At 43.3% G+C, this 72089-nt stretch overlaps 1 protein-coding gene across 1 annotated transcript; it reads right to left on the bottom strand.

Moving 5' to 3' along the window:
- Positions 1–11803: 11803 nt before the first annotated feature.
- Positions 11804–55881, bottom strand: trim44 (tripartite motif containing 44). Its single transcript, XM_030095999.1, has 6 exons — positions 55704–55881; positions 52292–52923; positions 50846–50923; positions 44338–44634; positions 36609–36631; positions 11804–13232 (listed from the first exon to the last, which is right to left on the bottom strand). Exons 2-6 carry the CDS (start codon positions 52916–52918, stop codon positions 13148–13150), a joined length of 1110 nt encoding a protein of 369 aa, XP_029951859.1. The 5' UTR covers positions 52919–52923; positions 55704–55881; the 3' UTR covers positions 11804–13147.
- Between the last annotated feature and the right edge of the window lie 16208 nt (positions 55882–72089).

Below are 72089 nucleotides of genomic sequence, written 5' to 3' on the forward strand. Positions count from 1 at the left end.
CTCATCCAACCATGTCCATATCAAAGTGTTACCTAAAAACATCAACAATGTATTTTAAGTAATGACAACAAGGTTTTTGAATAAATATCTCACTCGTAATTCAATTTGCAGACTCAGAGAGGGAAAATAACAACGATGTGTTCGATCATAGAGCTCTAAATTGCCTCGAAATTGCTTCAAAGTAACAACAAATACATTTGTTTGGTGAAAACTGAGATGTGAAACAGCAAACTGATTGAGCGAGACCTACATTTTGTTTGTATACCTGAGAGAAGATTAAAGTTATGATTGGTGAATGTGACAATTTCTCCTCAGCCACTTCTGTGAACCATTTAAGAACCAGCCTGTTTGTACTTGTGCTTCTGGCAGCTGGCCCATCGTCTAATGACAGCATCTTTCTGCATTCAGGAGACGCCGATTGAAAGACGCACCGTTTCATCCCACAAAAACTTCCACAACCTCGAGCTCTTCTACAACAACTGCAGAGTTTTTATTGGAGGGCAGAGTTGGACCTGGTGGCCATTTCTAACAGTGAATGATCCATCTTCATTCAGTCCTGTTTTCTGTTGTCCGACCCAACATGTCCTATAAATGTCAGTCGGGACCAAGAAGCACTGGCCTCCGTCTTTGTTTCCTTGCGGATAATTTAATTGAAAAACTCTCATTAAATACCATTGCTGGTGGCGGCTGAGCTCAGACTCACGCTGGGTCTGACCTTTTATCATAAGAACAATTAACATCACTGGATGCTCGTTTAATCAGATGGCCATTTTATTATCATTATCCTAATGGCGCCTCATCTATCATGGTAAAAGTCAAACCCTGCTCACCAAGTTGTGGCGTCCGCTGCAGTGAGATGAGTGCGAGGTGAAATGAAAGTCTGACTGTGGCAAAGAGAAACTCCAAACATCCTGAAAACTGAAGCTCTTAAATCAACCACGAGATAAAAAGTAGATGTTAAATATGAGAGAAAATGTTTATTCCATCTTTTTCATTACTCCTCTTTTGAACATTCACAGAGTTTTTGTTGAGGATACGATTCAATATAAAGTAGATGCATGTCTCTCATAAACAAGCTAATTATTTTCTTGTGAATAGTCAGTTCCCCAGTGAGAGGATCTGCCTGCGTGTTCATCGCCACTTTTCTGACCATGATTTGTCATGCAGGCCCATTGTGGTGCGGACAGATTGGCCACATTTGAAGTGATTTCATGCAATTTTTCAGATTATTCTCCGTCGCTTCAGTCTTTTCCTTTCATAGCATTGTGTGTGCAAGAGAAATGAGAGACAAAAAAAAAACAAACAAAAAAAAAAACCATAAAAAAAGACTGATGTTGTGCAACTATTCATAAAAGTGCATTCATGGGTGTGTTTTAGTATTCCATCCACAGGTAGAGATTGCGAGGCCACTCCGAAACAGTCCAGGCTACCTTGGGACAGCTCCAGCTCTCACTTCACAGTCCTCCTGTATGCTGCGAGACCCTGCAGGGCACTCGGAGGGGTGGTTAAAATTGGAACACATTCATCTCAATCCCCTGCCTGCCAGCGCTAATGGATGTTAGCCTGTTTTGGAGAGACAATGAAATCGAAGAAAGACAGGATTTGAGGCTCCTGTGGACATGAGTGAAAAACACAAATGCGTTTAATCCCGGCCACCGTGTGTATTATGCATGACTTGAATGCAGCGACAGTCTCTTTTTAGTCTTGAAAGTAAATCGCTTTCTTATTTTCCCTCGCCGTTGTTCCGGTAACCCTGGTGTGTCAGTTTACTGCAATCAGTTTGGCGAATTGCATTACTTTTCATTCCACCACAGAGTCGGCCCTTTGTTGGAAGTCCCATGTCCTATTTTGTGTCCCACAGATAAAAGACTGAAAGAGAAATGTTAAAAGGTGAGTGAATGCCGATTTCTAGTCGGTCTACAGAAACGTTCCTCTCTTGCTGAAGGCTTAAATTGAATAAACCTGATTCCAAAGCTAAGGAATAACATCTACATTTGTGCTTTATCTTTAAGTTATTTTTTTTATCTGCAGTAGCACTCAGATCCAGGAGCAATTTCTGCCTCATGCCTTGTTTACTGTTTTACTTTCTCTACTTTTCACGCCTTTCAAAATGCACCTCAGTTCACACACTATTTGTTGTGTTTCTCCCTGCCTGCAATGTATTTCTGTCTCTTCCTGCAGAAAAATATCTCCCTGTGAGACCACAAATTCAATCCCTTAAAAAAAAAAGAAGAAGCGAAATCACAAACATCACTGACAGAAATATCTATTTCACCAATTTGCCGCCCCAGTTTATAAACCCACTAAAGATCCCAAGCTTCTCCAGGTAGACCAAAAAAAAAAAAAAAAAAAATCCCCATTTCCCTGTGATCCCATTTAATTTTTCCTCGTTCTATTTAAAATGAAGAGGACATGGGAGCCTTTGGGCTACAGTACCAGCCACCCAGAAGTACTTAAAGTGCCATTGTAGTGTATTGATTGTGGTCTTCCTTCAGCAGTATCATCAGCAATGAGCAGATTTCTATGCAGAGGAAGTATTTGTGCTGCTGCAGAGATTGAAAGTTAAGCATCCCCCCCCCCCCCCCCCCCCCCCCCCCCCCGCTGAACAGAGGTCATCAGCACATCTGCTGCTGCGTTCACCTGTATGCATCTTTATACATATAGTTGTAGCAGCTCATCTGCATCATAAAATTCACATTCAAATGTACAAAAACGATAAACTGACAATGTGTTGGAGCATGTATGAACATGAGTTCTAAGTAACTTCATGTAGTTCAAATTTTGACTTGAGAGAGGGGAAACAAGTGTTGTTGAAAGGGAATATTTGGAGGGAAAACATAAGTGAGTGCATGCTTACTTAATATCTTATCAACACTGCATCCAATTAGGATCTGTTTTTTTAAGCTGCTTGTCATCTTGATTAAGCAGTCACCATGGGGAGTCTACTGGAGAAACATTTAGTGTGGGCGGAAAGTACAAGGACGGACATTAATACAACATGTCAGAACCAGCCTGAATGGAGAAAATGATGTTGGCTGCTTGGACTCTTACAGATATTGACAGCTTTGACTTTCCTGGGTTTTCCATTTCCCTGTGCCACAATACAGTGGGGAGCGCTCTCTCCTGGTGGTGAGAATGTCCCTGAGAAAGTCCAGCATCGTGCATTTGAAGGTAATCTGCGACTCTAAATGGCCTGTACTGTAGGTATGCTTGTGAGTGTGTTACTTTCTATCTCTCTGTTTTTTCTCTGTGTTGCATTGCAATCTGTCCAGGTTGTAGTCAGCGGGGATTGGCTCCAGCACCCCAGGATCCGGAGTTGGATATAGCTTTATAAAAGATAGATAGATGGAGTCCCTTTGGCATAAGAACTGCAAGCTAGCAGTACAGCCGAACCTCTACAAAATGTAAGATAGTGCTGATGGTGTATTAATGTGTTAAATCAGGTTGCAAGCAAATCCCTTTCCTGAGAATACCAACCACTGCATGCACATCCGCAAATTGCAGTGATGCAACACAAGAGAAGTTTAACTGATGAAGATTTCTGCACTGCTTTTTTATTTTTCATCGTTGAACGGGCACATCTTATTTCAGAACAAAAGGCTTTATCTCTGTTTAACAGTCGCAGTCACATATGCTCAAGAATTCCTCGATGTGGCTGATTGGTACGGTTCTCGTGTTATAGAAAGGCACGTTTCAGAACAACCGATCTCACACTTTACCAAGAGAAGGAGCTGACTGCAGGCAGGCTTCACTCACAAAGTGACAGATCCTCCCACACTGCGTAGTAGGCAGGAGAACAAACGCGTGCACTCTTCAGCGTGCCATTTCACAGCAGAGGTGGGCTAAAACTGAACAGCGGGCCATGAAATAAGGCAGATTGCTCCCTCCTGACCTGGAAATCTTTCGGAAAGGAGATGATTGTGCTTTAAATTCAAGGGACATGGCAGAGTTGGCTTGTAGAAAATGAGACTGATTGATAACACAATAGCTTGTGATGATACTTCCTAAATATGAATTTTTATGGCGCCGTTTAAGACCATTATAAAACTGGCCAACAATTGCCCACTCTTGGCAGCGACCGCGCAGCGCTCATGCCAAACTCAAACAACACCTGTTACAGTGCACTTTATTAATCAGTGTGACAAAACATGTTCTCAGTATCTCACTTCATTTACTGACACCGTCACAGGCCTCCATAAAACTGGCCAGCGATGCCACAGCCTCACACCAGAATGCATTCAAGGACAAAGGTCAAACAAGAGATAGAAATCGGTCTTTCATTTCTGCACAGCAACTGTTGTATTGTGAGTAATTCGTGGCATCCCACTCAGCTCATTGAACGTCTGGGATGCAGAATTATGACCCAACAGATCCCAGAGGGTTTCTATAGGACTTGGGTCTGGAGAAAGTGCAGGTCACTCCCTCTGAGGCGCCTCAGTCTCCAGCGGCTGTTCCCTAATGACGCCACCTTGATGAGCGGGAGTTTTGTGGTCCATGAAGATGAAATTAGGCCTTTGTTGTTCGTTCAGGGGAACAGTGACTGGACTAATGGTGTAATTCAGGTACTGTGGGCATGCCACCGTACCATTCACTAAGTGGAGGGTAGTTCTGTATTAGTTAGGAGGCGAGTTCTGATTAGACACGCCTGCCCGTTGGCAGATTGGCTCATGATGACAAAATGTAAACAGAACGAAGAGGAGAACTGTTTAAATCCCAATTCTAATTGAACCTGGAAAGCTATTGGTCGAGTCATGGATCAAACACCTGTGGTGATTTTTTTCTTTCATTAATCTCCTTATTAGAAAAAACATCAGGTTCTGCAAAAAGTACAGAAACACTGAACAATTGGACATGTGCATTAGAAAGTTTAGAGAAGGTCACATGAAATTCACCTGTAAGATTACAATCCATTTTAGATCCATCCTGAAATTTCACTGAAAAGCTGATTGTCCCCAACATTCTGTGAGTATTTCTTCTTTGTTAATAAAATATGTCCCATATTATTGGATGTTTCATACATGAGCGAACATTTCACTGCTGCCCCTCCTAATCCTGCTTTTGATTTATTGAGTATCATCTCCATGGTGGGAGGGCTTGATGAATGGGAGATGCTGACACAAAGTTACTAAGAGCGAGGAAGCTATTTGTACAGCAGCGGGCGTTTAAGTCTGCCACTCTCATGCATGCAGATCTACACATTATGCAAATTGATGGCATTTGATCTCCGTGTATTACAGTGAAGAGAAACAAATACATTCAATGGGTAATGCATTGCCCCCGCTGTAAAGGGAAGCATAATATTTTCATTTTTCAAGTTATCGCTTTCACATACTATATGTAAATTACCGTTTTTTTAAAGTCAGAATCAGCATACATAAATAATCACTTGATTTTCATGTTTACTCATTATAAAGTTGTCGAGTTAGCACTGTTAGTGATAAAGAAATCTTCTGTTGTGTTTATAAATTAATAAAAGAACAATTGTTATTCATTTTAGTATAAAATGGATATTTATGAGGAATAAATATTCATATGGCTTTATCTAAAAATCAGATTAAGTTCTGAAGTGAACACATCGATGATAAAAATGAGCTCCTCATGTGATATAGATCCTTCTGATCATTTTAAACGGTGTCAAAGTGTTCGCGTTACTCACACAGTCACACACCGATGGTGATGGAGCTCCAGATGATTGCCCTCCACTGGAAGCGAGTTAAAGGCCCGGTCACACCGCTCGAACTTTGCTGGAGCGTTCCTGGAGCGGCGAAAAAAATTCATCACCGCTCGTAACCGTTCACCACCGTTGATCAGCAGTTGGCCTCCGTTAAAGCAACGCCGTATATGCTCGGCCACCGCTGATGTTTCCGGAGGGGCCCTCCTACCGCTTCGAAATTTTTGAGCTGCACAAAATATTGCGAGCGGTGAGGAGCGTTGAATTTTCCGCCCCAGCAACGTTCACCCCTGCTCCACCAACGCCCAGTCAAAGTTTGGCGCCGCTAGACGCAAGTTCGTGGACGCTCGGGTCCGCCAGGCCAACGCAGAAATCTTGAACGCTGGACCACCGCTGCTTCGCCGGCGTTGCCCGGGCGGCGATTAAACGTTGCACAAACTTTGGTTGTAAGCGTTTTACGAACGGACACGGGGTTGCTGGAACGGTGTCTGGCGTTGAAGCAGCAATTCATGGCAGCGATGAACTTTGGTTTGGCGTTGGTATAGAGGTGTCGGAGCGGAACCAGAATTTGGCTATAAGTACGGTGAGAAATGGACCAGGAGCTCATTTGGAATCGAGGTGCTGTTGAGTTCAGATTGGTGGCCTGACTGGTCTCTGCAAAATATAACAATAAAATAATAAATGGGAAAGGTTGAAGTAATATACATAACAGTATTTTTTCACAGTTGTTAAATATTTCTTGACACAACCAGTGGGCCACATCTATTAACCTTACTCCATTGCTTCAGCTGCCTGCTCAGTGATCATCTTCTTGGAGGCTGCTGCTTTCCTTCTCCAGCCTTCCTCTTCTTTTGTTCACGTTGCATGATGAACTTCAACTATCGACTTCTATCAAAAATCTATCACAACTTGTATCAAAACGATCCGTTCAGCTCTGTAGTCACAAGCGGTATGGCGCTAAACCAACTTTATACCCCCGCCGAGCCAACGCCCTCATGCGCAGAACGCCGCTATACCAACGCTCGCGTCATCGTTAAACCAACGCTCATTACCACTAAGCCAACACTAAAGCAACGCCGGCTTCAGCGGTGCACCGCAAAGCCAACGTCCGTGTTTTCGATTTTTTTCCCATTTTGTGCACGGTGACGAGCGTTCGATCCCCCTCCCTACTGTTCAAGAAACGCGCCAGCAAAGTTCAGGCGGTGTGACTGGGCCTTAAAGGTGCCTTAAGGAGTTTGCACGTTTTATGCGAAACAGTGACCCCTGCAGGCCGTAATGCACCTTAGTGAAAATCTCGTCCCTGTGGCTCGCGTGCACGGAAGAGGGGGACTCCGTCTTCGCTCGTTTAGAAGCGCTCAAGTAAGATTTAACTTTCTTTTACCTGGTGGAGTCTGTGCTGGAGCTGTGGCAGTGCTAGAAGCCAGTATTTTCTTACTTTCTGGAAGATCCTGCTCAGTTGTTGCTCACTAAGCATCTGGCGGAGTAATGGCGGAAAAAAAGAAACCTAACATGCCGGAGCGTGCATTACATCATTCCTTTCAAATTCTCCCCAAAAAAACTCTGGTGTGGACCAGCACTGCAACTTTCAAGTGACAATTTAGCGCTGTTAGAGGTACTTGTAATGAATATGTCAGGGCACATTGTACACATCATTAAAAATGTGTAACATATTTATGGCGGAAAATAAGTATTTTTAAGGTTGTCAAACTCCTTAATGCACCTTTAAGGCTACTTCGACTAATAAGAGGTTTTTCCTAAAATCACTTTGACGTATGTACAGGAGGCATCAAAACACCAAACATGAAATTGATTCGAAAATCTGTTTGGTCTGGAGGGGAATTGATCGACCCTTTGGCCACGAACCACTGGCCCTTCGAGGGTCTGTGGTGAAGAAATGATGAATCAACTAAAAATTACTGTCTGCAACGCAGCAGTTTAGTTTCTATTTTGAAGACGGTTTTAATTCATTGTAGTTGTGTCTGATTTATTGTTCGACAGAAGAGAGCTTGACAGGAAACTTCCACCGCAGCCACATGACTTATTGTGTTTCCATGAAAATCATGTTCATATTCAGGAGAATTAAACTGCATTTTGTGTTTCAGATGTGAATATGTGACCCTCTTGAAATAGTGAGCATAAAAAAACTACATTGTTTTGAAAATGTATATTTGGAGTCATATGTTTGTAGTGTTCTCTTTTCTGACTAAATAAAGCTTGACTCTTCATCGAGTGCTCACTAAAATAAACTAAAAATATTACAGAACTTTAATCTTTGATAAATATGACTTACAATCAACTCTCTTGCAAAGTGGCTGAAATTGAACCTTCTTCAAAAATATCATTTGCAAAAGGGGTCAGAAACATTAATGGTATTATATAAAGTTTAATCAGAGTCAGGGAGCGTGGACGGAAGTCTCCAGTGCGCTGCCAGGTTGAAACAGAAGAATGTTTATTTCAGATAAGGCTCGTAGCTGGATTTGATAAAGAAAGTGCAGGGAATAACTACAGGGATCAGACACTGGGAGCAAAAGAGATAAAATGCAGGCAAACAACAGATCAACAAAAACACATAAACCTATTGTGCTTGTACACAAACCAGAAGGCGGGGCTTGACAAGACGCAGACGCGATCAGATACGGTGTACCGAGGAGGAATACACACTGCAGATTCACAAGAGGCGAGGGAAGGACACCACTTACAGTACATGCCACACAAAATCAGACATCAATGAAAATACATAAGGTGTAGAATAAAATGAGTATTTAGCTGTAGAGACATGACATGGAGGAAGAACATAAGGAACTAAACGCAGTATGCTGTTCTATAGCTGAAATATAAAGTGATGCCTTCATGGATTTTCTGATGCCAGCCCTGTTAGCTGCTGCTTTACATGCAGCGCAGGCCAACCAACGCAATAAGGACAACAGTACAAGTTTGATGGTCGACTCCGTCCCTGACCAAACTGCTAATGCCGTCCATATCATCGGACGTAGAGACGCGCATTTAATCTGGTGGCCTCGGGGCAGACCCGAAGGCCAGATGGCCGCACCCTTCCTCCCTTCAGGCCAGGTCGGAGCAATTACGACCGCCGGTTCACACACGGACCTGTGTCACCGACGCAATTAACAAGCTCCGGAGGAGCCCGGGCAACCAGAAAGGGACAGACTGTGTACACAGCATGAATGATGAGAGGACCGGAGGAAGGACGGGGAATGGCGAGGGGAAACATGAGTGAGTGAAGCCAGGTTGCCGGGTTTCAGTGAATGTTAAGCGAAGGCGGATGTTAAACTTAGAAACTTTCATGCCGTCTATCATTTCTGTTGTCACATTACAGACGGTTGTGAACATACACACACACACACGGTTTCCACTTTGGGGGAAGAGGTTTTTTGGGGACTGGAGCCTGGAAATGCAAAAAATCTTTCTTCCTACCTCCTGTTCACATTCTGTATTCACCCCGGTGAGGACGATTCATCATGGCGGTGACAGAGCAGGTATAATGTGTTACAGCTCTCAGAGGGCAAGCCACTAGGTGTCATCAAGGTGGGATGTTCATTTTATTCAGAGGCACGTTCCATTATCAGCTGCAGGCAACCATCTCCGCTCCCTCTGCTCACAGCTACGCCATCAGGATCATCCACATCTTTATTACCTCGCATGTGACTAGTTTTATGTCTCTCCATCCGCGCTCTTAATTCTAAACCTGCATTCTCCGTCTGCGCCTCGGTACGAACCCTCTCACCCGCCTCCGTCTGCCTCGCTCCCTGCCTCCGCGGTAATTCTTTCACTTGTCCACGTAGGATGCTTAGACAGGAAAAGATTGCGCGGAGGTTAGAGACAGAGGCCTCTGGGTGTCTTTGCTGAATTAGGGATGCGAGAGTGATGGAGTCTGTCGAGGGGAGAGATGGATTTCCTGGTTTGTCTTGTCTCCACCCAGTCATTGTTCATGAGCCGGTTGCTGCCAGACAGCTGTCTGTACCTGCCACCTCTGACAGATGCCTGCTGTCAGTCAGTCTGGGAGATGCTCCACAATCTGCATCACCTTCTCGCTGCCTGGATCTCATATGAGCCAAAAAATCATGGGCTGTGAGAAGATTGATTCGGTCCTCGTTACCATAACTCATAGGTTCTTTTAACACACACAAAAAAAAAAAGAAAAAAGAAAAAAGAAGAAGACGGAGACAAGCTAGAAATGCAGAGTGTGGGTTGTGACTAAAAATAATAAAAACAGATGTGGAGAAGAATTCCTGGCATGAAATCACTATTTCAGTATGTATGTCATCACCTGGGATTGTATTTTTAAAGTTTAATAATTCATAACGTTATCTTCGACAATGCGATCATTTAATGTCAACACTTCGTCTGAAGCCGAGTCGTGAAATGTGTGACGCAGACTGGAAACCTTGGTAAGTCACCGCAGGGACTGAAAACACTCCATTTGAAGGTGACACCGCATCTGAATGACGCCAGGTTCTGTAACAATCATCTGCAGGAGCAGTGAGTTCTTCAACCAAAATCCTGAGACTGATGCCTGCTTCCTTGTTTTTGGATGTTTTAGAAGACGCTGAGAGAAAAAAGATGAATAACTGTGAGACAAGCGACGCATTCCCCTGAAATTTACAAGAACATGCAACAGTGGAGATGTGTGTTAATGCTTGGAAACATGCTCAAGGAGGATTTGAACACACACACGTATATCTATCTCAGGGCAACATGTGGTCTGTTATTAGAGAAATTTCCGATTCCTCTTCCAGCTCTTGCATGCTAATAAACAGAATCATTACTGCGTGTCACGGCGGGTTGGTGGGCGGCGGAGCTGCCCCATGACTGTGAAGCCGGAGACTCCAACTGTCTTTTAAAATGACGGCAGAGGAACAGGCTCTATTAAAGGCAGCAATCAAAGCCGCGTCACCACTAGCAAGCATGTCACGTAGCTAATTCAATCTCACAAGCCATGAAGCAATTAATTCATGTCAATACAAAGGCACGAATAGTTTTTTTTGTTTGTTGTTGTTTTCTTTGCCCCCATCAGGAAAGTGGGGATCTCGGGGTTCTGTCTGTTTATTTGCACGTCTCTGTGTCTGTGCGTGAACATGCTCAGTGAGGTGAACCTGGAGGAGCAGGTGTAATTGGGTGTGGAAAAAAGGGAAGCTTGCGGTCTCCCCGGCAAAATTAGATCAGACAATCTTCTCCTCTCCATTTCCTCCCCTGACAACAGGCCCGTTGTCCCGCTCCCGCTGATCCCACGCCCACAAAACATAAGCAACACACATGAAGGGACAATGATTATCTGATAAAAAACCAGTCCCTTTCACCGAGGCGGGCTACACTCTGTATCCGGCTATGCAAAAGCTGACTCGGTAGCTATTTATCCACAGACTCACTCGAGAAAACAGAGAATCTCTAAAAGGGTTCAAGTGATCTGAGGCTTGGTCGGTCGGCTGGGGTTTAGGAAATACTCAGGATCAATGTTAAACTCACTGCGGAATATAAAACTAGATGTTACCGGTGGCCAGTGGCTTAATGAGTTTTTCCAAGTCAATATCTGAATTTCGTCTCTGAGTCAATACCTCTATCTCATGCTTAGATGGCATTTTGTACTTGGTGAAGCAGCTTGGCTTGGAAAGCAGGTGCGAAAACTCATGTGTGCTGGAAAAGTAGAGCGAAAAATGAACAGCGTAGAAAGACAAAGGCTTTCAGACTGAGGTTTTGAGTGATCAAAGTGCGTTCCGGCTAGGCTGGGGCTGTAAGGCATGAAACCAGCCTGCATTTAAATGCATCTGCAGGGGGAGCCGAGACGATAAAGAGCTCCAACGCTCCATCACCTCCCCTGTTCCCAAACCTCCTATTCCCAGTACTATCTGGATGAGAGCAGCTCTGAATCTTAATAAAGGAAAACTAGGAATGTTCCTCTATTCCTGAAATCCATCCTTAAGGTGCTTCATCACTTCTCCTGCCTTCATCCGTCAAAAAGAAAAAGAAAAAAAAAAAAGAATCCCTACATGGCTGAGAGTTTCTCCTGTGATTCAGACGTGGCTGAGCGGTGACTCCAGGTGTCTTCAGCGTTTTGCAGGTAACAAATGAAACCAAAAAGATTTTCACAGTGGAGACATGGATGTCATTGCCATCTAATCTTGGAAAAAAAAATGGCTGTTTATTTATAGATTTAAGACAGAAATAGACAAATACAAACAAGAGGAAAGATCAGAGAGTCCAACTCGTGTCTGTTGTTACACCAGAAGAAAGAATAAGCACTTGCAGTGTGTTTTTTTTTTTTTTTCTTCAATAGGCTGTTGACACAACAGCATTTCCCTTGGGTACATCTACAACTCTTAGTGCATCTTAGTGCAGCAGTGAAGTCTTGTCGTTATCAAAATTGTATCATGGGTGGAACGCCTCTCAGTTTTCAATTTAAGGCAGCAGAATCAATCACATTAAAAACAAACTGCTGATCCGGACAGACTCGCCGGCAGTACATCGTGAATGAGAACTACAGCCGAGAGGGTCAAGGTAGAAAGTGCACGCGTTTGTGAGGATCGCAATCCGTCATAGGCTGCAGATTGGTCAGGAGTAATGAGGCTTTGCGTTGCGGCACACGGAGAGCCGATACTGCGGGATACTGTGCTATTTTGCACAGTCAAATTGCAGTTCGATTTTTTTTTTTACCTAACAAAGACTCAGCAACATTCGCCAATCGATAGGTGTCAAGATGTCCCCCGCTTTTGATAATAGATATGACAAGCACATGAGGAAGTGCTCACCAATCCACCAGCCCGGGGTGGGGCGATGAATGTGGGGCGGGGGGGCAACAGATGATGGAAAGCACAGGAGACACAGATGTCTTTTTCATTTTTTTTCCCCCTCTCTCTTCACAATCAAATAAAACACCCAGGGCTCATTCGTAATATATTCCCCTCGACGACGTTAAGGCATTGTGGCGTGTGAGAAATGCTCCCCGTTCCGTGTCAGAGTGTGTGTGTGTCCAGAGTGTTTGTCAAAGTGGCAGAACCAAAAATGATACAGCAAACAAATGAAGAGTGAAGCGGGCGCAGCGTCACAGAAATTCCCGTTTCCTGACATCTGCCGGGCTTTAACAGACGCTCCGCTCGGCTGCCTACCCAGACTCCTCTCTGAGTCAGCCCGGCTCACCAGTAAGCCAAGGATCTGACTGGCGGTGGAAATTGAGCCTGATGGTAATTGATTGCACATGACTTGCGCGCTTCAATTAAAGAAAGTTAGTAGCGAGTGAGGAATTATAAAAAAAAAAACGAAAAAAGAAAAAAGTTCGAGTGTAGAAAAGACGCGGCCATCCATATTTGTCACGCCAGCCGTCTTCAAGGTCAGCTCACTGCCGGAGGCACTGAGAGGGGGAGGAGGGGGGGAGGATGAGGAGGAGACGGACTGATGGTGCAACAGGGCCGACGGCCGGCTGAGGCAGACGGTGAAGGACAGGTGGACGGAGCGGCCTGCTTCGTATCAGGGGGCGTGGTCCATGGACGGTCCAGAGTCATTGTCTTCAAAGTCCCGCGGATTCACAGGGTCGGCCCTCGGCTCCGGCAACCTGCAAGAGAGGGGATAAAAAACACACACAGACAGATCAGCGTCTGCCCTCCTGCGCCTCTCTACTTCTGTCTTTCACAAACACCTGCATCCAGCCACCCGCACACTCCCTCCGCCACACACACACACACACACACACACACACACACGCACACACATTATGGAAATATAATAAACCTTTTGTGAAATGTAATCAGCTTCAATCAAGCTACGCCTTAAGTAGAAATCATCCATTCTGTCGGTTTTATATTAGCAGCTCTGCAGTGACAGAGACAAAGTGATAGCTAAATTGCAGAGACCTGTAGTAATCCGAGCCTGGCTGATAGATTCAATTTCACCAGAGACAGTCTACACTAATCATATGCTCTAATTGGACAATGTCGTAAAGGTGACAGAACACTGCTGCTCCCGCAGAAGCAACTCCGCTGCATGTGCCCACCCCCCCTTCTTTCTTATTATGATTTTCCTCCCAGAAATCCACAGCACTCCATCCATTTCCAAAAGACTTCATGTCAGCATGTTTTTTCTAAACAGGCACTTATTCACTGTTTGGCTCTGCCGTTTAATTCAATGAGATCCGAGGCTCTTCAGAGAGCCCTGCTATTTGGTCTCTCAGTTATAAAGTGTAGTTTAGAAACAATCACTTCCCCCGACCTTGAACACTTGGTTTACACTTCTACTTGCGCTCAACTGTCAGAACAGGCAGTGAAGGAGTGGACGGACGATCCTGACGTCACAGCGTTGTACAGTCTCAAACAGAAACAGGTCGAGTGCTATGAGAGCTCGGTCTAGGAATGAATAAAATACTGTGAAATAGCCGTGTGCATTATCGGCCTCTCAGGCCATACAGAGCGGTTGTTGTTTGGTTGTTACATTTGAAGGGACAGCGGCTCAGGGCAAGCAATAAGGGAGCAGTTAATTTGAATCATGCAAAGCCATCACACACAAACTGTCAAACAGGGCAGTTAATAAAACAAATTAATGATTTATCTGACAGGAGCGCGGGGCGAGAGCAAAACACAGGCGAGAGCCCGGGACAGTTTTCTGCATGCAGCCGCTCTTCAGCCATGTTCAGGTGGAAAGAGAAAGAGAACTTTTATTGAAATAATCAAGTACTGCAGCGCTGAATAGTACTGAAAAAGTACCTCATGAGTGTCTTGCTGTGGCACATATGTGACATTCCAAGTGTTGAATTTCCTTTGTAGTCGTGCATAATTAGAAAGGTGGAGAGTTGGTTAGCAGTGTTGCTTCACCATCAGCCATGCCTGGTTTGATCCAGCTGACAAGGCCTTTCCGACCGAGCTGCTAATTGTACTTTTGTCATTGTTCTGATACAAATTATTGATTTACTGTTGAAATCCTGCCACCTTCCTGACAATAGGTGGCAATATGCACACTTTCACTTTCTCAGATCACAAAAATACTCAATATCGAGCTCTAAAGTTAATTACCCCGGCTCCGAATCCTCCTAAATGGAAAATCCAGCAGTTCTGGACATGTTTACAGCTTCTTTTCCCATGTAGTTCCACTTCCTGGTCAGGATTTGGTGCAGGGCTTTACTGTTTGTGTGGAACAGCTTGTCCCGTTGCAGTCTGACTGTGCTCTATACATGTGAGTAAACGGCCTTTCAAAGGCAAAAATTTCCAGGAATATGAACTACGTTAAATTTTGTAGTGAAAAACTGAAAAGCAACAAGTTACTTAAGATCAGCGTCAGTGGATTTTCATACTAGTAAAATGGTTGTGCAACTCATTCATAGATTTTCTATAAATTTTGCATCATGCACTCCAACACTGAATATGTTAAAGCAGGAAATAACATTTTAATTCCATGCTGGCTTTTGATCTGTAATGCTAAATATGGCAGGAAAGAGCTTTACTTACAAAAGATGTTGTTTTCTTTTAATTGCAGTTTAATAATCTATATGGCAACATCTAATCTGAACAGTCGTGAGAGCTGAATATGTTCAAGGACAAAGGTCTTTTCTCTGAGAAAAATCCTCAAACAAGCAGGTAATTAACACTATAAAAAAAAACCCTGACTCTGTGTGTGTGTTCTATCTGGTAGTATTCTGTGATTTCTACCCAGCATCGCTCTGCCAAGGACACATATTTTTCCATCTCTGAAGCTTCTTTCTCACGCGTGCTTCAGCACCGCGCCACCTCCACCGCGTCTGTCTTTCTGCCCAAGCCACATGCCGTACCATCTTTTGGGGGAAGGGGGGGGGGGGGGGGGGGGGACTCCTCACGTTTATTAATAGGCAGCCATGTCTCTCTGAGCTCCTCTGCTCCCTCAGAATTCCTGCCTGACACACTTCTGTTGGCAGAAACAAAGCTTCTTCTCCTTTCTCTCTGCACATCCTGGAGGAGCACATCGTCACAAAATGCAAACTCAAACAGGGCATCTGATCGGAGAGACGCAGCCACACACGAGACACACATGACACACACACGCACACACAAACACCAGGTGGCATTCATGTGTAAGCCTGTCACTCCTTCAAACTTCAAAGTTACTCCACAATTGAAAAGCTATCTGAGGTATTAACAAGGTAGCAAGACAGCATGCATACACACACACACACACACACACTCCTTGGCATGCAGTTCCAGACGATTGCCTGCCAAAACACATACACACAGGGCGAGTTGTATAGTCATACCATCTCTCTTAAGCACACAATCGAGATGATTATTCCAGATTGTTGTTCATTTCGATTCTTGGCAGAGCAGTATCTCGCGCTTGCATCCGCTACACCCCTGGTACTCGGCTTTCAGAGTATCTGCGGCATTACACGGCCCGTTCACGCTTTGTTGTCAGCGCGGCGCACAAAAGTCAGCGTCGAGCCGAGCCCCCGTGCTCTCGCGCGGCTCTCCTCCTGTCTGAGATGGTGTTTGGGGTGAAACGTTGGCAGACTTATTTGTGTAAGGCAATTTCATCTCGCATCTCCAGTCAACCAAAACAGTCACCCTGCTCACAAAAAAAAAAAAGAAAAAAAAATGTAATTACAAATATATTCATATGGCACAAAGTGAGGCCTACACTACGGAGGCAAATGAACTATTTATATTCAGACGGTCTTCGCTAAGCCTTAGGACACATGGATGTAATAACTTATTTATTCCACCCGCAGGAAAAAGGCCATTACGAGAGAGAGAGAGAGAGAGAGAGAGAGAGAGAGAGGAAGAGAGAGAGAGAGAGACAGTAAATGAGATGGGTGGTGGAGTGAAAGAAAAGACGGAGCTGAGCCTCAACATACAGCAAAATGTCAGTGGGTGGGTGATAAATTCCCTACAAGTTAAACCCTTTGCTTTGTTCTCTTTTTTTCCGTCCGCTCATCTTCCCTGGCCTCAGTAAAAGATCTGTGTGTGTGTGTGTGTGTGTGTGTGTGTGTGTGTGTGTGTGTGTGTGTGTGTGTGTGTGTGTATGTATGTGTGTGTGTGTGTGTGTGCGTCCTGCCGACAAGGTTTTTTTTTTTTCTTTTTCCGTCTATGACTTATTCATAGGCTTTAATGCAGTCGATGTTTTATTGATCAGGACTGATCACTGCCTCCTCCCCTTGATGTGACCATGGCCTGTGGAGAAGGAGCGAGCCGAGGGCCGCGGCGCAGATTCCATGCAGCATCCTGGAAATGCTTCCCGGTGATGGACGGACATCCAGCGTGGCATGTGGAAATTTCAGACGTTTTGAAGAAAGAGCCCGATAATAGAACAAAGATAATCTTGCTAATGGCGCCGAATAATTCCCGCAATAGCCGTTAAATGAACCCGTCGCTCATGGGAGAAAAACCCTGTGACTGCACATGAAAAGATGGGGAGAGTGTGATGCTGCTGAGAATCTGACTTTCGTGTCTCTCTCAATTTATCCCCCGTGTTGGTTTCAGCCCCGTGGAGCTCCTGGGAGATCAGGTCCCTGCCCTGATTAAGTTTGAACTCATTGCTTTTGACAGAGGATCTGCAGAACTAAGTCATCATCCAGACATGCACATGTCACACGGCGGCAGCCGGCCCCTCATTGCTGTCTGAATAATCATGCTGCAGTGGCTTGTTTGCGCCGAATGGGCCTGAGAGGTGCGGAGGTGTGGAAAAAGACGGAGAGGCGAAAAAGGGAGGCGCCGAAGAGCTAAATTGGGGGACGGCTGCGACGGGGAGTGAGGTTCTTCTTGATTAAGCAAAGAGGTTGAATGAGAATGAAGGCTGTGTACATAGTCCTCACGGCAATCATCTGGAGGGGAAAATAACTATTGCAATTTGCATTACCAAACAGCGCTGCTGCCATCTAAGCATACTTCATCACATAAGATGGCTCAGCCCATTTCTCAAGCCCCGGGGACCTATGAGGTTTGGTCTAATGAGAGAGGATCCTTAATGGTTATTGATAGAGCCCAGGAGGACACACTCTTACCCTCACTCTCCGGCGAAGCAATGCATTCTGTCACGACTTAATGAAGTAAAACTTGTCGCTTCGGCAGGATGATTTAATACCGCAAACAGCGATCTGACAAGAGATGATTTTGATATGGAAAAACGGGTTAAATAGGTTTGTAGGAAGGTAGATGGATTCAGTGAACATTAGCTAATCAGTGACTGGAGAAAGGCCAGTCTGGGTCGCACTATGATATAACCCAGCAGTGTCATATAATATACAGCAGTATCAAAGATGGATGGAGGATTGATTGTGCTTTTCAAAAAAATTAAATTTAAAAAATGCCATGTTGTTGGCTGATATGAATAATTTAGCATCTTTGTGATGGCACCGGGGATGATTGACTATTGTTTTGGAAAGGCTCACATTTTTCTCCCAATCTCTTTCTCTAAACTGCCACCTTTCTCTCGTTCCTGCATGGAGTCATTCCTTTCAGCTGACAGCCTTGACTAGATATGTGTAATTTAGAAATAACCCCTGCTCGCACCTTTTATTAGGTGCACCCCTGTGATCTTCCAAACACTTGGCAACGTGATGATCCTGCTGGCTGGAGTCTGACAGATATATGAAGATGTGCTCTAATGAAGAGGAATGTGAAGAAAACACAGAGAGGAAACAGAAAATAACACAGGAAGGTAGAGTACAACTAAAGGAAGTAATCTTCATCATAATTAGATTCATTGTTGATTAGATCCTTGAGCTTCAATGATTAAAATTAACAACTGCAATGAATAATAGAACCCCGTCATTCCAATTTTTAACCGGCAGCATTGATTGTATATCATACATACAAATGTTATAATGTGTGGACCAATCGGATCCTGTGTTGCCTGCATCTTTCATAGCTCCGGCTTGTGTTTTGTACTCAAGTCAAGCTTTATTTATATAACTATCAGAAAACACACGGTGCTGTACATAAATAGACAATAAAAACCTAAAAAGATACAACAAAAAAGATGAAATTACAAAAATAAAAACAGGAGCAGAGTCTCAAGCTGGCCTAAAAGCCAAGGAATTTGTGTTTAGAATTCTGCGGTCCACAATTCCAGGAGAATCTCCATTGCATTTGCAACTCTGAAATGTCTACAAAGTGTGATTTTGAGTGCGTGAGTACGACGGACTACCAGCTGCAGCACAGCGGCCACCTCCAACTGGATGAAGAAGCGAGGAACATGGACGGACACAACATGACACAGACGAGTGTTTCCCTACATTTCCTGAACACGGAACATGGTAATGCTCTTATCGTGGCGCGGCGGCTGCTCTTTATCTCACATTAATGCTGCCGATTCAAAACACAGCTGCTCACATTTCACCTGCCAGACAGACACAGAAAGACGTTACTCTGACTCTTGTTTCATTTCCTGGATAAATATATTTGAAGAACTTACAACAATATCGATTCACTTGAGAGTAGAGTTAGATCTACATTTTTTGGCCTTGCAAGGTTTGTAAAAAAAAAAAAAAAAAAAAAAATCTTTAAGAATAGCCTGACCCTGATACGAAGTGAAACAGTTCAGTAAAATTACACTTTCCTTTTTAATAATTCACACTGATCACAGATTTTTTTATATATAACTTTTGCTGTCCACAATAACATTCACGCCTACAGTTTAATTCCATTTAGATGTTGTTTATAAGTCATTACAGGATTGCCAGAGTTGGTCGAGCTGCCGTGACGGCAATAAAAAGTGTGAAAAGTGTTATTGAAGAGTGGGAGACATATCACGACTGAGTGGTGCGAAGCTGCTATGTGGGCACAGGAGCCGCCAGCTGCGAGGATGTTGGAGGTGAAGAAATGAGGAATCACACCTTGGACCACGTGGATGTCACAACTGTTGCATTTCCAAAGCACCGACAAAAGGACTTCTACTTCATACACAGCATTTGGAATGCTGACAAGCATAAATAAGCTCTCCAATTGGATTATGTGACACTTTGCCATAACTGGATGCAAACAGGTGGCGAGCTGTAGGTGGCTGGATTGTGTTTCCTGTGGTTCTGCTCTGATTTTTGTTAAAAAAAAAAAAAAAAAAAAAGGCTCCGGTGCTCAGAAACATTCTTCCTTCAGCAGAAATTGTACTCATGCCTCGGGTTTTTTTCCGCTGTGAAACATCCGCGGTTTGCAGACACTTAGAAAATCATGGTGAACGTGATTTGCCTTGAGACAAAGGAAAACAGCTCCGACACGGCTCTTCCTCCCAGAGATGAGAGAATAATCTACGGGAGTCAAAACTCCCAGGATATTTTAACGACAAATCCATAAATTTCTACACAGCCTCCATGTGCGCTGTAACCCCCGCTGAACCGTTCTTGCGGCAGTACCGGCTTTGTTTACATCATGATTTATTGGGCTGAATAGACTCCTTTCCCTCAGGAAATATGACTGTCTACACTCATGGTAGCCACAGTGAAAGACAAAACTGTTATAAATTGAGAACTGAAATGACACTGTGATCATGCCAGGAGAAGTCTGTTTTAACTCTGGAAGTGTGGTTTGCCGCTGCCCGCCTCCCAATGAACAAAAATTAGTGGAAAAGAGTGAAACAAACTTGGTGATCAAAGAGAGCCTGCCGTAATGTGATACATGGTCTGAACTGACGGAGTAATTACTCCAAACAGAGACAGTCTGCCTCTTTCAGAGTCACTGGTCTATTCATACTGTTCACTGGGACTGTTTCTCCTGGAAAACAATACAACACCCTGTGGTGTTTCCATGCTGTTCCAAAGACTTAATCAGTTCGCGGAGGAAGTGAAGAGACAAGGCACAACAACAGGCGATGCATCATGGTACGGCGGGGACAGAGCGCTGCAGGCTGTTTAATATGACCCTCTGTGTGCACCGAGGCTTATTCATCAGAACAAAATGTGAGAGGCGATGATAAATCCTGCTCATCATCCACCAGATGTATCGCCTGGAGAAGACCCAGTTCCAGCTCATGTTCATGCGAGCGATTTTTTTAAAATGTACGTCGGAAGCTGTGGCGAGCGCCACTCCAACCGAGGCAGCTTTACCACATGATGCATGCGTTACGCCGAGGACGCCTTCTGCTGTGTGCAGACTGTGCACAGTGAGGTGGAAAGGGGGCAATGATGCGGACTGGAATACTGTACCGATGCTCAGCCAATCAGAATATTCAGACAGGTCCGTCCGTGTTGCAGCAGGTGCGCTGAGGAGCCGCATGAATACCGTTATCCCTCCATAAACCAAACCCTTGCTAAGTACGTCGCAGGTACCTGCCGTTAATCATACAGAGGAATTAACGCAGAGCCGTTCAGATAAGAGCATTAAACCAATGGAAGGACTCTATCTTACACCGGCTCATTTAGTGATTTTACAATTTCTCTGGCGACGGGGGCAATTGAGGAATTAATTGAGGAGAACTGCAGCAAATCCTATCAATGCGGCCAACAAACATAAAACCGCTCATTAGCGTGCATGTGAAATTAAAATTGACCCGAACATGAACAGAAGCATCCGTATTGTTAACTGATTAAGGTGTATCGCCGTGTGTGGAGCCGGGATACTTTCTGAGACGCTTCTCTCCACTGAGGGGCCTTTTAATAAATCAACAATCAACCATTACCTGGAACGGCACACTTCTATTGGCACAGGCCTTCTCCTTCCCATTTTCTACAGCCATTATACTGCTGGTCACAAATTAAATGGCAATGAATGACGCTAAGGAGATCCCTTAGAGGAGAGCAAAGAGGAGATAATGGAATCACCTTAATGGTTCCCCAGTGTATAACAAAGGGAGAGGAGAGAGAGGACAGATTATGCAGGATGTCATCTACTAACAAGAGGTTTGATCTTCAGGATGTTATACTGTACCGTTTTCTATTATTCAATGTCATGCTTAAAAAGGCAGCCATTTATTTCTAAAACCCCCAAAAAATAATTTCCATTTAAAAAAAGGGGGGGTTCATAAAAGCTGGTCTAGACTGATTATTCTGGTGACATTACATCAATGTCGTTGTTTGGTCTTCCAGTGTAACGGAGATGAAATCACAGAATAGAGTATTATTATGGTTCTGTCCTGACCCTGAATGACCCTCTGAATGCGGTGGACACAGGTTCAAATCCCTGTTGAAGGCAGATGGGCATCCACTGCAAACTGCTATTGATGGAGAAGAGATAATCATAATTTGATAAAATGTCGACCTAAGATCAGTTTACAACAGAAGGCACCATTTGTTAAGAGACACAACTACTTACTGTCAAATCCAAGAAGCCCAAACTCGTGACTGGATTTGACTTTAGTTTCTTTAGGTTTTCATTGTACAAAATTTGGGATCCCCTCTGTTGACAATCTAAGTGCATAAAGTGAAAACCCAAAGCTGTAAAAAGCAGGTTGTTAAAAAGTCACCCTCAGAATCAGCATAAACAAAACACTGATAAATAGCCAGAAAGAAAACACAGTCAAGGGTAATCTTCCAAAACACACCGGGGTCAGCTGAGGAGACTCACAGCGAAGGTGTGTGTGTGTGTGTGTGTGTGTTGTTTGGCTGTGGCTGGATCGGCAGTGTTTTGTCATTAATTAATCTTGAGGCTGATAGTTTGATGCTCTCATCTCACGCTGAACATGTGTCAAAGTGGCCGTAGGTCACAATTTTATTGCTGCTAATCTTTGTCCATTTAGTTTTCAGTGGCATCGATATTAGTTATTCTAAAGCGATATGTCCACTATCCACTAAAAGATTAATACCCCAAATTATTTATCGCCATGTGTGGTCAGGATGTTTAAACTCCAACTCTTAAAGCCTGTCTTTGAGTAAAACAGGCCGTCCTGCTGCTATTTCTTCAATGTTTTAACACCTTTGCTGAAGTTTTAACAGAAAACAAACATTTGACTTGGTGGAAAAACACAGTGTGCAGTTTTACTTAAAGTGCAAATGTGTCGACTTTGCAAAGAAAAGAAAACAACTTCACTTCCCTTTCCACTATAACTAAACAAGAGTAAACTGCAGAAGGCGGCAATCGAGCTAAATTGATGCAATGAGGCTCATGCAATTCTCACACTTGCATGTAAAAACAGACGAGGCTGTCAGAGCAGGTGAATCTACGGAGTAAGACCTGAAACTCCCCAATGATGCAGTAGTGGCTTGTGAACTTTTTTTAATTTGTTGTGTTTGATGATATAACTCAGCGAGGTGAATGACATCCTGCCATTGCCCGAGGAAAGGTATTTTGATTTCAAAACAGCAGCGTGCACTTTCTCTTAGGTTCAGCAGAAAACATCCACCCTGGATGCAGCCTGCATAATCAGACAGGCCCCAAGTCTGGGGATAAGTGATACTTGCCAAGCGGAGCGAGACTTCCTGCTCCTTCATGTTTTTTAAAAACATGCAAACTTTAAATGCAGGCTATGTCTTTGGCTCAAATTGAAATTTCTGTAGTATCTAATGCTCCTTTGAAGTTTGAATCTCAAGTTCACAGGAGTGAAAAAGGGAGGGAAAAAACACATTGGAGAGATAAACTTTTATCTGTCCTCCGGAAAGCGCACAGCCTCAGCTTACAGGTAATGAATAGTGAAAGCCGACACTGTCCCCACTCTCTCTTTTACTTAAGACTGCGAGCATTTTTATACTTCCCTCCTTCCTCGTTTACGACTCTTGGCTTGGCTGTAATTTTATTTTCATAATGTCCTGCGTCAGCTATTCAACAGCTCGTTTGTTTTTCCCTCCAGTTGTTCACTCCATTTGCCCGTGCTCCTTGCCAACGCCTTCCTCTGGCTGTCCCCGCCTGCCCTCCGCCGTCTCCGCGGGCACAATCGATCCCGGCTCCCTGCAGGGAGTCCCCTCCATGCCTGATTGGCAGAGCCTGCCCTGTGACCGCCGAGCTGGCTCCGTCCCAGTGGGAGACGGCCGTTATGAAGACTGACTGGTCACAGCAGCGCCCACACATTTGGCAGGCTGATAAAGCCCCCCCCCCCAGCCTCCACCGTCGCCTCTTTCAAACAGGCCCGTTCTCGAACAGCGGAGCGCCGACGCCTCCTCAATCAGCGAGCCGCTCAGGTGCCCCGACGAGCTGTCCTGGAATCTGGATCGCTCCGCGGAGATTTTTGAAATTAAAAGCTTGTTTACGCTGCAGTTGGTGCAACGGTGCAGACTCCTCCTCTGTCTCCGCTCTCCTCCATCAGCAATGAAGGGATGTCACCAGCCCATATGGCCGGAGAGGAGGCGGGGAGAAAATGAGAGTGGTGGGGGGAAAAAGAAAGTATGACGATGGGACGGAGAGAAACAGACAGAGCTGGAGAACAGACTGGCTATTAGGAAGAGCCTTCTGTCACATGAAAACCTCCCCTCCCCTGCATCCAAGCCTTGTCATCCGAGCCCTCGGTGTGAAGGACACCCAGACAGACAGCCCGGGAAACCTGGGCTCCAGACTGTCACAACTTTCATCTCGCCTGATAAAAGTCCTATACGCCCCCCATCCATCCCTCCCTCCCTCCCTCCCTCCCTGCGTTTCCCCCGCAGAATCTTAAACACACGGTGGAATTAAAAGGCCCTTCGTCTGGGTGCAGCACAACAATCTCTTTGTGCAACAAACAAAGAGATTAACAGAGATGATCTCTGCCACCGAATCAACTCTAAAGATGATTATCCAAATGAAAAGTCTGCCACAATGCAAATATTAATATTGGAGCGATGCCCCTCCACAAAGCTGGACTGAAATGATGTTTTCTTTATACAACGTTGCCACACCACGAAATACAGTCTTGGACCTGAAGAACTCCCCCGTGCAGCCAGACCAATAAAGTTTTTATGATTAATAATGCCTCCTGTAAGAAATCAGTCTTAAAAACCTGCCTTTTCCTGAAGGTGACATGTAACTGCAGGTTTTTTTATCGTTTCACATTTCATCACCCAAAAAAAAAAAACGTATCTCATTCCAATCACTCTGTGAAGTACAAGAATGAAAAGTTTGGAACTTTCTTCATCTGAAATCAGAGGTCAATAAAGACAGAGTGCTTCCCCGCACGATATATTTAAATCACACCAACGGAAACGCAGTGGCTGTTAATGGATTACATAAATAAAAAGCAGAGCCGTGAGCAAATATCTTGTTCAATAGGGAAAATACAGATGTGCAAATAAGTACTAATCTCAGAAAAAGCTATTAATTTTTTCGCTCACATCCGTCCCTTCACAGAACGCCGCTGGATTAAGGTGATTTTGTAAAGTGCATCCTAAATCTCCCATTAGAATCCCGGGGTAGTTAAATCCCCGCCACCTCCTCATCCCTCTCTCCCCGGTACTATGAATCTACACGGTGACAGGGCCTGTCGGGAGGCTGCTGAATTAAACATGCCAACCTTTGCACACTCCTGTTTCCCCTTGTTGTGAGCTCCTGATCAGAGGAGGAGTGTGGGCTGGAGGAGGCACAAGTGTGTCCTGCGTGCGCCGGGACGCTGTTGCTCTGCTTCTTTAGTGCCGGGTTGAATATATGTGTGGTTTTGTGTGTTGACAGTTCATACCAACAGCCAGAGGTTTGATAAGGCACTGATTCATTGCCCCTCGGTTCAGCCTGCCACTATCGCCCTCCTGCATCTCCACCAAGCCGGAATCAGACCTGTAATTACACCCGAAGGCCAACTCCATATGCATGCGCATGTATGTGTGTGTGTGTGTGTGTGTGTGTGTGTGTGTGTGTGTGTGTGTGTGTGGTTAAAGGAGGCAGAGGTCAGATAGCACGAGGAAAACATCTGTGTGTGAAGGCATCTTCCTGTCTCCTGCTGCAGAGGGGGGGGGGGGGTTTCTTCTTTTGGTGTCTCCACTAATTGCCCATACCATGAAAGGTGTGTGTGCGTGGTTTTTACAATGAATAATGAATGTTTATATACAATGCAGCATCTTTTGAGAGTTTTACTGTTTGTGTGAGGACTGCGTGCACGATAAGGTATAAGGCGAAAATTCAAGAGAATTCGACAGATCCAATATGACAATCTGCCTTGTGGATAAAACACTGAAGGAATCCGTGTGAGTGTGTGTGTGCGTGCAAAGCTTCCAGAGAACCTACTTTGGTTTGTAATCTGGTCAAATTCTCTGACGGAACCACGACAGCAGCAAGAGGAAGCTCTAATTACCCGGTTCGCTCCCAGTACAGTATGTCTGTCGTGCCAGTCATGCACAGGGCCAGATATCGTCAATTTCAAACGCAGACAAAAGCAGCAGAGAACTGCCACCAGCCCGCAACGCCACCAGCAGACCAATTAACAGCTGGCTGATTGTCAGTTTGTGGAGGTGGCGTGTTCGCTTGACAGCGCTGACATTTTGTGATCCGCGCCGTCCAGATGTTGAATGGGCAGACGGGACGAGCTGTTCAAAAGGACACCAGCGTGCACAGATTGGCTAAATGAGGATGTGCCTGTCGAAAAAGATTACAAGCCATGCTATTGCAAGAGCTATTTTAGTCACAGTGATGTGCGACTCTTCGGTGTAGATATCACTGGATGCAGGATTGTTTTTTGTTGTTTTTTTTAATTTGGTTTTACTAGAATCGTGTGCAGACATTCACGGTGCAGGTTACACTTTCTTTGAGAACTTCTCCTGCATGTAATTTGCAAATCAGGTAAAGCTTTAATCTGTGCAAATATTGAAAATTTTCATTAGGAAAACCCATAATTGTTCATCAGCCTCAAAAGCAAATGAATGTAATAATCAGCCACAACAGCAAAAAGGAAGAAAATGAGTCAACATGCACCAGCATGTGAAAATAGTCGCAGTGAGCATTTTTAAAGTGGCATCCAGATGTTTGGTTCCTAATAGGTGCTGCCTCTGAGCTTTTATTGATAAAAACATACTTTTATTTCCAGCCCTAACAACATTTCAGCCAGTCTGGACATTTGTTTTATTGCTTCACCCTTGATAAGGTGAGAATATGGGCACTGAATATTTCAATTCTAGAAAATTTCCTAAAATGAACTCTCAGATGCACAAAATCTGATTTTAAAAAGAAACTATTTTGCATATTTTATGTCTCGCTTAAAAAAACAACAAAAAAAGAGCACATTTTTGAAAAAACAACCATGGTATTGCAAGAGATGGAACGTTTGCTAGAAAAACAACAGAAATTATGTTATCATCTATGATAAAGTCAAATGACACTGTTACAGGTTTACAGACATCAAAAAATTAACTTGTAAAAATGTCAAAGGAAGAAACAGGAATGTTTCCAAATGTAGCAACTTGCCTTGTAAAGAGCTAAACGTTTATAATATCTTTGGTGACCAAGTGAAGACATCTGTGTGAAACAAAGCTCAATGACAACGCTTCGATAGAGGATCATCCAGCTGTTCCTGGACCAGCTGAATCCTGCAGATGTGCGTCTTCAAAGCTTCAATCCAACATTTCCTGTCTATTGAGACTCCGTCTCCACGCTTCTCCAGTCAACTTCCTCTCACTTCCTTTGGTTTTTTTCACTTTTTCTGCATGAGTGCATGAAAGCACACCAGCAGTCACAACCTGGATGACACACAGACACACACTCACACTCACACATGCATTCATTCCAGGAGTATCTTTCTTCAGTTGGGAGAATGAGCTGTAATTAGCACATTTGGATTTTTTTTTTTTCCTTTTATTTCTGACAGTAATTCCTCACAGCCTTTCTCTTCACAGAAAGCACAAACAGCGGAAGCCTCTATGACAGTGTGATTATTAGATGGGACAGCTAGAGATGTCTGGGTGGGTAATTTAATGAGCGGGGGCAGAAGAGAAAAAAGAATTAACGAGACAGGCTGGTAGAAAAGAGTGAAGCAAACAGAAACACTGTTCTGTATTCATAAATAATAGAATAGATACCAACGCATCAGCACATTTTATGATGTGACATAAAGATGACATGTTCTGCCTCAATTTACTATAACAGAGACAGTAAAGGGAGGCGAGTCCTGAAGAAAAATGAGCGCGGTTTCTCAGTCTCACTGACTCAATATAATGTTCAACACTGAGCCAGATAGTACAAGGTTATCAGGAAGGGTATTTCTGGAGGCAGATACAACAACTTATGGCCCACCTGAAGCGATAAAACGCTCCTTCCAGTAAGCTTGCTGGAGTTTCCTGAACCAACCTATTGCTACTGTCTTGTGCGCCTGAGTCTCCAGAAATATGATTTGCCGCGCTTTGTTTCATTTATCAGGCCTTCGTCCTCTTGGTAGCCAACTGCTCAGCCAGCTTCCCATTAACTTCTCTCTTTTTCAGGCGTCACCTGTTATCTTCATCGACGCGGCTGAAATGCAGCCGTCGGCTCACTTCCTCGTAATGTTTCAACACGCTGCATTTAGTCTATTTTATTCTGAAATTCCATTATTTGATGCAAACATATGGTTACTGTTTCATGCTGTTCTGATCTTCTGCACGTCTATATTACTGTCGGTCTTACCACTGCGTTCACGTTCTGCAGACGATCCCAGTGCATTACACAGTGTTAAAGTTTGCGTCTTTATAATACTTGCAGCCAAAGTTCAGCAAATATAAATCTTTAAAGGGTTCTGTGGCGCCTCTTGATAAATTGCTAAATATTTCATTCTTACTAGCCTTCCAGAGTCAGCAAAACAAAGGTGGCTACCTACCTTTTTTTTTTTTACATTTCTTTTGGTGTAAAATCACTGTGTGCTCTCATGAAGCTTGTGTGCTTTTTAATTAAGACCCCAGCTAGCAAACAGTTTTGCATGTGTGCGTCAAAAATAGTCGAGACAAAGAGAAGAGAGGTGGATTTCCAATCTATAATTTATAAGCACTAGAGGCTGGGAGCATCAACACACACACACTCACACAGCAGTAATCTGAATCTAGTGTACTACACCCACACTTAATGCACACTCTGGGATCTCTCTCTCTCACACACACACACACACACACACACACACACACACACACACACACACACACACACACACACACAAAACGCACTTGGCAGGGCTCTCATATCTATCTACACAGCAGATCAATAAAAGAGGCACTCCTAAACACACTGTATCCTCAGCATGTGCACAGCTACACTGGACCGAATAAACAACTACCAGAAATCCAGCCGCCCGGCTCTCCACTTCAGCTGGAAATTTTGAAGCACATCAACCTTATCGAGTTGCAATCCTCGCTGCTGTAGAGTCGGATATCAAAAGAAGGATTTTATGCTTGAAAATATATTCACAGATGTCATGTCTGCACTGCAAAAAAATATCTACTTTTGCCTACCTTTCGTGTCTTTTTCGGGTTTCAACAGATTCCTGCAACTCTTAGCGACGATTCAATTAGCGAGGAACCGTGTTGGTGCTTTATGTGCATCGCTAAAATAGATGGGCAGTGCTAAAGCAATCTCAACTCCAACTTTTTTAACCTGGCAAATCACCTCATTTATATTCAAGGAAATGTTCAGGACAAGCACATAGCTGCCATTAGTCATTCACAAAAGACAAAGCAAACAGTGGGACACACAAAAACAAAAACAGGCACACTTGTTTTCACTCTTCCGCACATATTCCGGTTTGATGTGACTCGCACTGGTGCAGACAGTATATTCATGACACACACACGCATGTGTGTCCACACACTCCAACACAAATGAATGACATCTAAAAAAATTGCAGGAACGCTGTGCGTGAGGCATGAATTATGCATGCTTTATAGTCGCTTATCATCTAAATGCATGTCTCTCTATTTGTCAGTTCGGTTGGTGTGTGCTTTGCATTTATTTGGGACCGGGGATCCACCCTGGCGGAATAGCGATGGCCTAAAGAGACAGAGAGAGGGAGGCGGAGGCGCATTAAAGGCCTCAGTATACTCCCCCGTCGCCGCCACGGCGTTCCTACGCCGGCAACCCTACGCCGCTACTGAACATATCTTGCTCCTGCGTCAAGGGAACGCCCTCCTCTGCCAAGCCGCTAGCAGTCACAACAACAATGCGGCTTCCGTAGCTCCGGCTTTACCTAGACATAGATCTATAGACATAGATTTCTAGACGTACGTATCTAGACACGCGTGGATTTACCGAACATATATCTGCATATATGACATATCTGGTGACACCGGGCTGTGGTGGAGGAGAGGCTGAGCAGACCGTGATGAAATATTGGTGAAACTAATGAGAATTTTGGACGATTAAAGCCGTTTTCGGAGCGGCTATACACGTAGCCCCGTCTGCTAACAGTGCTAACACTGCTAACAGTATAGGGATGTGCGCCGCTCAATTTTGGATCTCAATTTCTCCCGAAGCACTGTTCGGATCAGAAAAGCATTTCGGGTGAGTTCTACTTTATTCTATAAACAACGCGAAAGCGGACCAATCACAGCCCTCGACGTTCACGTCACCACGCGTCGAAACGACGCGAAGTCACAATTTTCGGGAGGCGCACGTCAAGCCCCGACGTAGCCCGACGTAGCCCGTCGTAGGGCTACGACGTCTACGTCGTAGGAACGACGTAGCGGCGACGGGGAAGTATACTGAGGCCTTAAGGGTGGGGTGGTTACAGGAGGTCAAGCCAGATGTTTTCTGCTCAGTCATAACATGCAGCTGATCTTCCTACGACACACACACTTTAAGATATCAAACCTGAGCTAAAACTCTTCTTTCTCCAATGATGCTTTCACACTCGTGCTGTTTGGTCCTGATGTTAAGTAAATTTTTTTTATGCAGGTGGGAAAACTAATCTGACCAAACAAGTCTGGGTTCATTTCTGATGAGTGAACAAACACGAACATTACTGTATAAAGACATACAACAGGAATAAACACGCATGCTCTGTTAAACACACATGCAGAGAGGGCTTGTAGACTCTCTTTTTAGTAGGAGGCGGTGTAAATATTTCATTAGAGGCAATGCTTCATGTGTGCGCTCTGTCCCGTGTCCTCTGGCCGCGCTCCCCCGGCGCCTCCCTGCTTCACTCAACTCATCCATTTGACCCAGTGAAGGGCGAGAAGCTCAGACAGATAAGCTGCGTCCCAAAGTACCCGCTTTGCTTCCCCGTCAGCTCCCCGCTCCCGGTTGGCATCTTCCGTGAATGTGGGTGGTCCCTGGCAGCTCTCGCTCAATAGGACGGCGAGCCGCTTCCCGGCTGCTCTCTTCTGTCGGCGAGCTCGCAATAATGACAGATTACAAGGAAAGGTTTGAAAAGACGGGGGCGCACAACGAGACTCAGAGCGCCGTGAACGGCGACAAGGTCCCAGGAAACCGCAAATCCAGCATCCTTAACTGTGTGAGGATGCCGGAGAGTGAGAGGCAATCAAATCGGGTGTTTTAGTTGATACTGCAGAGAAGTTTTTAACATTTTCTGAACAGACAGCAGGTGACACTGCAGAGAGGATTAAGAGTGAATCAAACCCTCCTGTGTAGAAAAGTCATTAAATTAACTCTATTAACACTGCCATGTGTCATTAGGTAAATACTCAACAAGCCCCTGCCAGTCACACAAAGGTAATTCAACTACTTTAAAGCTCTTCTCAGGACTGTCTAATCAGATGACACTCTGCTAACTAACGAACTAACTAACTAATCATACTTTATTAATCTCCTTGGGGAAAGTCCTTTTCCACCTTGACCCATCCTGTTTCTAGGGTGCAGGAGCTGAGACCACATTACGGCGTTCCAAAGAGCTGATGGGGGTCAAGGGTCATGCTCAGGGAGCTACTGTGGTGACCTGCCAGCTGTGGGATTCAAACCTGCAAATCCTGCCCCTCTAACCTCGAGGCCACCGCTGCACCTATTAGTCGCTTCATTGGGTTCATTTTCCAGTTGGTGACAGTCAGCTCTGCTCTACTTTAGTGTGACAAAATAGGACTGTGTTCGGTCGGTCACCCACTTTGAACTTTGGTGCTTTTGATGATCTGGTGGTCATCTCCACTCCCTACACAGATAAATGTAGACTTATGTCCCCGACATCAGGTCTGAGCATTAAACAGGCGAGTGACTCAAAACTGTAGCATGTAAAACTTTAAAGCTTTATTTTTTTTTTCTCTAACCATAGTTCATGACTGATTGCTGCATTAAAATGCAGAATCACTATTACCGGTCAAAATATGCAAAGAGAGTTTGCTTATTAAAAGCAGGCAAAACTTTGGCTTTCAATACATGTCGATGAGAACTGAGTAGTGATGTTGTTTGACACTTACACTATTCAATCTGTACTTAAATCACAAAGACAAGTTTACTTCGTGTTGAAATTACTTTGAAAGCAAGTAAACAATCTCAAATTACATTCCATGCATGCATAACCTGAATGCCATCTGTATTTACTCCTGGTTTTAACACCAGTCTTTCTGCCTCGTCTTTTGCTCCGTCACTCAGCTAACCTCTTAATTTCTGAGGCTTCTTAATGCCGATGTAAACTGAACTCATCCTATCTCATTTACAGTCCACCTAATTGCCCTGATAACTCTCAAATCTGCTGCCAAAGTTTGAAAACGTGAGTTGCAGACCTCTTCCAAAACGCAGACGGCAGCAGGTGCGGCATGAATTATTGATGCGTTGTTGTAAATTGATGCGGCTGAACGGCGCGATGTCTGCATGAACTGTCAAATCGAAAAGATTAGAGGAGGAAATACAGACGTAACCTTGCTCCTTTCCGGCTGCGTGTGGCCCACACACGCGTGATAAAGTGTGCGAAGCGGGGGACAGGAGCTCCCGGGATACAGCCGAGACGTGAGTGATTGGAGCAATGAATGGAGAGCCCTCGCGCTGTAATTAGACGTGAGGCGCTTCCCGGCAAGATTTACCTTTTCCATGTGATTACGCTGTGATTTATAGGCTCGGGAGACCTCAAATGCTCCTGCCAAGCAACGAAGCCACGTGTTGCACAAATTTAACCTCGTCTTGATTGTTATGCATTTGCTTTTATTTGGGATTCATTGTTAACATTTTTTTGACTAAAACTGAGAAACAAACCACATTAAAGACTGATCTCATTTAGTTTCAAAGGTTTATATCAGGTTGGGTTCATGTCAGATAAAACATCCACTTTCCTTGCATCTCAGTGGTTTCCATTTTTTTCTACCATCCTCATTTGTTATGTATGCACTTTTCTGTCTTTTCTCCCTGCTCCCTTGTATCATTTTGTCGTCTTGCCTCTGGGTTGACGTGTTTTTCTACAGCAAGCCCTGAGGGGTTCACCATTTTTTTTTTTTTTTTTACTTTTTATTTTTTCAACTCTTAATCTGATTTTAAATGTATACTATTAAAAACACAATAAGCTGTAGTGCCTGACAACAACTGAAAACATATATGAGGGCTTTAAAATTTCACATGTAGAACCACAGTGTAATGTACTTATCAAACCATTTCTTTCTCTGAAGAGGAGTAAAAAACACACACAAAACAAACTGCAGCTGTCAGGATGAACTCTGCGTAATAGAATTATTTGTTCTTGCGGCTCAGTGAGAAATGCATTCAATACGGTGTGTACATACACCACAGATAATTGCCACATTGGAAGTCGGTGCCCGGAGGACACGGCGGTGTGCTAATGGGTTCATGAAAAGTGGCAGACACAAATGTCAGACGCTGCTGCTGGAAAGCTCTTACTAAAGATTTGTGGGGTTTGTGTCCATCTTTTTTGAATCATAGTCTTTCTATGTGGTGATTGAACAGCCGGTGGGAAGCAAGAAATGAATGACGACTAACGCGTTGAAGTTCACTTTTGTGAACTTCTTTCTTGTGAGGCTTCTCTGCTCCAGACCCTCACAGGTTCAGTATATGATTTTCTTTATGTGGCGTTAATGATGAGATACACAAGAGGAAACAAAACAGCTCAGTTTACCAGTAAAACACACAACAATGCTGCTGAGTGTTATGCTAGTGATCTGATTTACGACTAAACCAAACTGCTAAGTAGGCGGTGTTAATGTCTTTTTGTGTTTTGGAAGTTGGTCTTCTAAATAACAGTGCTCTTTCTCTTGCTTCCAGTTTACACCAGCTGAGACTGAGCTTCAGCAACATTTTTAGCAGTTTGTACCAATAATACCACATAAAAAAAAAAAAAAGTGACGCCTGTACATGTACATCTGTTGAGTACATGTATATTAAAGAACGATACTTACTAGGAAAAAAAGACACGATGCTACATACTTTGAACTGCAGTTTACCTTCACTTCAACATGACTAATGTACCAACAGATAAAAACTAAAATGAAACAGTCGGTGTTTCTCAAGTGTGAGTATGTGAAGGATATGTTGGCGCCGGCTGCCAGCTTTTAAACACCAAAGAATAAAATAGCAATAAGCTTTAATGCAGAGATAAATGTGTCGCTTAGAAGATAATCTACATAAACTCTGCATTGGCTCAAAAGGTGAATCAACAAAGACTGACTGACTTTGAGCAAGTTGTGATTATTTCTTCCTTTGTTAAATTGAGCGATAACATAATAATTAGGATGTTTAAAATCCACCAATCAAAGACAATTAGTCTCAGGAAGCAAAAGTCTGTAAAAGTATTACCTATTCATTAAAAATATTTTAAAAAATGAAAAGCTAAATGAAGCAGCAAATTTAAGCCTCACAACTAAAGTCACTTTGTGTACATCAAATAAAGCTGAAGCTCAGGAGACAACCTGGCTTTAGAAATAAAAACATTACGGTGGTAAATGATCCCTTCCTCTTCTTTATCTCTCCACTGATCAATACCGCGATGAGTAATGATTCACACTCGCTGTGATCGCTGAAACCCTGCACTGCAAAACGACACGTCTAACTAATGAGAGAGGTAAAATATCCAAGCGATGAATTGAATTCCTATATGGATTAACTTTTTTCCCTTGAAATCAGATTTACATACCCACTGAACGTCAAGATATTCTAAAGGATGCAGCCGTGCCATACCGCCCCGTCTGGGGAACGTGCAACACACACACACACACACACACAGACGCACAAACGCACACACAGGCACGATTAGATCGGGATGATAAATATTGTGCTGCTTTGCCAACTCGGACCAATCAAACAGACCAACACACTCTAACACACAAACACAAATAAAGAGCTTGTCCACTGCACGGCGTATGACACGCACACGCGAGGCTAATGCGTATACAAACATGTGAAAAAGTGAAAAAAGTCCGGGACAAGGGTTGCATAAGCAGCGCACAGATTAAAGCCACAGAATGAAAGTGAAATTTGCGATGCATCACATTAGAGGAAGCAGCGAGACGTCTGGGTGGAGGAGAGTGGAGCGAGATTTATATTCAGAGGAGGGCCCGTCTTGGCAGGCGTGGAGTACCTATGTTAAGAGGCTTGGGGAAAAGCAGGAGGGGTTCGTATTGATGAGCGAGTCCAGGAAAGATGCGTGTGGGTGCAGGATTGTGGTCCTGTGGGAGCGCTCTGTCTACGGCAGCGATATGGGGCTCAGACAGCGGATTAGTGTTTCTGCTCCATAATCAATTTGCTGTCTGGATCCCATTGCACATAACCCTAAACATCCACTCCTCGCTTGATCCTCCCAAATCTCTTTTTCTTCCTCGCTTTTTTTCCCCACTTCCTTTACCAGTTTAACCAATTACGCCTCGTACTGCCCAGACGTTTTGTTTGCTTCACCTTCGGACCTTTTAAAGTGAGACTTTTAAAAGCTCCAACGTGAAGAAAAACTCAACTGAAGCAGCATAAAACGTTCTTTTCTCATGCCCTTTCTCCTACTAACCTTTCACCACCTGCCCTTCCAGGCAATAGGATCTTTTTCCACTGACCACAGTTTTGCACACGCTGCATTTTCAGGAAATATAGGGGAGTTTGGAAGTAATTATACAAGAAGTGAGCGTAGCGATGCAGAGGTTACACTTGACCAAGGTCAGCCTATTAGCTTCAGCTCACCCTTGGGTCCATGCTTGCTGCCATCTGCTCCAGAGCGGTGGGGTTATAATACTGGCTGACCAATCAATAACATATTACATGTTGGCACCGTGCACCAGCTCTGGTCCTTTTTTTTTTTTTTTTCATTATAAAAAGCAAGACATTTTCTACTTCAGAGAGGAAATTCAGCACATTTCAAACAAGCACAATGAATAAATTCAATGAGTTTTTTTTTCCATTCTGAACATGTTTTCTGACAAAAGACAATTATATAGCACACATGGTTATTTTTGCATTCAGCCTTCATTATGATGAATCTCACAGACAATAAATTATTATTTCTCTGAGGACAGATGTGCTGGAGTTTGCTGCAGACATCTGAGACTGCATTTAGACGTATGTCTTGCTGGACGGGGGGGGGGGAGTGCTTTGAGCTGAAAGCCTTTGGAGAGAGCTAAAGAGATTGGTCGAGACACCAGGTGGAGCCAGGAGCACTTCTGCCCTCATTCCCTGTGCAAAGAGGCCACAGAGACTTTCATGTCAACAGATCAATGAGACACGACGACTCATCTCACATCGTCTAACTCACAGGAAGGGAAGAATGTGAAAGATGGTCAAAAAACAGAAACACAAAAAAAAGAAATAAACCTAATGTGAAGGAAGCAAAAGTCAAATGTGTCCTCATTTTATCACAGCTGCACCCACACACGTATATGCATGAAAGAACACACACACACACACACACACACACACACACACACACACACACACACACACACACACACAGACACGCGGAGACCCCGCCCGTCAGGCGCTCGTAGTGGCGCTTTATTACACCAGGCAGCTTGTAACCTCTTGTGATTCCAGCGAGGACGCTCAGATGAGAGCGACTAATTGCCTCGCCGGGGCAGTGATGTGACTCGCATGTGACCGTAAAGGTCTGGGGGCACGAATGCGCCCGGCTCGGGTGTGTGGCATGTTTAAGGGAGCAAATGATCGGTGGGTGTGATGACAGACCGATGGGATGGAAGTTAAAAGAAAAAAAAAAAACATAAAATAAAATAAAAGTGTGTTTCTGTGAGAAGTGAGGGAGCTGGTAGTGAAGGGTCCTCAGTCGCTGCTTAACTACCCTGCTATAAAAGGCTGGACATGAATCACAGTGGCAGTCTTACCTTGGCCTGGCCTCAATGTCGTGCTGCAAACAATGAAAAACAGAGAGAGGGGGAGAGAGAGAGAGAGAGAGAGAGAGAGAGAGAGAGACAGAGACAGAATAAAACAGTTTTAAAATCTTTGCACAGGTGTTGCAGATAACAAACAAAAGGTAAACAACATCATTTACATCAACGTGGTTCGCAGCTGGTGCAGCTCTAAATCTGACCAATTAATTTTCTCTTTCATTCACCAGTTGTGCTCATGCATATTCACCAGCTTTTAAAGGAGCACGCTGGAAACAAAAGCGTCGAGTGAGCTGCAAGCTTCGTTCTTCTGCTGTCTTTCCCTTTTACTGTTGATTTGAACTTGGACGTGGTTTTATAATCAGATTTAGGAACTGTATGTGCTTAGTTTCAGGATTTGACACTTCTTTATAAGGTCCTCAGCACACGGTTTGTTATACAGAACTTCTAGAATCATGTAATCAATAATCATCTGATTAAATTATTATTATTTGCATCTGTTAGCTTGTTTTTCTGGACTAATGGTGGAATAGTGGTCGGCACTTCAAAAAACCGCTCCAGCTCAATACTGAGCTTGGGGCATTTCTGTGTGGAGTTTGCATGCTTTCCTTGTGCATGGAGGGTTTTTTTTTTTTTTTTTTTTTTTTTTTCCCGAGTGCTCTGCAGACATGCTTGTTGGGTTAATCAGTAACTTTAAACTGCCTGTGGTGGTGAATGTGTGTGTTTGTAATTGAATCTGTGTATTAGCTCTGTGATGGACTGGCTCAGGCTGCCTGTGACCATTAATCGTATGGAGGGATTATGGAGCCACTGACGTTAGCTAAACATGTGATATGCAGGAGTGCTGTGGAGTGCTGCGATAACAATATGATTTCTGTTAAACACTTACGTTGATGATGTTAATGTCTTCATGCTTAGATATTTTTTTGGTAACAACAGTGACTAGTCGCTTGCTCTTATTGTACAGTATTTGTGATGGACTTCCAAGGTGCGTTTTGCTTTCAAATACCAACACTTTCTATTAGAATTGTGTGAACTGATCATTATATGAAAACGGACTTCCATCGAAGAAAAGCCTGACCTGAAACACACAACCTCTCAGTATTTGGAGAGCTCTAAGAAAACTTTCATTCTCACATAAATTCTGAAAATGCCAAGAATAGAGAAAAAAACACCAAAATTAAAACGACACTTTGCTAACTTCATTTCAGAAGCTGAGAAATACCACAATTCTTACAACCATCTAACCAGTCTAACCATCTAAACATTGCAAAAATGGACTAAAAGTAAAGTTCAGTCTTCATTCAGATGAAACCCAGGCAATGCCTTGATTTCTCCTCATGTTGTTTTAAGTCTTGGAAAAATGATGCTGCAATACAAACCATCCACTTGCTTTGACTTCGGCAGTCCTACTTCTCATACAAACGCAAAAAGAAAAAAAGAGAAACATGGTATGGAGAAAAGTATTTCTCTGAGAATCTCCCCAGTGGGCTGTTTCTTTCCAGGAGTCCACAGAACGAGTAGTTTGGTCCAAAATTGGCTCCAGATCATTCTGTAGCCCTACAGCTTGACTACCGGCGGTGAGACGGCTGCAGCAGAAAGGGATTTCGACACTGTAACTAACAGTGCTTGGCAGCAGCGCAGATGAAAGGAGAGCTGATGAGTGGAATCTGCGAATCGCTGACCGGCCGCCTGCTTCGCTGACATATAGCTCCAGATTCAATTAGATTCAGAGCTGGACAAACACACTCAGAGATTTCTTGATTTGACTCGTCGAACACTCCGACAGACTCAGAAGGTAATTTGTACCATTAAGTTACAAAACTGACGTTCACTAAATAGGCTTGTAAGTAGTTGGTGTGAGGCTGCTTCTCCACAAATTTAAAAACAACTCTATGTTCCTTACATCTCTTGATCATCTGGCGTTCCATCAGTCGATGGTGATTTCAGGCAGGCTTCAAGATGTCCGCAAGAAAAGATGCTTTGATTTAAAATGCTGGCTATAAATGACAAAATATGTGTGGGCTGCAGTTTGTTTGCAGAGACCTTCATCAGTTTACCTGCAACTGATCATTTCCATTAAAATGCAGAATATACACAACGGTAGCTTTGCACTTATGTTTGAGATTTCCACGAAGAAAAATAAACTACAAAAATAATGCTGCGTTCTTTTAGCTTATTGTAATAACATGAGTTAACATGCGCACAGTCATAAATAACTACAGGTGAATGTGCAGATGCATAAATCTATAGGAATATTAATTGAAATATTCATACTTATTTATTTTTCACCTTGGCCAAAAATCTATTATTGAGTATTTTTTTAGTCCTAGAGTTCTGATTGTTTGAGTTTAGTGTTAAATAAGTTATGTAGTTCTTTATAGTAAACATAGTCTCAGTTGTCCATCCATTTTTTCTCAATACTACGTCACCCAGTTTGACGTAGCAGGTCCCAGCTTACAGTGAAGGCAGGATAAATACACCTCGTAAACAGAGAAAACCTCCACACACAAAGGAAGAACATGCAAACTGAACACAGATAACTCAAGCTGTGAGATGACACCACTGACCAAAACACCACCATGTGGTACAGTCTCAAACGTGCTTTGTTACATTCAATCTAATTATAGAAGCTTTTAGTGCAAAGCGCCCATAAAACCGAAAGAAAAATGCTGTTAGCTGGAAACAGACTCCAATACAGCTTTGCTCTGATTGTAATTACTGGCTATCTTTGAAACAGTGTGGAGAAATAATGTACTTTAAGGCCTGAAAAAGCCTCAATTCTACACTTCTTATATCACTCAAGTGGCCTTGGGCAAGTCTGCCATTATGTTCATGCAGTTCCGCTGGTCTTTGAAATCTAAGAAGAATCTCTACGTATGTGCCGCTCAGTGAGAGATACACCCTAGAGCTGCTCCTCCTATACTTCAAAAACAACTTCACAGAACAATGTGTACTATTTTCAAGAAATTAAATGCATGATTTTAGCGACACAGCTCGAGCGAAATGAGCAAATCAGTGATCTGTAAGGAAAATAGAGCATTGAGCTAAATAAAGGACGCTGTATAGAAGTCGAGGTATTTTACACTTTCAGATGAAGTGTGTGTGTCTGTAATTAGAAAATTTTAAGCCAAAAAAAAGTGGCAGAATTTCTACACCACCAACAGTTGAATATCGGGAATTTTGTAAGCTGCAATCACATCAAATACCTATATTTTCTAAAACCAGTGTTTGTTGCAGTGCTAGGAAAAAATCATGGAACACTAACCGAGCCAACTTTTTTTTAGACTGCAAAGTAACAGTTATATCAACATTCCTGCAACGTACGATGTGACACAATCTGCTCTGACCCTAAAACGAGCAACAATAATGCTTTTATAAACACATGGGAGCAAAGCTATTGATAAAAACTTGAATCCAAGTAGGAATAGTCAAAAATTTCCATAATTGATCTCATTTCTGAAATAGTTCTTAAAAAAAAAAGACTGCTTATCAGAAGCTGTTCTGAAGCAGAACTAGTGATTAATTTTCTGTTGAAATGAGAGATGCTGCCAAAGCATCTGATAAACTTTACTCCATGTCTCTGTTTATTGTGTCTGTGACCCCGAGTTCACATATTTTGGATCATTTTGTGCTTTCGTGGGTCCGGCTGGTTTCCCTTTCCCTGTGGCATACCGCCGTGTGTTTTTAATTACCGCGCAGCCGTCGGTGAATGTTCACGTAAACACACCGAACGCTTCTCCAAATGAGTACCTGCCGGCGCTTTCATAATGGAATTGAAGTGCTGGAGTTTTGATAATAAATGGACTGGGACTGAGTCAAAGTCTCTTAATATATTCTCCCCGGGGCGGCTGCTCATTGGGCGATGTTCAGAATGCTATTATCACCCCGCTGACCCTCTTTATTGTGTGTGGCTACACCGCCGTGTTCCTGTGCCTACATTAAAGAAAAATTATTAGCGGATCCAGCGGTAATTTGTTTGTCTGACCCGAAGCGAGAGTTGCTGCCTCGCTCGTGGGATTTCCACTTTGATGGGATGGTAAGAGAATGACTCTAATGTGGGTGAGGGATGTTTCCCATCATAGTTCTCCACGGCGCTCCCCGGGCCTCCTGCTCTAATGGCTGCAGTACTTGAGCTTGACGTGTTTACAGAGCTGCAGCCGAGGCGCCGCTTCCTAAAGAGCTGAAGGGTATAACTGCACCTGTCAGGCGGAGCGGATTAGCTCCTGCTTTACGGTTAAAAGGAGCAAACAAGAAAACAAAGCGGCAAACAAAGTTTGCATATTCAAACACGTGACGTCATTCAAACAAAGCGAAAGGTGACGGTTTAATCTGAGCGGAGCCCACTTTGACTTTTATTGTTAAATCAACTCCTAGCACGAACAAATGTATGGGTTTTAAATCCAAAACTCAAATTTAAATCATTACTTTTACAACAAAAGATACTATTGATTACTTCACTGCAGCTTTTGGTGGGAGCTGGATGTATTGTAGAGCTGAAACAACAGATTAATCAGAATATCAACGCAAATCTAATCTTTCTGTGCACCGTATATTAAATATTTTCCCCTCTGTTGGCACAGAAAACCACATCCATATCTATAATCTCTTTCAATTTCAGGTTGGCATTTTAAAATGCCAGCATGATATATTTCAAGGAGGGAAAAAAATGTAATAAAAAGTGAAAAACAACAAGTAATTCAATAAGAAGTACATGATTTAAAGTATTTTCAACCCTGACAAAATACAAGAACGATGATACAGTTCAATAAAAATGCAGTAAAAATGAGCTGAGTTCAATGTGCCAATGTACCAGCGATGAAGCGTGGGAGTGAAAACAAGTATTTATGCTTCACTGCTGCAAGTGTGCATCTGAAACGAGGTAGACACAACGCAAAGTCCTCGATAACTTCAGGGGTTTTCCACCAGTGGAAAGGAAAGGCCAGCCGCATGGCAGATCTGGCCATTTTGAAAGAATGTATTCAAAAATCCAGTTTTTAAACCAGTCAGTGAGTGGAGCAAATGTACCAGCCAATCGAAAAGATCCTTGAACTTTGTCCTCGAAAGAGCAGGAGAGAAAAGTAACTTAATGTTGCTGCAAGTGGAAGCAAACACTGAGGCGTCGGCTGGACTTCTGCATGAATGATGCTTCCAATATCTAAAGAAATGGTTTTGGAGGGCGACGCGCAATAAATCAAAACCACTTTAATGCACAAGAAAAACAAAAACCGAGCTGTCAGACTTATAAACATCTCTGTTAGAAATCTTGGTCTGTCCTTTGACTGGTGTTTCTTTCTCTGTTTTTTTTCTACTTTTCCCTCTACACTGGCTGATTTGGTGTGAATACAACCTTCCCCCGGCGATAGCTAACTCATGGGACCGAACAGGGTAACCACTGGCATTCAATTATAGCTTTAATGAGCCCGAGCCACCACGGATTAATTTCTCAGCAAGAAAAAGCAATCTGCACATCAGCTGGCGCCATTACTTCAGCCTCTGTGGTTATACGCAGCATCTCTGAGGAACGCTCAGCCGACCTCCTCTCCTGACGGTGGTGACTAAAATATAGCAGGTGATAAATAGACCGGTCGGACATTTTAATTTGAGGCCCTGTAAGCAGTAAAAGCAATTTCTTCAATGCATGATTGGGACTCGCGGGAGTTGGTTGCTTCACAGTTTTCAAGGACGTGACTTGTTCTGAGCTACACAGCGGGGCAGCGTCCACTTGAGGACCGTTTTTATTTTTTTTTATTTTTTTAGTTTGCATGTTTTCTCCGGGTACTGTGGTTTAATCCCACCCTACAAAAACAACAGATTTCTGTGGAAATTTTCCATTTTTAAGGTTTACTCCAAAATGTCTGTGTGAATTGATGATAGCTGAGGAACATCTGATTATATGGCCCCTGCTGCACAATGAGAAGCGTCTGTCGTGTTCGCCTCAGTGAAGCGTCGCTTCCTCTCAGTGAAGCACCTGACTGAAACCATATGGGGAAATAATTTTGATGAAAACCGAGCGACGAGTCGTGGACATAAATGTTGATTTTATGACCATTTTTAAATATACAGGCCCTATATTAAGTCATATTTTAGGGTAATTTATAAATTAAATAGTACAATAATGCTGTAAAATGGAGTTTTAGAACATTGGCACCACACAACACACAACATAATTAATGACCATTAAAAAAATCTCAGTAGTGTTGTGGTTTATGTTGTGATTAATTGGTCAATCTATATTGTCCATAAATGTAAAAAAAATCAATCAATCATTCCTTTTAAAACTAAAATAAAATGTCAAGAGATAAAACCACCTGTAGGTAAATAGCAGCATGGTGTTGAACTATATCAATTCATTTCTCACACAGCATATTAAATTAATGGCGATGATGATAAAGAAGAGAAAAACAGCCATGATTAAGACATTTGTGCAATTGTGTGTCCTTGTGTTGTTGATATTTCAAGGGTGAATGCTGCACTTCATTTTTCAAATTTATGTAAAAGGAACACATAATAGACATGAGATTATTCCTTTTTCTGCACATTTCATTCAATCATTTGGATATTGTTAAAAAAAATCAGTAAAATTTCCCCTTGGACCTAATTATATTAATATGCAAAAAGGAAAAAAACACAGTAAACTCAGATGCTGCCATCGTTCCAGCCAGAGGACACTCATACCTGCGTGTCGGCCAACATTTCGGGATTCATTTGCATCTGACTCCCTCCACCAAACTGACACAGTTGAGTGAAAGGAAATAAAAGTGTGTTTCTAGTCGTGACTGGGTGAATACAGTAGAGTCAGTCTGTCCTCTCGGTTGGAACGGAGCAGCACACGACGGCACCTGCTCTCAATATGCTTTCTGCTGTTTGCAGCAGGTTCCAGGGTCATTAGAAAGATAATCCTTAAAGTGGGCTGCCTGAGATCAAGCCCCAGCGGCTCTGGGCGCCCTGCTAAAGTGCTTTCCAACAAACCAGAAAGTCTCTTTTTACCATTTTTCACCAGGTCATAAGCAAATGAAGACAGACTGAGGCAACAGTGAATAGTCTTACGCTGTAGTACGAAGCTAGAAACTAATAATATCCAAATATATCTGTGGTGGCTGGAAACCTGTCCGTAATTGTTTATAGATAAGAGTAATAGCGCGTGCTTTAACATGGCAGCTCTTGTTAACGACTCTGGCAGCAGGTCTCCAAGTTCAAAGTTTATATTAATTAATTATTGACACATGGTTGCTTCTCTTTTTTTTTTCTGCTGCGCTCTCGGCAGACCACGTGATGAGACACTACAGCCTCTCTCTCTCTCTCTCTCTTTTTATCAGCTGTGGTAAGCACATCCAGGCTCCAATAAAATGTTGCTTTAAATAACCTCGGTCTGGTTTGTGCATCGAGTCGGTTTATAAACTGTGTTAACTTCACACTCATGAGACCTCAAGCGCAATTGGTCGGTCCAGTTTCGAAGAGGAAAAACAAAAGTTTAAGTTAAAAGCTCACTTTGATCATTTACTGCAGCCACAGTGAAAAACTGTGAATGCTTCACACAAATAAAGCACTTTTAGTTTTTTATACATTTAACTGCAGCAGATTTCACCGGTTTGACACGTTAGACTGAAGTCAAAGCCAGATAAAAACAAACTGTGACTTCTTTATGCTTCCTTCTGTACTTCACTTTGTAAAAGGTCAAAGGGCATGATAAGGATTCTAAAGAAATAGGGAGGAGTCTTCTCACCGAGGGTTTATGGGACGCTCCTGGAAGAGCGAGGAGAGCCTCCAGCGCCACCGCCGGACTCAGAGACTGCGCTTCGGCCTGTTCCAGCAGGCAGAGCTGGTTGGTGATGCTGGCCATTTCTTCCTGCAGCTTCTCGGTTTCCACCGTGATCTCGGCGATCTTCTCCACGGCGGACGCCGTGAGGAAGGCCTCTTTCAGGTCGACCAGGTGAAGAGTCCTCTTTTCCTCGAGGAGCACCAGCTGACGGAGCTCCTCGAACTGGTCGTTGACGTATTCCTCCAGCTCATCTGTTGTCATCTTCAACAATTGGAGAGAGAGGGAAGATTGACTTAACAGAGTAAAGACTTTCCATTTCACCACAATAAAAACATCAATCCTACAGATGTGAAGAAAAACATCGTACACAAAACCAAATACGAGAGAGAAAAATAGTGTGATTGTAGTGTGTGGACTGAGCAACAGAAATAAAGACACAATTTTATATGATCAGGGAATATTATTTCAAAATGTGAACGGTTCTCTGTCACGCAGAAGCTAATTGATAGCATGGAGCCGCTGCGCAGCAGGGGAACGCCATGCCTCCCATCTGCAGACAGAGACCTCAGAGGCTCCGTCTACCACAGGAAGCCATCTGTTTGGCTCGCGATGCAGCTGAACTGCACACGGAGAAACCTTTTTTAATTTTCTTTCCTGTTCCCAGATGAGACTCTCTTCAGCAATACATTGAAAACGCCTGAATGAAATGACTCCTCCCTGCAGTTCGTCCCACCGAAACGGCTCCACCTATAACACAGATCCGATCTGGGGCTGAAAGAGAGAAAAATAGCCAAACCCCTTGCCGTGATCGATGCCCCTGAATATGTTATAATTGTTCCAATCTACAAACATCAGCTGCTCTGGCTCCCTCCTTCCCTTGAGCAGACCTTCACTTTCTTCCTTTCCATCTATTTTATCTTGTTTGCCCTCAGCCTCTCTCTGTCTCTCTCTCTCTCTCTCTCTCTCTCTGTCTCTCTCTCTCTCTCTCTCTCTCTCTCTCTCTCTCTCTCCAGTGAAGCAAAGAATCATCAGTCTTTACCAAGGTTGGCAGAGCCATGGCACCCAAGGGGCCCCAAGTTTTATCGTGTATTTGCCATTTCTGCACAAGCAATCAGATTCTCTAAATTGCCCATTAAACCAAGCGCAAGAAGCAACACTTTTAATTTACTCGCTTTGTATGAGCAAAGAAAAACATGCACATCGTTCACCCCGAATGAGACACAAAGAGTTAGTTAGCGCCTAATTGGAAAGCAAAGAGTTGTTTTCTCTTTTGCTTCAGCAAAAATCAATACCTTGAATATATGTCTGAGAGATCGGGGGGCGATAAATTACAAGTGGGCTTGGCCAGAAACGTGTTCCACTTCCTCCTCACTCTTGTAAAATGTGTCTTTGAATGTGGGATAAAAAGACAATGTGGGATAAAAAGACAAAGCAGTTTCTAGTTGAGAAATGGGCTTTTCTGATGGAGCAGGTCACTGTTAAATTCATCCATTCACAGGCCGATGGTGACAGCTTTCCTGCCAGGTGCTGCAGATGACTGGGGGCAGCGGCGGGTTCAGCGTCTCGTTCAAGGACGGAACGAGACGGAGGATCAAATAGTCAACTTCAGACTGAAATCAGACCTGCTCCACTAATTAAGCAGCCTTGACATTCAGTTTATTTACGCGGACAGATTTAGACAAGATAAATTATATGAAGATATAGAATAGGTAGAGCAGAAATTTACTGAGGACGTCCGACTATGGATTTTCTATGTCAAACAATTCGTTCGCCAAGTTAAAGGCCTTAAACATTTTCATACATTTCTGAGAATTCTCACATGGAGAATATAACCAATCAACAAAACTGTCAAGACCCATCACTACACTAAATCATTTCCAGCTATAATAAAGGACACACCGGACATCGCAACTATTTCTTTTTTAACGTAAATTTGTAAGTAATTTGATACAAATGCGGACAGCTTTATTGCAAAGTACACAAATTCAAGACAAAGCAAGTAAAAAACAACAGATATACAAATCTCAATTAGTTTTACAGAATCTTAATAAATCAAGGCTTATGAGCTGAAGACATGACATTCTGTGTCACAGTGTTACATTTATCACCAATCTGACACATTCCATCGCCATGTTTCCCGATCTCCAGGACCTCCACCAACCCCCCCGCCCGCCGACTGCCTCCCCGCGGCCCCAATGGCAGACGGAGGCCGTGATCCTGGATCACTGTTCTTTGTGCCAGCGGAGCGGGAGCCCTCTGCCATTGGACCTTGCAGAGCCTGAGAGTCTGTCCGGCTCGCAAAGGAAGGAGCATTCATGCGCGCTAATCTTCATTTGCATTGCTGCAAGCTGAGGCCACGAAATGAGGCCTCGGGAGAGACGGCGGCGCGCTGCGTTGCAAGGACAGAGCCGGGGGTAGGAGATGAGGGATGAGTGAGTGCGTTACGAAGGTGGGATGTTTGGCGTGCACAGCGAGTAAGCTCACACGGAAAGGTGAATCCTCCTCAAAGCAGATTAGTTCAGCCAGATTCTTTCTTTGTGGTTAAGTCTCGATCTGCATTGTTGCTGCTCAACGTCTCTTACAGAGGATGTCAGGTGTGCAGCACTTTTTGAGACTTTGAGATTGCAACAGGTTTATTAAAAAAAAACACTTCTCATGATGGCAAAAAAGGGAGACAGCCAAATGAAATGACCTTACACTATCGGGGCAATGTGTAACTGACTGAAAAAAAAAGTTGTTGCAATTTATTAATGTAAAAAACAAACAAAAAAACAGCCAAAGCCCTTGGGAGTAAAAATAGATCAGTATGCACAACAAGAACAACTGGTGAGACATCAGGATGCACTGAAATATGTATCTAAACCTTTCATCGCTTTTGTGTGGATTCCAAAAAATTGTTTCATGAGTAGTTTTCCTTTTTCATTTCTTCTTCAAATTGATGTGTCTCGTCCCTTTTCAGGTTTCAAAAGGGATTTCTGTAACAGTGTTGAAAATGTTAATGCTTTGAGAAGATTTTCCAAAACCAGGCTGACCCGGTTGCTTGCGCCGGGCGCTGTTTTGTGTGATGCCTTTTTAAAAGGCCCAAAAAGCATTAATAGAACATTAGGAGTAAATGGATTTGAACTGTCCTTGCCCTTGGCAACAGTGGCCCAGTTCCAACCGAACACCACTCTCTCTTTGTCTCACACTCTCTGTTATCTGCCCTAGAAATTAGATTTTCCAATTTGGCCTATAAAGAAACGCAGCGACACACAGAAAGTTAATTTGAAAAAAAAAAACAAAAAAAAACCCACAAGCCCCCACAACAGTGAAGTAAAGCAATATAAAAAGCAGCAGCGAGGGTGTAAATAGGACTGGAAAAATGAGACAGAAGGTCTTCAGTTTTATAATAGCAGAGTTTCAATATCCAGCACCTTTTTATTGGTTTAGAGTGAAGCAATGTCAGCCAAGAAACTTTCTGGGGAATGATAGCAAGTAATTCAATTAAAACGCTGAGACAGAAAAGGGGAGACGGTCTTAAAGAGCGACGGGAGAAGAGAGTAGAAAGAAAAGGATAAGGTGGAGAAGGACCAGAAAAAGCAGGATGAACAGCAGCAGCAGCCAAGTCTTTTCATGCTTTTCCTGTCTGTTCCTCTGCCTCGTCTTCCTAAGACAGCTTTAAAGTGTCTGCTGCTCTTGTAGATTTTGAGAGGCAGGAAAAATGGATGTAGCCACTGCACACACACACACACACACACACACACACATACACATTTGTTACTGGGCTGCGGATATGCTGCTTCCAGATATCGCGGCTGCGTTTCTCTGAAGCTGCCGAGCGCGGCTCTAAAGGCAGCATGTGGCCTTGACAACACCCTGTGCAGCAGGAATAAGCCGCGGGTAAATAAAACATGAGATGTGGTAAATATGCAGCTACCTGCTGTCCTGGTCTGAAGCCACAACATGCTTCACATTTCATTTCCAGCCCTCTTACAATAGGAAACACGAGCCGACTGGTCGGATGACACCCATCCAGACCCCCTTGTGTTGGGCTACGGCTCCCGTCCCACATTAATATGTATGCAGCTTTATCGATGGTTTTTTTTGCAATATATTCCACGCTTTTGTAGAAAAAAGGCAATATGAACTTTGGGAGATTAAAATTCCAGCGCCTGTGGCAAAGTCTATAATTAGATGGGCCATACTGAATAGGGAAACAGGAGCGAAGGGTTAAATCCATTCATCTACCCCCTCACCTCTTCACAGACAACAGCTCAGACCTTTTCCTCTCTGAAGTCCTTTAGGAAGTCGATAGCAGGCAATTTAACCTCCACCGAGAGCTCCTCTTTCTATCTCTGCGCGCACGCCGCTCGCCCAAACACGCACCTCTCTCACCTGGAGGAGTCACTCTGACGGTCGCCTGTCATGCATAATAAGAGACGCTGGCATTTGAGAGAGCGGCGAGGACACGCGCCGGCAAATCCACACGCTGGTCCTGAGACGCAGCGCCCTGCCAGCGAGCTCGGTAAGTGGTTTTCACCGGGCACGCCGCGCCTCTATAGTGAAACGGCGCAAGACTAAATGTCCAGGAAGTCCTTGGGGCACCATTGATATTTCAGAACGATAATAGTACGTGAACTCGGGACGGCTGCCGGGCTGCCGGGAAAAAAAGTGTTATCTCTCGCCGGCCAGTCAAATTAACCTTCTGCGTTATGGCGCGGCGCTCGGGTCACATCTCTGCAGGTATTCAGCGATGCTCCTGGGTGCCACCGCTCGCCGATGGTTTCTGACACCGTTATAAAAGCGGAGCACGAGGCAGAACGGGGGCTGGCGAGGTGCTTGAGAGAGCAGGTGCTGCCGCTCTCACTGGTAAGTAAATGAAACCGTATAGCCGTGCGTTCCCGATCCCGCCTCTCGGTGTTGCATCTCTACGTGGTCGGGATTTATTTTCGCTGGCACAACATGGCCCCCACTACGGCTTCTGTAATGGAAACACAGCAACTGTTTTCAAGGTTGACTTGTCATGAAAATTCAGTTTGAGTAAGTTTTGTTTTGGTTGATGTTAAGATAAAGGTGACTATCTGAATCGCACCCTGTACCCTGGAATGAGGCCACAATGGGAAGGTTCAATGAAAAAAAACCCCAGAAATAAGGTTTCAGTCACGATTTGATGGCTGGAATTTTTTGCTTTTGCTGGAAGCAAAAGAGAAATATATTGAAATTCAAATCCAGTTGCTCTAAAAACTGTAAATTCACAAACTCTAAAATGACTAATTCCTCTTATTAGAAAATCTTTAAACATTAGGGCTGAATCAATATGTTTAAAGACATTACGTCTCATTCATTTCTACTGAAGTCTAAAACTATCAGAAAGCCATTCTAATTTAACGCTGTGCATAATACAGCACATCCATCCGCTGAGTCCCGGGCTGATCACAAAAAAACGTGTTCGTCAACTCACTGAGTTCAACAAGAGTTTAAAGCCGACCCGAGGGTGTTCGGCATCTCATTAATCACTCAGTCTAATTCATTTTCACTTTAAAAATACAACCTTTGAGTCAAAAACTGACATCAAGTGACGCCTCAAAACGTCATGACTCAGTGATGGAGCAATGCTGCCTGCTTCAAGTACAATCACATCCTCTGAATCTCAAACCAACAGGCAAGATCTGGAAAACAGGCGGCATGATAAATCTGTGAATTGAAGTAATTGCCAATCGTGTTTGGTGACGAATGATTTTATGACACAATCTCTTCCAAATCCGTCTTTATCTCGTTCTCAAATGCTGCGTCTGCGTCACTCACTTTCTTACCGGCCTGAGTCAAAAATGAGTCAAAGCTCATTGCAAACATTTTGTTTTTTGGTAAAACTTGGTTCAAAATCCTTCTCAGATACGAAGAGAAAAAACAAACTGAATGAAATCTGACCCACTCATCACTGGAGAAAGTCCATCAAATCATTAAAACAAGCCTCCAAGCATCTGGATGAAGGTTTAACTTCATTTCGTATCTTAAAAATGGGACTAAACAAATCAAAAAGTAAACAACTAGACAGTTAATGCACACACATTCACCTACTAAAGATCACGCAATATCGAAATGTAAACACCGGCTATACAATCAATAGCTTGACCTTTATAAGCATAAAAGAACAAGCGAGTGTGTGCTGTGTTTGAAATGTAGGACGTCAGATTCATTAACTTGGACAAACAATGTAATTGAGCATGACATCTCCACCATGAGACACAGGAAATCCTCTTGCACGCTCTTACAATGAAAACCGAGGTGCCCTGCCTGTCCTTGAAAGAATGTCACGTCTGTTCTTTTTAACATGGCTGTGGACTAATTCTCATTTCACCTGACAGGGCTTACTGCGGCTCATTACTAAACGAGAGCAGCTGGGACATGGCGAGGTTTTCTAAAAATGATCGTTACGACGGATCTCGTCCGAGGGTCGAACTCAGAGCTGGAAACACGGCGAGTCTGGACTCACCTCTCCACTGGTCCACTTGTTCTTGATCCTCTCGCCCATCTCATGCGTGCAGCCCACCAGGTCGTAACCCTCCCTGCTCTGTAGGTAGGGCAGACAGGGAAACAGTAAACACACTGCAAATAAAAACAGCGTATGTATTGTGAAACTTCAATAAAAATAATAAGACAGTCATGAGTATTAAGCGATTAATGATCCAGAATCAAACTGGCTTTGTTTTGTTTTGAACACACATAAAGAAATCCAGGAAAAATGTGACAAAAACAAATAAATATAAAAATGTTGAAACAAAGGAGCGAACATCTCAGTGGCAATGATGTGACAATGTTCTGTGGCGATGATTTGGGACGACGATCAAACTCAGTCAATCAAAGGAACATTTGCATATTAAATTTTATGCACTGACATCCTCAAAGCTGAGCACAGGCTGGGGAAATCGTCATAAATCCACCAGATAAAGGGCTCTTAACGCGATTACTCTGATAAAAGAAGCGGGATGAAAGCCTGGGTGGGTCTGGAGTAAATACTGTAGCCCTGGGCTCACATGTGACCCTCTCTGTGTCTCGTCAATCCATATGTGACCGTGATATAACCGTCACCAAGTGTGCTGCTCTACTTTTGTTTTTCAGATGTATAGCCACAGGGCAGAGGGCCACAACAGGGTCTCTGCTGCTAAACGGGCCGACCTTGTGGGATAATTTGCAAACGAGGCCTTTGATTCAGTTTGTGTTCACCAACAAAAACTTTGCCTGTTCTAAATGAATTCATCCAAAACCCAGACCCGGTTTCAAATTGGATCAGATCCCTGTAAATGGATCCTCGCTGCAAGAGCACAGTCCAAATGTGTTCAGTGTGCTCGACATCTGACTGGAAATGGCACTATAATCCTCACAAACACTACGCTCTGCATTACTGAACCCATAGTGGTGATGGACTTCTCCTCAAAACCCATTTTAGTGGTCCAAATGCAATCCTGCACTTAAGAACCGGTGACCCGTCCGGACCTCTTAGATGAGTTTAAAGTCATGAGCCGTCTGAGGAAATGGAGAGAGGGCGAAGCTGTAAATGGAGGCGAGCCAAACGGACAGCACTGTGGCTCATTGGAAAACGCCTCATTCCCATTTCGCACTTTTCAGAGAAAGCATTTATGTTAAATTATTTCATCACTGTAATCATGCGGGTGACCATGTGACACTGTTAACTTTAAAATATTACAGAGAGAATTTACAGAGCCCCGGTGAGTTGACTTAAAGACTACAGGGCCTACGGCTATTGGCACACTGCTTAATACTGAATTGGAAATGCAAACGAGATAGGTGACGCTCCGCATACATTATGTTGGAACTTCAGACGTTGCGGAGCACGCCACTGTGATTATGGGACAAGATAGAGCCTCCAGTAAATCACGCTGCTGGTATAAACCCGTCATGTTGCCAGTGTGCCGCTTACCTTCTGCCACATGTAGGCCTCGCGCAGCGTAATGATCTCGTGTTCCCGGTGTTCGCCCTGCACGGCGCACACCACGCAGATGATCTTCTCGTCCCGTTTGCAGTACAGGGAGCCTTCCTCGCCGTGCTCTTTGCAGCGCAGTCTCTCAACTGTCACGAAATCCCTCTTTCCAGGCTCTGGTTTTCCTTCTGCGGCCTCTGGTTTTGCATTTGCGCCGTTTTTTCCAGCCTCAGCTTCCTGAGGTACATGGTTCTGGGCCTGTTCCCTTTCCTCTTTACCGCCGGGCTCTTCCCCTTCAGCCACTGGCGCGCCAAGTGGCGCCGTTCCTGGGTCTGCACCAACTGCACTGGCTTTATCGGCCCCGGCCCCGGCTCTCGGGCCTCTGCTGGTGCCAGCACCATTAGCCTGTGTTGCCTGTTCACAGTTATAAGGCGTGAGGACGTGACGCGTACTCCTGGAGTGTCTTTCGGCGTGGACGGGGCAGAAGGCAAAGCTGCAGGTGTGGCACGCTTGCGTCGCCGGCTTGGCCTCGTCGGGCTCGCACGCGTCACACGACCCGTCCATCTGTGGCAACTCTTCATCTTTCGGCCCCGTGGCTCCTTCCTGAGGGTCCCGTTTGCGGTCCATGATGGCTGAATAAAAAAAAAAAAAAAAAAAAAAAAATAGCCGGGATCAAGGACGTAAGCCCTATAGGAGACACACACAGGAAGAGGGGACGACAGGCTATTAATAGCTGTGACCTTCCGGGAGCACAAGGGAAAGTCCAAGATTCCTCAGTCTAATCCTCTCTGATATAATATTCCTGCAACAGATGATTCCAGGAGCCACAGGATACCCAGCGGCTATTCCGTTACGCCAGCTGGAAATATCTGTGGAATTCCACCGCTGCTGACAGTGACTGACTAATATAAATTGTTATTTTTCAAAAACAGTCACAATTAATGGGCTCGGTGCCCGTTACTTTTGTCTTGCATAAAAACAATCCTCAACAGCTGCTGATACACACTCCCTATTCATCCTGAACCGGTCCTCTCCACTGAGGAGCAGCACCGCTTCCCGTTCCTCTAAAATCCTTCCCACCGGAGAGCGGCACCGTCAATAAACCATTAAGACTCGGGGCAACGTTTGTTTCTCCTCCTTTACGACTGTTTGCAACATTTCGCGCTTCTGCATTAAAAGCTGGATGTGGGACGATTCCTTAATTTCCTCAATGTATTTATCTGCAGATTACAATGCATCTCATTGGTCGCAGGTCTGTAAAACAAATGCATCATATAAAGCGTCAGATCCAGCTTCAAAGGAACGACTGCATACGTTTTGCTCTAAATGTTAATGTGTTTTTCTTCCTGGAGGTTATTTATTTTCTTCCATCTGACACTAGCATAAAAGATGTGACGGTACGTTGCATTAATGTTCCATCCACAACACCTGCGATGCATTAGCAATGTTAGATTAGCATTAGTTTACCTCCATAATGCATGTGAGCTGCTGCCTGAATGTTATCTCAGTTGTTTTGTTTACATTTCCTCTCATTGTAATTTGTAAATGAGTTCAGGTCAGGAAAAAAAAAAAAAGTGTCTTTCAATAATCTGTAACCTATAGACGAAGTAGTGGCTGTGTGTTTGGCTTAACAACAACAACAACAACAACAACAACAAAAACTTGAACCAGATATTAAAGTAGTAATCCGGTCCTGTTTCAGCTAGTTTCGATATTTTAAGAAAACCTTCCACAACCTGACCTCACCCCCCTGCTTTAATTCCTGACTGTGTGTCTGAGTGTTGGAGAAACAGGTTTGAATTCCAGTTGCAGCAGTTTGCTGTGACGACTCACAGGGACACACACCACTTCCTACACAATTCCAACCAGACGAGTCAAATCACTTTCTCAAGACTAATATTTCTGTAACAAACCATAAATCCTTTTTCCTGCTTCAACAAAGTCCAATCTGAAGACTAAAGCTGAGGAAAGTTTTCTTTCTGAGTCCTTCTCTTTCTCCTTTTTTTTTTTTTTAAGGCATACTAATGCTTTAGGTATACTAATGTTTTGTGTTTTCTCTCACTGGCTGTGGCTCTAATTGCTCTTGTGGGGGTCATAAAGATTCTTGAACTGGAACTTTAATCACACATAATAAGTACACTTAGAGGCAATTTAGAGTTGACAGTTTCCCTGAATTCATGTTTTTTGGCAGTGGGAGGTGAAATGAGGGGGAATCCTCACTGTGCCAGAGAACATCTTTACTTTTCTGGACTTTCACTGAGCTGAAGTTGTGATGGTTTCCACTACTTTTTTATATTTTAAATTCTATTTCTTCTCTATTTGCCGCTTTTTAATTCCTGTTCTTCTGCTGTTACTGTTTCACCACACTGGTAAAAATGGTTCAGAGGCACAAGTCTGAACGTCCATATCCACGAAGCAGCGATGTTCAAGAGAAAACTCAACACTTTTGTTGCACGATAGGTGTTTGTTCAGGTGATAATATTGCTCATGGGCAATGAAAATACAACCTGTTCAAATTGGGCCTCCGAGGTGGAAGTTATCAAAAACACACTGACTTTGTCTCTGTGTAAGTGGTGGAAACAACCATTTGAAGTATATCTTCATTAAACACATTTAAACATTACTGGTACACATGACATACACTACATTTCTTTATTGGACAGTGAGAATGAATCATAAAAGTGTCCGTAAACAGTACCGAGAAGACAGTGACAACAGAAGCAATAAGCAAATCAACCCAGTTTGTCTGGAGTTGTGCAATCCAAGGTGAATCTAAGGTAAAGTGCATATAAAATGCTAATTGCATTACTATTACACACTGCTTGTATGACCTTTGTTCCAAGTTCCTTTCCAGTGCTGTTGTGTTGTGTGGAAATATACATATTTCAATAAAGATATATCATAATTACAATTAATAACAACCCATACAAGAATGATTTTGAAGTTTTGCACAAGCCAGTGCACAACCTCTCCCAGTTCCCATTAGCAGTTCTGGACCTTCCTTTGTATGCAAACACACACACACTCACTTCACTGTGTTCACACACACACACAGACACACACATACACACACATTCCAGGACAAGAAGTGCTGAGTGTGTTTCCTGCACCCTCAATATAACCTTACTCCCTGTGTGTGTCTTCATGGCCTGACCTTTACACACACACACACACACACACACACACACACACACACACACACACACACACACACACACACACACACACACACACACACACACACACACACACACAGCATTGTGTTTCCATGCAGCTGACACTAGTAAGCGACAGAAGCAGTGCAGTAATGCAGACTGAAGCTCCCCCTTCTCGCTCTCTCTCTCTCTCCCCTTCCTGCTGCTGTCTGCCTCTCTCTGCCTCACACACACTCACTCACACGGTGGATACTCACTCGTCTGAGCCTCCTCTCTCTCTCTCTGTCTGCCTCTCTCTTTTTTCTTTTTTCAGCTTCAGTGCCGACGGCTAGCTTCCTCGGCTCGTCTGTCGAGCAGCGGCTGCTGTCCACAGATCTGCGTTCAGTTTGCAGCTCAGAGAAAGCAGCTCCAGCTCCAGTCCGACAGCCTTTTACTTCCTTGTTTTTATCAGCTGCTGTCTGCTCTCTCTCTCGCTCTCTCTTTTTTTTTCTATTTCCTGCTCTCCGGCTGTGAGAGAGACACACAGAGGCAGCAGGGAGAAAACCAGCCACACTGGCTCCACTCAGCCTGAACAGAGACGCTTACAACGTGGAATCAAGGCAGAATTTAAAGCGAGTTTAGAGAATCGGTGCGATTTAAAACTGACAAATAAGGGCAAATATAAATTTTACCATATTTTGAGGACACTGGGTCCATGGGGGCAGGTTCGAGTCCTGTCAGGGCCTTTCTGTGTAGGACGAAACTGAGCAGAAAAGTTTGGACACAGTATGAAATTAAGAAAAAAAAAGTTACGTTTATCAAGAGAAAATTAAATATAATCAGGTGAGATGTCATCTCAACATCTGCAGTGTGAGTGCTGCTGTGGACAAGTAGAGTAAAATTAATTTAACTAAGATATCACAACATAAGCAGAATGAGAATCTATAAAAGTAGTGATATCCCAAACAGAGAACAGAAGAAACATCCACATACTGACAGAACATGCACACAAAAACAAATACCAGAAGTAGAAGAAGTAAAAATAATGCCCCTTCTGGAATGAAAAAAAAAAAACCAACAACATCAAAATAGCTCTTTTTTCAAATCTTACTGAACAAATAAATAAAACAAAATGATGAAATGAGATCCTGAATAACTCCTCTATATTAAACAATTCAGCTTTAAGAAAATATATCTCACTGGTTTCATTAAGATGAAATATCTTCACTTCAGCCAATAAATGGAGAAATATTTTCTTCGGTTCCTCTGAAAAGCAGCACTTATTTGTTTGGGAGCAATTTAGATTCAATGCTACTCCAATAGCCATCAGTCAAGTATTATACTTCCCTCAGTATTAGTGAGCTAGTGGAGCCATGTTTGAGCCACTCTGCTGTAGCTTCACAAGACACAGGAACTGTCGGATTCTGTGCAACGTGCTAATCAATGTAAATGTATGTCCTTTGAAAAACAGTGAAAACCGGACATTTTTCATGAATATACAGTAAAAACCCCTGGATGCTCTGGACTGGGAGTGAAAAGACAGCTTGTTCTTGAAGTGAAGTCACCTGAAATAACATTACAATACATCAGAACTGTAGAAAGCCACTGCCTCTGAGCTTATTTCTGCAGAGGCTTCTTTCTTTCAAATGGAAGTGTTTCCTGTTCTATGCTTGTCTATTGATGTGGAATAACATGCAGAATAGTTTTTCTGTGTAAATTACTAAAACTTCTTGGTCGTAGCAGTGCTTCTTGGCAATGCATCGTATACCATTTGAAATGCTCTTTATTTGAGATGAAGATGCATTAGTGGAATGAACACTTGACTATCAACATTTGTGTTTCCAGATGTTCAATCAGAGTAGAGCATCAGCAGTACAAGCTGTTTTTCATTGGCTAAGACGATTTAGTAAATTTTTCATGGGTGCAATCCACATACTCAGCTCCGCTCTTCATTTGAAGCCAGTAAAGCTGTTTACCTGGATTAATGATATACAGCAGTAGAGCAAATCAGCACTGATTAGGTTTATTTATGTGCTTCCAAATATTGTCATGGTTGGTTGTAGCTTGAGTCATTAAATTGAAATAAAATGCCATCTTGCACAAGTAGCTTGTTTATTTTCACCTCCAGATGCAGATGTCTTGTGGGTATAATACATTTCTGTGCCATGAATTTGGGAGCTGGGGAGAGCTGGGGAGGTACTCTGTCCCCAGGCTTGACTTCCAGGATTTGCAGTTTGCAGTTTGATAATAAAATATCAACCTCTAAACCAGCATTAAAACATGTCTGAGTCGGTTTGTATTGATGTTAAAAATACCACAAGTTTTCTTGTTAGGACAGTGCTGCCAACTTGAAATTTAACATTTCTGAGCCGATGACTTTAGGAATTCCAATATTAGTAAATGCAATATATGGGGCAATGTTTCATCAAGACAAAGAGTATCATGGAGTCAAAACAACAATATATTTAAATGCATCACATCACTGAGTTATACTGAAATCTTGATGATATTTTGAACCTCACTGTTTTGACTTCATCTTATTTTTCAGAATGATCATTATTAGATGCTGATCACAGAGTCAGCTTTGAGATGGCGGTTTTCTTCACAAAAAAGAAATAAAAAGAGAAAAGAATTATTTCTAAACACAACTGAAATACAATTTCCGCTTTATTTCCAATTAAAATCATTTTCTTGACACTACAAATACAGACTCACAGGAGTTTGTCGGCTTCCCGTCATCGATTTTCATGTTTTACTCTTATTTCTGTAAATAATAAAAGTTCCCTCCATTTGACACAAAAAGATGTTTGCTTGATTGTTTTTGCTCCCTGAACCAAAGCACTGCTCAAACAAACCTGAGAGACAGAGAATATGAATACATCATTACAAATAATTATAAACAAATGATAAGAAAAGAAATAAATGACGCTCGATCAGCACAAGATAATATTTTTTTAAGAAAGAAATGCACTTTATTCATGTTAGTGAGAAAGGGATGAATGTGAAAGCCCAACATGATCAATGTGATTTAAACATATTCCAGACGCCACTTAAAATTCACAAATGTCTATGTCAAACTCTTACTGACGCTATGTCCTGATATCTCCCATCTCAGATTAAATTAGAAAAAGTTAGATTATTATTTTCTTTGTAAGACTTTTTTCTCCCAAAAGGCTTAAAAAATAGCTCAGATATGCTGCACATTTTTTAAAAAATCTGATCGTGCTGAACAAAGAGTTGTATCAGTGATTCAGATCGGATCTCAACAGGGTTTGAATGTTAGCATGCGGGACACACACACACACACACACACACACACACACATACACATATACACACACGATTCAGACTCAGACAGTTAATTCATAGCTGTGCAGATTGGTTTTAGCACACAGATGATCATCATAAAGGGAAACGCAACAGGTACAAACCAGACAAGAGTAAAAGGGTCGAAAACCAGACGGACAAGATGTGACTTGACTGATAAAAAGGCTGGAATGAAGCAGACAGACAGGAGAGACTCGAGACAAGCTGGGGACTCACACCGCGGAGCACGTCACGTACCAGCACAGCAGGAAGTGGGAAGCTTGAGGAGACACAGATACAAACACTTGATCTAAAACAAGAGGTGAGAGCAGGCGCTGCCACACCACCTGCAACGTGGGACATGGATGTGAATGTGAGCCGGTTGACAAGAATAAAACCAGAATCTGAACAAAGGATCTTAGAAGATGAGACAGATGAAGTTGAAAACCTGCCGATCACTTGGCCCGATTCTCTGAGAAAAGAAGGGTTATTTGTAGAAATTTTGAGCATTTCAGAAAAAATCTACCGTAAAAAAAATATCAATAGTATATTAGTTCCTCGTTGCTTATAATTCGAGGTTTCTTAGCATGTACAACTTTTATTTCAAAGGAATTGTCAGTGGAAGTATTGTCACTACTGATGATCCTCAGTCAGACGTTGTATAAACAGAAAGCAGCACTCGCACACTATGGAGATGGGGGGATGCATAATTTGTAAAAATGAATAAATCACTGGTTTCACAAGGAATAAAAAACAATGGGGATGTTTTGAAGCATATTTGAACATGGTATCAATTCAAATTACACAAAATGTCCATAATCCAGATTTAGAATAGACAGTCTGAATTATGAAATGCTTGCAGGTTGACGGGATAAATGACAGAATTAGTCCTTTTTAAAAATGGCTCCCACAATTGTAATAAATCTTTGCATTTGAAGCGGTCAGTCCCAATTTGGAACTCTTACAGTGAGGATGAGTTTTTTTTTTTTTTTGTTTTTTTTTTCAGTTTGTTGTAATGATCACAGTACCTCGTCCCTCTAAGAGAAAATCCATCCATAGCTTTACATTATCTTGGAAAGAACTGGGAAAGTGAGTAAAAAATGTGCAGAAAAGAAAATCTTATTCCTCCAGTGAGTGAGCACTTGTCTTTCTGATTCAAATGTCAGTAAGACAAGTGCATATTTTTGTTAAAAAAGTTGAATAACCGCATGGCCAAATGTATTGATTTTACTCCAGGAGGTTCAATTCAACGGGTAAATATAATTGTGAATTCTAGCAGGAGTGTGAACGGGGAGTTTCTGATTATGATGTCTGCTTTCCCCTCGTGTTTGTGTCCTTACCCTTCATAAAGCAGCATGGAGAGACAATGGAGGAGGATTAGAGGTCTGGAGAGAGATACACAGAGATGAGGCAAAACAAGCTGTTCTCTGTAGAGAGATCTGAAATGGCTATTGAGCTGGGCTTCACACACACAGAATTTGGCAAATAATTGTTGACTGTTTGTCTGATTTGAATGGCACTCCATAAATAACTATAAAGCACGTTCCAAGACAGCCTCCAGCCTCCACTCAGTATGGATGATGCTGCTGGTTTTTGCCAAAGTTTTCGAGCTGTCAAGAAGAGGTTTGTAAGGACTGCCACCAGACGAGATTTATTGTAATAACATAAACTTGAGGACTGTGTCAGCGACAACGCTAACTCGATTTTGCCTTGGCGTGCGACTTGCATTGGCTGAAACTGTTACCAGAGGGCATTTACTCACAGCAGATGCATGAATGTGATTAGACTTTCAGCTGATTTACAATTGAAAGCACCAACAGTTTTGCATATACATGTTTTCTGTATGTTAAAAGGACGCTGACTAATTTCAAAATCTCTGCTGCACATTAAAAGATAGCATCATTCTGCATTCTGCATAAAACTGAAAACAATTAAAAGCCTCATTGACTTGCAATTCATTAGAATAAGCACTCAATATAAATACAATATGTGACTATTGGGATGCTGATCTGTTCTTCCTCTCCTGAGGAACTGCAGTGAAACAAAATGCGACACGCAATAGGAGCTAAATTTGTTTACCGAAATTGTGTTTCTGCAGCTCAGAAAAGCTTGTGCATGGATGCTGGCAACACAAAGAACATCAAGCACTTGCAAATGCCAGCCAAGAGTGAAGGAGGGAGCTTTTGGCAGACGAGCAGAGCAGACAGAGAACACTTACCTAATGCCTCGGTTTTAACATTGTTTTATTGGCATGAGGTCAGTCTTAGATGCAGCGTCCTTCAACGCAATACCAGCCTGTCAGGGGACGTGTGCTCGTCTCTCTCTCACCCCAACCCCCACCTTTTGATATTTCGCTCCCTCTCTTAGCGACTCATTTGCCCTCGGGGACATTTTCTGGATGCTCCTGACTTTCTTGCAACTCTTATCCTGTCAGTGCTGGCAATAATGACGCAGAATCAATACGGTGTTGTTTTTAATTTATTTTTTTTACAATGTGGATTTCAGAAACCTGTCTAAAAATTCTGCATAACAAATAAAAATGTGTTCCGCCTATAGGCATGATGATGCATCTGAGGTACATACTTCTGTTTTAAATATTCTCTATCCCTCTCTCTCTCTCTCTCTCTCTCCTCTCTGTGTGCGTGTTTATGTCTTTATAGGTCATGTCAGGCAAAGGACAGCTGTCCAGATGGATCAGACGTGCAGTGAAGAGTGAGATCCAGGTGAGAGGAAAAAAAGCCAAGCACACAGGGTGTGCATGAGGACAGCACGCATGGGACTTGTTGTATTAAGAATCCCCAGATTACAGGGTACTGTGACTTGGTTTTATATGCAACAGGAAACTATATTATCTAATACTGTCAAGAGCAATTTATTGAAACGGCTACTGTCTGACGCTATTAACATATGACTTGTTGTATGCCGATACACCATCCATCCATCCGTCCATCCATCCATCCATCCTGGACTTGAATTAAGATATTCTGACTTTAAGAGGAGATGAAAATAGAAAACTTTTCTTGTCAAGCCAGCCGAATTCACAGCTGCAGTGTATACTTGCATGCTCATGTTGTTTCACACCTAAAATCCACACCTTTGGATTGAAAACACCTTTTTCCTGAACAGAGATAATTGTGCTGATCTTTGCTCTCTGTGGGGCCGTTCAGGTGATAAAACAAAAAAAAAAAAAATAGAAAGAAAGAAAAAAGAAGCAGATACTTTTTGAGTTCATTTTCAATTCTGAACCATGCAGCCCTTCAAAGATGATGGTGCTACATTACAAATAATCCTCTGCTACCTCCTGTGAGGTGCTAACTGATACAAAATGTCTTCTCAGCTCTCTGCTGTGGAACGGCTGCAGCTTCTGCGAATCAATGTGCCATTTTCTCTTCTTATGAGAGCACTGCCTCATGTATGTATCCTATCAATACGCGATTGATTGGTTGATCCCTTGAGAGTTTGGTTCCACGGTTGACATTTTTGAATCCATGGTCTATCTTGTACATGGTAAGAACGAGACTGAATCAATAGTGTGAAGTAATTACTGTAATATCTGGATTTGTTCATGTTAAGAATGAAAAAAACTAGTGAAACTGGTGATAATTTGTCCTTGGATGATTATAAATAATCATAGTTCATGTGTCCTTTATGAAGATATCAGAGGAAGTTCTTCACAGACACTGATGGAGTCAGCATTTTGCATACTTTGATTATTTCTGTATTCTCTGTTTATGCAGCGTATCTCTGGATACACATGTATCTTGTGCACACGTGCAATGATTGTCATGCGGGACCGGACACACAAAGCTGATAGAACTGGCAAAGCGTCATTGGCTGGACGTCGCATCCTCATCACCCACCCCTTCTCTTATCAGCTCCTTACACACACGCTGTGATCATAGTGACTGTCTCACACCAGCAGTCCTGGAGCAGCCATGTGCACCCGTCAGTTTCCTACCGGTCCCACTCTGGCCCGAGGGGTGACGGTAATAACGCCGCTCGGAATCAGACACACACCCCCAGCCTAATATGATGACTTTGAATTCTCACTGCACGGCTCTGTGCGAGGAAGCAATTAAGCTTAGGCGTGTATTCCTGAAGCAATTTTGAATGTATCATACATCAGTGGGCTTTTCATTCACCGGTCACGCTTGGAAGAGAAGTTCAGGCAGTATATACAGATTGGCTTTGTTTTTAATATTTGGTTTGTTTTTTTTTCACTTAGAGCTGAATTTGAGGAACAGCTGGTAGTTATAAAAAGTTGGAAACAAATGCAGACAATTATTTTCTTTCTTTTTCTTTTTTTTTTTGAGAGTGGCTGTGTGAAAAAGTTTCATTTGTTTTGAAAATGATATATAGCATTAGAAATCCTCCCACAGAAAAATAATTAGCGGACCCGGTAACAGCCTGCAGCACCAGAATAACAGCAGTTTATAGCCGGTCGGGTCTTGTTTGCCAGCTGTATCCCCAAAACACACAAGCCTTACATGTTTGCTAACACTGTGTGCTCAACACAAATACCACACTGTAACAGTAGAACCTCATAACACAATGGTGGAAATAGGACGTATTGACATTTTTCATATCTGTCTAATGTTACAGACACGTCCAGCAGTACGTTCAGTATTTATTATTCCTTTATTCTCTCAGATTTTCCCGCTGCTGAGCTGTTGTGTATCAATATTTTTGTTGATGATGTGTTTTTGTTGACATGTATTGGATTAGAGCCAGTTTCATCCCCATTCCTCACTTGGAAAAGTCTGTTGTAGAATGTAGAAGATGATTTGTCTATCATCATTTTTTTTTTTTCTTTTTAATCTGAGAAGCTGACCAACCTTGAACTTTCCATTGGATTTTTGCCCACAAGAGAGATTTTTAGTAATAGCCTGTGAGAACAGAGTTGCATGTAATAAGAAAAAGCTTTCAAGGAATGCCAAAAGTGAATATCCAGCAGAGAAGTCCAAAATATAAGAGCCTAAGTACGTCCAAATGAACTGGACCTTTAGGGAGTTTTTTTTTTTTTTTTTTCCTCTAAATATTTGAGCTGATTCAGATTTCTGGTGAAAATAATTTATGGTGTACGACTTTGCTGACACCGGCTGTCTCAAATATAGCACAAAGTTTGGGTGTACGGTGTACAGTTGTACGGATGAAGGCATGCAGACCTCCGCAATGACGCAATAGCAAAGAATCATTTGTTTTTCTGGTTAGTCAGTCACTCAGTGTTGGGATTACCACAATAACAAATCAAAATAAATGTCTTAACTGTGCCGAACAGTAAATCCACTGTTTGCAGGAACGTTTTTGCTTTAATCTGGTTTAAACCTTTTGGACAGAAACTGAGGAACTCTTCTTTGAGGCCGCGAAGGAGAAAAACAGTGAGCCAAACACAATGGGTGGTTTGTCTGAGGTTTGCCGTGTCTTGGCTTTACTCGCAACTTGCTGGTTTTCCGCCTACATCTGTGCTTCATCAACGGCAAACAAGTGCGTCCTCGCGACCGAGTCGTCGTACCCACTTTTGATTTCTGATCGCTTCAAACTTAAAAACATGAGAGAGAGACTGCGACAATAAAAACATGCCGGCGCTGTGAAATTAACTTGAAATACGGCCGGCGTGCCGGGAGGTTCAAACAAACAGTCGCACGACGAGGTGATTAACGACCTTTTTCTCAACAGTCATGCTTGCTTGGCCACAGCTGGACCGCAGTTTGCCATGACGTCATGGCCGAGGACGCGGAGCGGATCGCTGGCACTGTACAACAATGACATGCTGTGTGCTCCTCCGCCGTCCCTCTCAGCAGGCCCCTAAACATGGGCGCCGGGTCACAATGCTCCTCTGTGCCCCCGGACGTATGGCATCCTGGCACCGGCGTGGCCCTGGAAGGTTCTCAGGATGGATCGTCACGCCAGAAGCCTTCGAACTGTCCAGGTCCCGAGTGTGTTTGGTGAGACACAGTGCGGTTACATGGGTGTTTTTAATTCGGAACTGGTTTGTTATGAATTGATTAATTCACAATTATATTCATGACCTTTGTTTTCACATGGAAAAAATGACAGATTAAATCTGAAGCGATCTGATTGGACAGGGGGCGGCCGTGACGTACAAACGTCTCCAGGAAGTAAATAGCGTTTTTCTCTTCTTTCTCTGTCCGCTTTGTTAAGCGTCCGTCCATCCGCTTGTTTCATTATATCCAATTCTTCTAAAACTCCTGTTAAGTAAATCGTCTCCGTACGAGTCGGGCCACCATCTTGGAATATTGCATCATCACGACGGAGCATGTGAAGAACGATCAGAATGAAATTCCTCCTAATTTACATATAATTCTGCTTCCAAAGGAGAATAAAGCGGCCAGTGTATTGGGATTCAAACTCAATTTCGAACCAAGTTTTCAGGCATTTATATCAACATTTTCGAGCGGAATTGGGATTTATTTGGATTTATAGAGGAATAAAAAGTCCCATGTAAACACTCGGATAGACAGATTGTGAGAAAAAGAAAGAGACACCTTTAACAGTTGAAAATTGGCCTGTTCTATCAAGCAAAAAAAAAAAAGGAAAAAAAAAGGATTTTGAATGCCTGCCAAAGCAGTTCTGTGAGTCTGAATCCGTTGATGAAATGTCCCGATGATGATTTAAGGGTTTCCATGCACTTTTTGTTTGGAGAAGAATTATGAAACATATTTCCCACGAAACCTGTCAACCAGTCTTTAAAGCAAAGCTCTCTACATCACAGACCTCTCATTATCCCTTCATGTTGGAGCCGGTCTCGTTTAATTCGGTCCCTCAAATCAAAGTCTGGCAATAATCTCGGAGTACAGTAACACTGCACCTGCCAGTCAAAAGGTGGCAACATAAACCCCACTCCTCTGCCTCATCGGAAGGAAAAATGAGGAACGGCGGAGGCTGAGGGACTGAGACTGGCTCAATCGCTGAGGTAATTACAGATTTAAAAGCGAGAGAGATTCGCACAATGTTCACTCAGACAACGACGCCCGAGGCCGGAAAAAAAAAAAAATGAAGGAGAGCCTTTTGTGTGTGTGTGGGGCTGATGTGACTGACAGACTGATGAGAGAGGAGAAGAAAAAAGAGACAGGGAGGAAGTGTGAGAAGAAGAAGGAGAGGAAGAAGAAGAAGAAGAAGGGGAGAGCAGGTTAGAAGCAGAGAATAGCTCTAGCTAAAGGGTGGAGTGATGTGAGGGGGAGACAGAAAACACTGAGTGAAAGGATGAAGATTGAATTTCGTCTTCACAGGCTGGGAGCAAACAAAGGGATGAAAAGATGACCTGCCGCTGGTCTCTGACTGACGGCTGGACAGTCCCCCGTCCTCCTGATGGCGGCTCCTCTCTTTAACTCCCTCTCTCGCTGTGAGGATCCTACAGCCGCCGCGCAATATCAGCCCTCAAAACAATTACTGGACCGCCTGAGGGTTGACATTGTGCCGAGTCAGCAAACAAACGTGGGAGACCACATGTCACTTTGTGGAAACAGTTGAAAAGAAGGGCACAGGATGCAAGGGAAAAAAAAAAAGGGAATGAAGAAGGGATGAATCACGTGAAAAATGGAAATTTAGCGACTGCTAAGCTGCTTATTAATTTGGCTGACTCTGCAAATGTGTACGGTCACGTGTGTGGCTGTGAGTGCGGACTGTTTTTGTCCCCTGTCTTTGAAGGAACACAACACCAGTCACTGCAAGAGGAGATTATGAGATTAAGTTGTGTGCTTCTGAGAAATAAATGAAAAAAAAAGGGGGGAGTGGGGGGGGGGGGGGGGGGGTATGAACGAATACAGTAAGTACAATAGCATCACAATGAAGCCATTCCTAATTGAATTTCTTTGCAGTGTGTGTGTGTGTGTGTGTGTGTGTGTGTGTGTGTGTGTGTGTGTGTGTGTTGGCAGAATGTGGGAGTGAAGTATGAATGCACTCTGCTGTACTGCTGTACAACACACACAGTTGTACGCGGCGTCACGTGACGAAGCATGGGCCGTGGGGTTACCTTCACATCATAACGGCTTCTCTGAGAGCATGGAAATTAATCGCTAAATCAGTGGGATTGATAATCGGCTCTGGGTGGGAAATAACCTGCAGAGATTCACAATGACTTTGCTTTTATCTCCCGCGCTTACGGAGTTACTCATCTTGCTCAAGATTGCCTCACTAGTGCAATACATAATCCCGTGGGATTAAATTGTTTTTTTTCTTTTTTTTTTTCTACATGGAACATGTGTAACATCGCAGCAGAATAATCTTTTATCCACAGTAAATATGAAGTCAGGGCTTTGATGTTAACTACTGCAGGGCCACTGATATTTTCCTGCTTCCTCTCTCGCTCTCTCTCTCTCTCTCTCTTCCCTCTCCGGTTCCCTCTGTGTGTTTAGAAATAGGATCTTATACCCTAAATTGAAAACGGGACTGCCTCGCAATGCTCAACACATGGCAGCAGATGTGCAGCAATATTTGAGAAGGGGAAGGGGGGGGTGCAGATGGAAAATAAGACAGGAGGAGGGGGCAACTGAGGGAACGACGACAAGGGAGAGATGGGACTCGTCGGAAGAGGAGGGGAGAATACAACAGGAGGAAAGCATTGGACCAACAAGAGTACAGAGAGAGAAGAAAGATGAGAGAGAGAGAGAGAGAGAGAGAGAGAGAGAGAGAGAGAGAGAGAGAGAGAGAGAGAGAGAGGGAGGGAGGGAGGGGAGAGAAAGGAGAGGAGTTTAGAGGCTCTCAAACACTTTGCACTCCCAGCACAGCAGATGCCACATTCTGTCTGGCACAGTGATCTGTGGGCCCGCTCTATTTATACCCTCTCTGTGTCACTTCAGGGCCAGCACAACACTCAAAACGCACACACACACACACACACACACACACACACACACACACACACACACACACACACACACACACACACACACGAATCCACCGTCAGGCTCTGGCTGCTGCTCCCCTTCCTGGCTGGAACCAAGCAGGTTGGAGAACCTCGCTGCATGGGGTCGAGACGGAAAACAATGCGAGGGCATGCACGCAGAGGAAACGAGAGAAAAGACAGGATACCGCTTGTCAGTGAAACTGTTCAAATTCAAAGTTTAGTCTGAAACTTTGACTTTATTTTTTTTTTTGTTTTTAACCAGTGCCTGGGTGCTTTTCGTTGGCAGGCCGGACCATGTGAAAAGGGAGAGTGAATAAACAGAGTTCTGATTAAGCAGCGGGAGGGCCGGGGCCTTTGGAATCGCCCTGGTTACTGGAAATAACAGCCACGAGTTACATCAGCTTTCCACCTTAACAATGTGCCATGTTGGGAAACTCAAAGAGGAAAATCTCAGCAAGTGAAAAGGCAGAGGGAAGTGGAAAAAAAGCAAGAGAAACGATTTGGACTTTTAAAGCTGCAACAATAAATACACTTTCAATGTTTTTTTTGTTTTTTTTATAAGAACTACAGTATATAGAGATGAAACAATTGTTCATGAATCATCCCAAACTTTATTCTCATCTTGGGCGGTTACTTTCATGTGGGTGGAAGAAAAAGCCTGATAACAGAGCGGCTTTAATTTAAAAAGCAACCCGCCGTGGACAAAAAAAAGCGGCGCGTCTTTACTCACGCCGTACGTGTGATCTCATCTGCGATGCTGTGTCGCATTGTTAAGACGCACCGCCCCGGCATGTTAAATGGTCTTTGTTTGTAATCAATCAGGCCAAATGTTACAGAAGCAGAGCGGGCTTCATTACACATCCGCTCAGAGAAACGACAGCACTCAACACATCCATCAGCCTCGCACACCCAGGGCCCCTGCAGTGTAACACTAGCCGGGCGGGAGCGGCGGGTGCCTCGCTGGCATATACAAACACACCGGCGCATTAGTGTGTGACCTGTTACGCTATATACAAAGTCACACAAACACATTCTTGTAGCGCCACGCATGGTGGCATTTAAGTTCAAGAGGAATAATTTATGCAGGTGCATTAATAAAAAAAAAAAAAAAAGAAGCTTGGAGGCAAGCTTTGATGGGTCACCTTTGATATTGTGGCAAATAAAAAGAAAAATCATATTTGTATAGTTGTGTGTGTGTCTGTCGGAGTGTGATAGACGAACTTCAAAGGCGCAAAACCAATGCTTATATGAGGTATGAAAAATTTAACAAAAAGCCAGATAACGGTGTGTAAACCGGCGAGCGAGTACTCCAGCTGTCAGAGGTACAGAGGGGAAGACAGAGCCGCGCACATGCGCGCTCCGCCGGCCGCAAGGAGAGAACAACAAACGCTTCCTCCTCTTTGAAGTGGACCCTATCGCCCTCCCCTTTCCGCTCCACTCCCCCCCCTCAGTGTCCATCAGCGAGCCATAAATCCAGGCTCTCATCTGCCGATGTGCCTCTGAAGTTCAGGAATGCCCGAGTGGGATTTGAGGCCCGGTGAGTTATGGGAACACCTGGGAGGGGTGAAGGGGGACAGGGGAGGAGGGGGAGCGGGAGGGGAGGCGTGCTCACACCAATGAAGCCAACATGCTGACAACAAACAAGCTTGATTGATTAGTTCTGGTGGACAACTCTCTATCGGAGCGGGTAATACGTCTTTGAATCATTGAATAGTCGTGGAATATGAAACCACAGGCTCAACATATCCGACGGCAACTTCAGATGGAAATGTGCAGCAGAGAAGTGAAGGATGTCAGAGGGAGAGGGGTGTTTCTGAAAAGGCTAAAGGGTTATAAAAACAAAACACGGCCGAGGTCGTAGAACATGGCCGGACTCTGTTCCTGTGCATCAAGCTCATGTTTTTTTCACCTCGGAGTGACTCACCTGCCTGTCCTTGTCTCCTTTCCAGCGGAGTCAGATGGAGTCGGTGAAAGCTGTGGTTTATTTAGCATCAGTGAGTCAGGTGCTTTGTCTGGAGCTCTCTTTTCGACTTCTGTTATGTTGTTAGCACGCGCAGGGAAGTGTGTTGAGTGCTCAGCTGCAGTTATGTTTTAATTAGTGGAGGGCCGGCCTTTTGTTCCCACAGTTTTCCCCGGTTAATTGTCGAGACGACGAATTCCAGGAAACAGTAAAGAAAGTGTGAGTCTTTCTCCACCGCTTGAGCTGCTGTTTTTACGCCTGTCAAATTTCCATTCTCACTCCTGAAACACGCCGCACAGAATATCAACAGAGTCGAGGTGCCACTCACAGGTTCTTGCAGAAACAACGAGCACTTGATTTCTTCAAGACAGATACCGTCAATTTCGACTGCTGAAATGGTAACCGCAGCTTTCTGTTTGTCAGTTCATTGAATTAGATGCAGTTACAAATTTATGAATTAGTTAAAACCTTTAGTTTTAAAATAAAGATCTGAGCAAAGCAATTAGAGGAATAGTGGACAGACTGATGAATAATTCAGTAAGAGAAACATGTTCTGGACCACCTGATGGTTAAATAAATATGATTTTTTTTTAATTACTCTGTGGGTTTTGAAGTGAGAATCTGACAACATGCTGCATGGAGTTGTGGTACCTAGTGCTTTTGACCCAGAGCATCATCCCTGGGTTGAGTCCCAGCTTGGAGACCTTTCCATGAAGAGTTTGAACATTCTCCCTGGGTTTTCTCCTGGTATTCTGGTTTTCCTCTGAACATCCATAAAGATGTAGCTTGAGGTTAATTGGTAGCTGTAAAATTGCCTGCAGGCGTCGATCTGTCTCTCTGTTTTCAATATTAAGTTGATGAAAGCAGTATTAAAGATGTATTTACAGGTTGATGACCTTGTGTATTCACTCATAAAGTCATGCCTCGTACCTTTTATTATTCTTTAACAAGCTTCTTAAGAAGTGATGACTGAATGCTTCGGGTGTTGAGTATCATAAGATACAGTCTCGACAGACCTTAATGATTATGAATGACTGAGAATTTTTTTCAAACTAATATCCAACTTTGTTGAATTGACTTGTTTGGCTCTCTAGTTTTATGTGAAACTCACCCCTAACCAGTCAGTGTACTCCGAAACAGGCCGTAATGATTCATTCATCTTGGAGAATGCCTTTATTGTTCTCCCTCTTCAGCGAGATGTCTCCAGAACGACCTTGTGTCGGGTTTGAATTGACAGAATCGAGATGACATGGCCATATTGTTCCCTGTTACCTCCACGCGAAGAGGCAATTACAGCGGAAACATAAAAGTCAACACACAAATGAATAAATCTCTTTGCTGTACTCTCTTTGCCCTTGCGGGAAATGCAGGTTTTCTGTCTTGGAGCATCTCACTGCCAATCTCTGTAGCTTTCCATTTCCTGATGGGAGGCAGTAAATCTTGCCATTAAAACTGCCTCATATACAGTAGCTGATCTCAATGATATATTTCAAATCCCAAGTGTCCAATAAATCCCCCCCCCCTTTTCCCCTCTTAAAGAATAAATGATATACAATAAATTAAATGGTTCAAAAATCGAAGGGGGTGAGAAAAAAATGAAGCAAGTCAAAATGAGAGAAAATAGATATTCTTCTTATTGTCGACAGGGTGATATTACAGAGGACTGCACAACTCAAAGAAGATTTAGTTCCGCCTTCACTGGCATTGATTATGTGGAAGACGTCTTTGTAACCAGCCCAAATGATTAGACCCCGCATGCAATCAATCAATGCTCGCAGGATCTCACAGCGGCAATATTTGTACAAGCCCAATAAATGGAAAAAAGAGATTGTGAAAGAATAGTCATAAATTAATAGAAACAGGTGGGAGGGAAAAAAAAAACAGGCCTTATATAACCAAGACAGGGACAGCACATCTCTATATCAGAACCTCTTTGTTTTTGTTGTGAATTCAGCCTTGCTGATTCGCAAAATGATACTGCTGTCTGAATTTCCTGTAATCCTGTCTTGTCTGTCAAGTGCTCTTTTCCACTGAAAGGATATTGAAACCTCTCGCATTCGGCGTTTCACTTGTGTTGTCACAGGATGCGTGTTATGCAGAGTATAAGGTTAAAATCCGGAGCTTCACGGCTTGAATTGCCTCTGAGTGTGGAAGGAAGCGAACCACTACACCCTGCATTGTTTTCCCTTCGGTTAGGGTAATGTGAGGGTGCCACAAAGTGCCAGACACAAGCCTCACCCTGCAGTCGTGTCAGTGTATAATTACTGTTGCTGCTGGCGTGGGAGGCCTGCGCGCCCGAGTCTCGTCATTTGAGATGAGTCAGGTTGCAGGTGTGAAAGAGGAGGAACGTCTGAGGGAGAACCATTATGGAAGAAATTCAAAGAACAGTCACAGTGTAACATTTCAAAACATTTTACATAACCAACAGTTTATAATATTATGCCGAAAGGTATTGGGTCTCAGTTCCCAGCCTTTCTGTGTGAAGTTCGCTTGTACTCCCAGAGTATGTGTGAGGTTTTGTTTTTCTTTTCT

The sequence above is a fragment of the Salarias fasciatus genome, chromosome 7 (genome assembly GCF_902148845.1).
Source record: "Salarias fasciatus chromosome 7, fSalaFa1.1, whole genome shotgun sequence".
NCBI lineage: Eukaryota > Metazoa > Chordata > Actinopteri > Blenniiformes > Blenniidae > Salarias > Salarias fasciatus.

Excerpts from the sequence above, each read along its gene's own strand:
- trim44 (XM_030095999.1), bottom strand. The coding sequence starts at position 52,918 with ATGGACCGCAAACGGGACCCTCAGGAAGGAGCCACGGGGCCGAAAGAT. Across the intron at positions 50,924-52,291 it reads AGGCCTACATGTGGCAGAAG|AGCAGGGAGGGTTACGACCT; the intron begins GTAAGCGGCACA and ends CCCTACCTACAG. Across the intron at positions 13,233-36,608 it reads GACATTGAGGCCAGGCCAAG|GTTGCCGGAGCCGAGGGCCG; the intron begins GTAAGACTGCCA and ends CCTCTCTTGCAG.